The following is a 72,089-nucleotide window of genomic DNA, read 5'->3' as shown; positions in this document are numbered from 1 at the left end:
CCGTTCTGGTAAGTGACATGACTGCCAGCTGCATTCCTGGGACCTCTCAGGAGTCACAGTAGGAAGGAATGAGCTAGGCAGACTTTAGTGAGGACAACACTGGGTCTCTTGTCTGGTTCCTGGCAATCCCTCAAGTTCTACCTGACTTCCTGCTTGACCTTCTCACTCTTGCTCTGGAATTAATGTTCTCACTTTACAGCTTGAAGTATTTTAATTCAAGTCTGTTCTTGGACTCACTCCCGCTTGCTTTTGCACACCATTCTGTGACTGGGACCCTGCTTAGACCAAGCTCTAACCCTCCTAACTGGGTCCACCCAGGCCCCTGATCTGAGAGGTTTCAAACTGTGTTTTAGTTACCCTAAACTGGACTCAGAGCTAGACTTGTTCATAATAAAGGAATAAAATGAACTAACTGCCTGAACGTTAGTGAATCCACAATCCCTTCGCTGTAAGATGAACCACAATTTTATGTCACACCCATACCATGTATTCCTATCAATTAGAATTTTTATTTTATTGAAATAACTCTTTTAAACTTATATATGTATAGACTTTTAAAATCCTACATCACTCGTGTACATAAACAGCAACCAAGTTCCATCCTATTCTCAAAAGTTTATTCTTTGTTCACATTTATGTATTCATGAAGTGCTTCAAAAGTCAAAATATGTCATTGGTTTGATATAGCTCATGAAATTCTAACCTATCTGGATCGTCAGCGCAGTGATCATCTTTCAGTGTTCTTTGTCATCATAGTAACATTTTTGAGAAACATTTTTTTGCAGGCAGAGACAGATTTACTTGTAACAGAGAAGCTTCAGTTTTGGGGTCAGTCAGTAGCACAAGCCCCTCCTAGACTGTAATATTGCAGAGTTTTTTATGTGGAAAGATGATCAAAGAACATGTGGCCACAAAATCTACAAAAAATTGTGCTGAGGATCTGAATAATACAATATTATATTATTTTTCTGAGTTATTTTGTTTGTCAGCTTTTCAAAAGTTTTACTTTTTCATTTCTTTCTTAATAAATATCACCATTATTATTAGATAATTTTGCATTGTTTTTGCTAGAGAAGGATCTGAAGATTGCACAAACTTGGGACCCAATAATATCTAGATTTGTCCCATTCTTGGGTAAAATTTTTTTGGCTAAAATCGAAGTATGTTGGTAGCTCTAGGCCACTGGTGGTACAGGTGCCACACAGTGATATACTGCTTTGTCACTGGTGCTGGCAATAGTGACCTATTTAGCTCTTTTAACGTTGATGCTATTATTCTGAGGTACATGATAGTACACCATGGTTTCATTTGTATTTTCTATTTGACTAAAGTCTGTTTTGTTTTTTACTTAATTGTTTTGTATGCTAATTAAAAAGTTTCTGTTCAAAGTGAGTTGGGAACTGTTGATAAATTGATATTCTGCTCAATGTATAAATTGGTTATTTCAGCCTCTTGATTGCCTTAAAATTTCTGTCACATAGCTCTAGAGATTTGATTTATTTTCCTGCTTTTAACCTACATATGCTATGGTTTAGATACAGTACGTTTTGTTGTAGTGTTGGAGTAGTAAGCAGGGCCTAATGCAAAGTAATCAGGTCACTGGGACTACTGACCTGGGAAAGGATTGGGGCTGGTTATGGAGTGGCTTTTCCCAGACTGAGTTGTTATAAAGCCAGGAAACTACTGCATGGTTGACTGCATCTACATGAATTCATTTTCTCTGCTTCTCTGCCATGTTGTGACATAGTTGGGGCCCTCACCACAGACTCATTTGGAAATTATGTAAATATCTTGCTCTCGCCAAGGTTTTAGTCACTGGTATTAGCTTCCTTTGAATATTTCTGTACTGTGTTTGTAGACAGAGTTTTATGTGAACACAATGATGCCTAATTTTTGTGCATTTTCTGTGGCTGCTTCTTTGCTATAACAGAAATACAGAGCTTGAAGTGTTGACTGTCTGACTTTATAGTACAGCCTGTGGGCCTTTGGTAACCTGTATTTTAACAATTTCCTATGTAATTAAAACCTTGCTGTGGTATGGTTTTTTTTCCCCTCTGTACTGCTATATTTTATTATATACATGTCTTTTCATAGCATTATATCTTATTTTAAAAAATAACTATGAGACTTATACAAGCGGTTGATGAAACGTTTTCTTGAAATGTCAGTTCTACAGGCTACACAGAAAAGTACTCTCACATGGATTTTCAGAAGACACTCTTTGATGCTATGATTAGTTGAAAAATTCCCCAGTTAGAGTCATAATATGCTTCATAATCACAATTTTGAACTTGATTATTTGATTCCATCTTGGGATTTCTTCAAATATTGTGATCTGATTAGCTTTCTTGAATGAAAACCAGGGGTTCTCATCCATGGTTAAAAACTAAACACGAATGGAGCATTTTACAGTCTGTCTATGTTGTAATGAACAAGGTCTGCATTTCTTTCTCTGGCACCCAAGAGCCATTAAACACTGGGTTGAACTGAGTGAGGAAGGAAAGAGTGATTTTAAACAGGGAGAGCATTTGGAGGAGTTGTCTGACATCCACTTTTACCCACTCCTTTTAAGATACAGCAGCCTATGAACACTTTAGTGTAAGTGTACTATATATAGTTTTCTATTCAGAATACACACACACACACACACACACACACACACACACACACACTACTGTCCCTTTCTGAGCTGGTGGACCCTGTTGGTACAGTTGCATGAACTGTCCTTTAAAATGGTCTATGAGTCCAAGTCCTTGTTCCAGTTGCCCCTCATTTCCATCTCTTTAAGAAATGGAAGGAAAGTTTTTCTGGTCATGGGTTTGAAGTAATCTTTTTATCTTTTGAACTCAGTTTGTGTTTCATCTATATTATTTTATATATCTGAGTTATTTTTAAAAAAGGGACCATGTTGCTTGTAAATGCTTTAATGGAAGACACTTCACATGTGATTTAACTAAATTATTCTCTTTTAAGAATTAGTGTATTAATTTTTAGTTATGAAAAAATTCATTTAAGTACAAGCTGGGAAATTCATGACCCAGAGCACAGGTGAGAAAGTACATAGATAGCTACATACATACAACTTCTGTATTGAAAAGGTAGTAAGGTAATAAAATTACATATTAATTGTAGGTGAGATACCAAAAGTCTACTCCATGATTTTTACTTTCTCTTTTGGATAAAAAATGAGTTAATTTGTTAAGAATGAGGAGGGACTGTGGTGATAAGAGGACACGCTATGGTTACAAAGGATAAATAAAAATTGCTGTGCATTAACTCAATATCAGGTTATTTCTAGGAGTTAAATATAGGAGGCCATTTTTTTGGACTAAGATCCTACACTGGGCCCCAGCGAAACAGGCTAAAGATCAAGATGGAGTCATTCATGTTAAATTTCTATATTAACTTGAAGAGAATAAAACCAAATGAGACAAAACAAAATAGTCAGTCAAAACAAAAGGATCAACATGATACATGACTTAAAAACAAAATACAAGGAGATCAATAATGGCTACCATAATGCCTCTTGTTATCTTCAAAAGAGTTGCCCATATCATCAGGCATAAAAATTTCTCCGTTATCAATGATCAAAAAAGCAGATTAACCTTTCGAGAAGTGATAGAGACAGATAACCAAATTTCTCAAATAGTTCAGTTTCATTTGGCATTATATAGAAGTTCTTTTCTGCTTTAATCCTTACAAGAATAACTTGATTTAGCTAGTGTCCTATTGTTGTCTCCTCATCCCTGTTTTATATGAAAAGTAACTTTAAACTACCAATCTGCTTTTCTGTTCTTTGTATTTTTTTTCAGTTCTTTATCTTCTGCAAAACCTACATCTTTACTTGGCCCATCGGAGTAATTATTATTTTCCAGGGAATAAAATGTTGCTCAATTCTAGAATCACATATAAAACTAATTAAGCTAAATTTGCTTTGCTTTTGTCTTTCAACATGTGTGAAAACATTGGAAAAACAGTGAAGGAAGATAGCAAAATAGTCATTCAAGTGTTGACGTGTGAGTCTTGGTGGAAGAAGGGAAGCTGTGAAGACAGGCACTGCCTTTGGTGGGGAGAATGAATTGGGAGGCTTGTCAACACCAAGAGCAGGGGAGGTGGGAGCTGCAGAATGACAGAGCTGTAGATTATGTTTGGACAACAGTGCGCCTGAACTGAAGATTTCTAGAGCAGAATAGTTACCTGTGTCTAGGAGGCTGGGCATGGGGCTGTGGAATGAGTAGCTACATGCTGAAGGGCGTTGGAGAGGATGAGATGAACTGATTTGGGAGAGCATCAAGTTGATGAAGTACAGCGCCAAATCTAAAGGGACCACAGGAGATAGTAGCAGATGAAATGATGAGCGTTGTTTTTTTAAAGTGATGAGTATTTCTTATCAGGTCAAGAGTCAACCGGATTGGAGGAGACAAAACTTGGGTATTTTCAATGACACTTTCCATACCTTTCTCTTCTATCTCCACTATCTACTAACAACAGAGTATGAGTATGTGGTTACATTTCTCAATTTTAGACTCTTGGCCAGTTCTCACCACCATTCTAACTCTAGTTACTGCTTTAAAATCAGATGTTTTCCTTTGCTTCAGATTCTAGTTAATAAATCATTAAACTTTCATTCCTGGCTTTTGTGCCTAAAACAATGGTTTACAGGTCTCTGATTTCTTCTTGCCCTTTATAGCCAATAATATACTCAATTCTAGTGGCCACTTGCAGTTCTAGTTTGAGTGACTTGCGTTTGTTTGATTTGGTAAACAAGATCAAACTTTCATGAAGTTTAAATGAAACTTTCATAAGACTATGGCAGAATGCAGAATCCAGTAAATATGCCTGTAGTAACGAGGAAGAAGGCTATGTCAGTGTTTACTGTTGCCAGAAAACTCTCTCAGCAGGTGCATAATTACTTTGTAAATGATGCTTGTGACTAATTTCTGGCTGGCCAACTCAGGTTACTGTTCTTTATTAGCTTGCAATAGTTGCTATGTTTTTCATGAAAGTCATTTTCAATTTAATAGCCAAGAACATTAAATGGAAAAATTACCAGGAGAAACCCACTTGTGTAACTATTAACATATAACAAAGTTGCAAGTTAGCTAGGGGAACAATGGCCACTCCTTTGCAAATTGTTCTTTCAAAGTTATTTTGCTCAGCATTTTAAATTGTAAAGAAAATTTACACCTAAACCATAAAAATGTTACTTCCTCAATAATAATTCTTTAAGGTTTACAAACCAGACAATCTGGTGACCTGTAGATGACATCAGAATATACAGTGTCCCTCCTATTCTTTAGCCCGAGTATTGACTAACACAAAGTGTGAAGACTGCGTGAGGTTTAAGCTGGCAAAAAGTTGTATGTTTGCAACTGTTCTGGGCAGAGAGGCTTACCAGGAGAAGGAGTCCAGGCCCTGGATGACAAAGATCCCTTCTAGCACACTAGATTCCCTCTAACTGCAACTTGATCCCCTTCATAAGTCCTCTAAAACGGTTTCTTTTGAGGGATGATAGCTCCTCCTCATCTTCTGAGCTGCTTCTCATCAATAAACTTCATTTCCTTCCCACAAACTCTTCCCCAGAACATTGGCTCTTGAATCATGAGTCAATAGATCTGAGCACTTCAGTGTCATATTTCTTAAAATGATATTAATGTGCCTTATGACAATTTGAGTCAAGACAGTAGGATGCGGTGAGCTGGTTAGGCAAGTTGGTGTAATCTATTAATCATAGAGATCCAGGACATGCACCCAAGCCCTGCACCTGGGACCAATCAGAGACTGCTATCTTTAATTCTACAAAGGACACCAGCAGGATTTTGATAGGTGGCCTAGATGTGATGTCAGCCTGAGGAGTGGAGGATACAAAAGATGGCTGCCATTGAGCTCTGGGCTACTGGTTCTCTCACAGTCGGTCCTCTCCCACCCTGTAGAGAATACTTTTCCTGCTTTTAATTGTCCTGTTCTTGCTTTACAGAACATGTTTCTTTCCCTACCTTTAGTAAACATAAAACCTCACTACCATTTGCATTTGGTTTATCAAATTCTTTGTTCAGGACAAGAAAAACCTAGAAAAGATCTCTCAAAGGAGTTCAGTACACCAGACCCTACTAACTAATATACATGTGTATTTTCTTGAGGTAACTTGGTTTCTTCTTAATTATCTCTTTTCAATATTTATTGCCCTTAGAGAAAGAACTAAGTGCTAGGGTTTAGATGGCCTACCTCCATGATAACTCAAAGTGTGTGTTCATGTTTTTGGGGAACACTCAGGAGCCTGATATCCATTGATCAAGACCCAGTGGACTGATTTAAGTGTGTTTTGTCCCTCTGAAGTGCTCTACTGATGGTACACAGAGAATAACTTAATCCATGCATTGGTCTGAAGAACTAATTCTCACCCTCTGCCTTCAGGGATATGGGGAGGAATGTAAGTTTCTTTACAGCAGCACACATAGTTTGAAAAATCACAATCACAATTTAAATGCAATTTTAACTTAAAGGAATCATTATTTTTATAATGGAAACTTCTGAAAGAAAATCCTGCTTAAATTGTTTTGGCTGGCAAAATGAAAACAGAATTGCATTACTTATGTGTTAGTGCTTTTCTTGAACAACAGAAAGTAAGTGGTAATTTAGTTTTGATCTTTTTCTTTCTTCTTTCATTTTTTCTTTCTTTCATCTGTTCGGCGAGGGTCTTACAAAGTTACCCAGGCTGATCTCAAACTTGTACTCCTCCCACCTCTGCCTTCCAAGCAGCTTGGATTGCAAGCCTGAGCCATCATGCCTGGTTTTAGTTATGATTTCTACTCTTGAGGTCTCCTTTGGAAGTTCTAGCCGGAGATCACAGCTATTCTATAACTTTGACTGAAGAACAGTCTTCCTGTGACCAGGAAGGTCATCCACTTTGACCTAGTGTGCAGCTTTCAGAGGACACACATGGGGTGGTGTTATGGCTTGTATCTGGATGCTGCCCCAGAACCTCATGTGGTCATAGTTGTGGTGTTTCAGAGGTGCCTGGATCTAAGGTATGCGATGCTGGGATTGAGTTTCAGTGTGATACTAAGATTAAGGTTACCTCAGCCTGGATGTGAGTGCTACCCATCCTAAGAGGTGTAGCCTGGGTAGGACATAAGGGACAGGAACAGAGTTGATGCTGTTTGCTTACTGCTGGCTTCTTTTCTACCTTTTATCTTTCATAAACTCTTTCTCCTCTCTGATGCTCCTCTGCCATGCCACCCTGCCATGTCACTCTGCCTTGAATTCAGGCAAATATGGACTGAAACCTCTCCAAACTGTGAAGAGAAATAAATCTTTCCTCCTTTAACTCTGGATGTAGAACATTTTGTTTCAGCAATGAGAAAAGTAACTAAGACAAATGGTGAGGGAGAAAAGGGACAACCTGTTCACCAACCATATCAGGGAAAAGAACTCTGGTGATCATTAAGGGGACAGATATCACAGCCAAGTTACCTTCACATTCTGATTTGTATTCTTGATCATCTACTCTAGTTTCTTTGCCTCTAGGCTGACCTACAGCTGTGTAGTACTTTTAACTGGTAGGGCACACCTGAACATTTTTTCCTTTGATACTGTTAATATATGCTCATGGTAGCTTTTTATTAACATTGAGTAGGTCCATGTTGGAGTGAGCAAAAGATTGGTAGGCTAAGAAAATGTAACCAAAGTAATACTTATCCTAGTGCACAGTGATGTTCAATACAATAAGCTTGATATCATTTAACTGTCCACATCTATAGGACAAAATATTGAGTACTTAGACTTGAATGTAGTAGCTGGCAAACTGAATGTCGTAGCTGGTTCAGATTACTTAAGAAGTGCCTATTATTGAGATTTTTTTTCTCACTTCTACTTGCAATGGCTAGCTTATCAGATCATTGAACGAACTATAAAAGTACAGGAGAAAGAGACTGATTGGTGTTCATGGTATGGACTATCATACTTGGTTGTTTATGGGGGAGTATTTTGGGTATGCATTGATCCTATGTAAAAAATAAGCTTATAGTCTTGTGTTCTGGGATCATTCTAAGCGGTCTCTATGTACAGCTCTTTAAATCTCTAGAAGGAGTTCAGGCAATACCCCTGTTTTTGCTTTTATGAAGAACCTAGCCAGTCAATGTAGATCCATATCTAAGAGGATTTATGTTTTCATGTAAATCATAAGTTAAACCACTTCAAGTTTATTCATTGGAAGAATTTCTATATTTCAACCTCCTTTAGAGCCACACTTATGTGATATTATAATATTAAAGAATGCATTCATAGCTACATTATGATAAGTTTTTTTTATAAATAAGACTCAAAATACAGTCTTGAAGAGCTTTTCATAAATTGACGAGAGTGAGGCTTAATGTACAGTGGCACTGTGTGACTGGTACAGGTGTTTTGGGCCAGTGAGACCTTACTTATGCATTTGGAGCCTGATACAGGCAGATCCTGAATACCCTATTTTTACTTAATGATAGAGATTGTGGGAATGCTTGACTTTATGATTACATGAAACAGTGATGTTAAGCTTATTATGAATATATTGATTTCTATGATCCTTTGTTCAGTCATGATGGTATATTAAGAGTTTTGGTGACTTTTCTCTCGTTATTGAGACAAAAACTTGATTCCAAAAATGAAGGAAGGAAAGATTTATTTATCTTAAAACTTTTGGAGCTTTCAATCCATACTCATCTGGCTCCCAGACAGGATGACATGGCTGATGGGCAGCCATTATTGGTGGCTGCAAGCAAAAGGGCAAAAAAGGTAAAATGTTCACCATCACTCATCATTCAAGAAATGCAAATAAAAACAACACTGAGATTCCATCTCACTCCAGAAAATGGCTGCTATCAAGAAATCAACTTGAAAAATGCTAATGGGGCTGTGGGGGAAAAGGAACACTTCTCCACTGTATGAATATTCCTTGAAAAACTAGGATTGGAAGTTACATCCAATCCAGCTATTCCCCTTCTGGGTATTTTCCCAGAAAAATTGAAAATGTCATGTCACGTATTTTTCAATTCTTTGTATGTTCCAGATATAAAGCCTTTGTCTGAGGGACTGCTGGCTAAAATTCTTTCCCATTCTGTGAGTTTTCTTTTCACTCTGCTGGTGATTTCTTTTGAAGTGCAAAATCTTTTTAATAAAATGAGATCTCAGTTGTTCATTCTTTGAAGTACTTCCTTGTGGTTTGCATTTTGTTCATGAACTATTTGCCTAATCTTATGTATTCAAGATTTCCACCTACCTTTTCTTCTGGTAGATTTAGTATTTCTACTTTAATATTTAGATCTTTGATCCATTTTGACTTTAGTTTAATGCATGGTGATAAAAATGGGTCTAGTTTCAGTCTTTAGTGTGTGGAAAGACAAATTTCCAGCACCATTTATTAAATAGGCTATCTTTCTTCCAGTGAATCTGTTTAGTCCCTTTGGCAAAGAGAAGTGGGCTAAGTGTCTTTGTAGTTGTGTCTACACTTTCTAATCTGCTCAGTTGATTCTCAGTTTTTTTCCCAATACCATGCTGATTTTATCACTGTGGCTTTGTAGTATAATTTCAAGTCAGGAATTGAGATGCCTCCCGCCTTACCTTTGTTGCCTAGAATTGCCTTGCTATTTTAGGTTTCTTCTGTTTCCAAATGAATTTTAGGAATGTTTTCCCTAGATCTGTAAGGTATGTTACTGGTATTTTGCATTAAATCTATATAACAGTTTTGGAAGTATGGCCATATTCACAATGTTGGTTCTTCCTAACCAATAGCAAGGGATATCTTTCAATTTTCTGACATCCTCTTCAACCTCCTTTAAAAAGAGCACTGTAGCTTTCAGAATATAGGTGTTTTACATCCTTTGCTGGATTGACTCATAAATATTTCATTGTTTTGTGAAAAGTGTTATTTCCATAATTTCTCTCTCAGAGACTTTGTTGTTTGTGTACAGGAATGCTATTGATTTTTGAGTGTTGACTTTGTATCCAGCTGCACTGCTAATTATTAACTTATTAATTTGCTTATTAACTCTAGTAGTTTTTGATGGAGTTTTTAGGGTCTTTTGTGTAGAGTACTATGTCATCTGCAGATAGAGATAATTTAACCTCTTCCTTTCCTATCCTTATTCCTTTCACCATCTTATCTAATTGCTCTGGCCAATGATTCCTGAACTATATTGAATAGGAATAGTGGTAGTGAGCCTCCTTGTCTTGTTCCTGATTTTAGAGTGAAAGGTTCCAATTTTTGTCCATTTAGTGTAATGCTGGTTGTTGGTTTGTCAAAGATGGCTTTTAACAGATTGAGGTACATTGAGGGTTTTTATCATAAACAAATGTTGGACTTTGTCAAAATCTTTTTCTTCGATCATGTGAGTTTTGTCCTTGGTTCTGTTAATGTGGTGTATTACATTTATTGACTTGTGTATGTTAAACTACCCCTGAATTCCTTGGATAAATCCCACTTAGTAATGATGTATAATCTTCTCAATGATTTGCTGCATTCTATCTGCCACTATTTTATTGAGAATCTTTACATCAATGTTCATTAGGGAGATTTTCCTATAAATTTTCTTTTTGGTTGAGTCTTTTCTGGTTTTGTTATCAGAGTAATACTTGCTTCCAGGAATGAGTTAGGGAGGATTGCTTCCCTTTTAATTTCATTGAAGAATTTGAGGAGTATTGACATTAAATCTTCTTTAAACTTCATGTAGAGTTCAGCTGTAATTCCAACAGGAGCTGGACTTTGTTGTTGGTAAGTTTTAATCACATTTTCAATTTCAATTTTATATCTTCTTGATTCAGCTTTCATAATTCATACATTTCCAGGAATCTGTCCTTTTCTCTGTGTTTTCCATGCTCTGTGAGTAAAGATTTTCAAAGCAGGTATTCATGATCTTTTGAATATCCATGGGATCTGTAATAATTTCCCCCTTTTTTTTCCATATTGCATGAATTTGAGTTTTTTCTTTCTTTTTCTTGATCAGGTTACTAGGGGCTTACCAATTTTATTTATTCTTTCAGAGAACCAACTCTTCAATTCATTAATTCTTTGTATTGTTTTCTTAATTTCAATTATGTTTATTTCTGCTATGATCTTTATAATTTCCTCTCTTCTATGAGCTTTGAGTTTTACTTGCTCTTTCTTTCTAGAAGCTTGGAGTTAGCATTACCCTGTTTATTTGTGCTCATTCTGTTTTTCTGATGTGGCAATTCATTGCTATATATTTTCCTCTTACCACCTCTTTCATTGCATCCCACAAGTTTCAGTATGTTGTATCTGAATTTTCATTGAATTTTAGGTATTGTTCAATTTCTTCTTTAGGTACTTCTGGGAAGATGGCAGAATAGTAAGCAGCAGAGAAAACAGCATCTCTTGAGACAGTCCAGATGCTGGAATATAGTATCATGGGGAAGACAAGAAGGAAGGAAGTGGGGCCAGGAAGAATCTAAAGTGAGAATTGAAGCCCACAGAGTAAAAAAGAAAAATTTAAATGAAGAAGGTGGTAGTTTCACCCAGAGCTGGAACCGCTGTATGAGGGAGCTGTTGGACGCATGGTAATGGTGACAGTGGTGGCTGGCTGGTGAACCTGGAAGCCTTTACAACGAGATGCAGTGGTAGAGGGGAGCAATGTACATAGAGAACTGCACTGGCTGGTGTAGAGTGCAGAGGACTCAGTCCTCCCACAGGAGAGAACAATTGACTGGAAACCCTTTGGAGTTGGAAAGGATAAGTCCAGAACCAGAACTGCAGCTGGCTCCCTCCAGCCACTCATAGCTGAGAGCACACTGGTGGAAATTCCTTGCAGTGAGCCCTGTGCACATTCCAACAGCCACTGTTGAGGTTCCCTACTGGTAACCAGTGCGGCCTGGAGCCATCAGCCAGCCCCACCCCAACATGTTCTCTAACAGCCATGGTAGGTTCCTTCTGTTAGGCAGCTTGGTCTGGAGATAGCAGCTGGCCCTGACCCATACATGCACTCAGTCAGCCATCATCATAGAACCCCACTGGTAATCAGCTAGGAGGCCACAGCCAGCGCCACTCTCAAGTGCTCTCCACCTACCACCAGTGAGCTGAAAAGCAGCAGATAGCCCTGCACCTGCATATCCAATTGTCACCACCAGATACCCATAGCCAACACTAGCTAGAAGAATCAAACATTTTCACTTCAGAGAATTTGTACTCAATGTGGGAAGTTCTTGGGACCTCACCACCCACTTATCTGGAAAAACCCAGGAATATGTCAAGATGAAGAAGCAAAAGGCAGACTATGACCAGCAAAGCTGGTCCATGAGATGAAAATATGGAAGAGAGCAGGAATCACACACCTGAGGTTTCTAAAGTGATGGCAACTGAAGTGAATAAATAACTTCATGAGGCTATAAAGGCAATTAGAACAGAAATACTATCTCAGATACAAGAAATGAAAAATAATAAAAGAATTGCTAAGCACCTCTAAGGAAGACATCAATAGAAGAATAGAGGTGCATAAGAAAATGAGGGAAACTTTGAATGAACAATATAAAAAGACTTAGAATACATGAAACAGATAAGATATCCAGGAAATTAAAAACTCCATAGAAAACTGGCAAAACTGGTCAAAAGAAACTAAAGATAGACTTTCAAACCTTGAAAACAGATTTGCTGCTTGTGATCAGGAAAGAAAGATCTTTTAAATATAAAGAGAAACCAGGAAGTAACAATTCAACAGCTGCAAAACAACCAAAAGAAACATAATTTAAGACTAATAAATGTGAGTGAAAAATCAGGGGTCAACACAAATGACATTAACAGTCTATTTACAGAAATAAAATTATAAAACTTCGCAAGCATAGGAAAAGAACATGACATTCAGATAAGTGAGGCATATAGAACTTCCAACTAGCCATAACCAAAAAATCTACACCCAGACATATAATAAAGATCCCTGAAATTTAACACAAGAACAGAATGCTAAAAGCTGTTAGACAAAAGAAACAGATCACCATCAGAATCATGACAGACTTCTCAACCCAAGCCATCAAATCAAGAAGAGCTTAGAATGAAGTATTTCAAGCCCTGAAAGAAAATAACCTCCAACCCAGATTGATGTATCCTGAAAAACTCTCTCTCACAATTAATGGAGCAACAAGATACTTCCATGACAAACAACAACTGAAGGAATTCAGGACCACCAAATCAACCCTACAAAAAGTACTGAAGAACATTCTAGAGAGAGATAAAAAAAGACCATGATTCTAGGAACAGTGGCAAAGGGAGCTCACTGAGTGGGGCAGACAATGGCATGGAGGGGAAAGTAGGCAACCAATGGCAGGAAAACAGCATGGCAGAGATGAGGCAGAGCATGTTGGCCATAATCACTAATATAGATGGTCTCGATTCACCAATCAAAAGAAACACAGGCAGAGTGGATCAGGAGACAGGATCCATCAATATGCTTTATACAAGAAATACATTTAACCCAAAAGAAGGTTCATGGACTGAAAGTCAAAGGAGAGAGAACAATGTTCTGTGTGACACGGAACCAGAAAGAAGTGGGGGTGGTTTGCCCACCAGCTGCAGACTGATTAGGAAAGTCACAATACTTTTATACAATGGAAAGCTACTCAGCGATTAAAAAAAGGTAACCTTGCGGCTCTTGTAGGTAAATGGATCCAACTTGAGACCATGGTCATGGGTAAAATGGTTCAGTCACCTGGGTGAACATCGTGTTGTCTCCGTAGTATAAAAAACTAAAGGAGTTAGTGAGATCCAAAATGGACAATACATCCTGTGAAAGTGAAAGAGGAGGAAGTGTCTAGAAAGGGAAGGTAGAGGACATTGTTAATCTATTATCATGATTTGAAATCCATATTGTTTTCATTGTTCTGTTTAGTTTGGTATTATTTTGTTTCAGTTTGTCTAATTTTATATTTGATGGCATGGACAGCTGCTTCAAAGAACAATATAAATTATGGTAGCCATTATTAATTTCCTGTTATCATGGTTTGAAGCCCGTATTGCATTCATTGTTTCGTTTTGACTGATTTCATTCTATTTCGTTTTGTTTGATTGTATCAAGTCTGATGGTATAGGCAACTACTTTGAAAATAACAAGATGCAATATAGTATCCAATTGGTTTTACCATTATTTTGTTTTGAAGTCCTGTACTGCTTCTTGTTTTGCTTTTGTTGGTTTTATTCTGTACTATTTTGTTTGATTTTATTATGCCTGATGGTATGGGCAATTCTTTTGAAGATAACAAGCAGATAACAAGCAGCATTGTGGTAGCCATTATTGATTTACTTGTATTTTGTTTTAAAGTCATGTATCATGTTCATCATTTTATTTTTATTGACTCTATTCTGTTTTATGTCATTTGGTTTTATTCTCTTCAAAATAAAAAACATTAAAAATTTCTTCCTTAATTTCATTTGTAGACCATTGGTTGTTCAAGAGGTTGTTATTTAATTTCTATGTGTTTATGTAGGTTTTACAGTTTCTTTTGCTATTAATTTCCAATTTCAGTGCACTATGATCAGATAATATGCATGGGACAATTTCAATCGCTTTGTATTTACTTAAGCATGTTATATGGGCTAATATATGGTCTATTTTGGATAATGTCCCATGTGCAGCTGAAAAGAATGTGTATTTTGGGGCTGGGGATTTAGCTGAGCAGCATAAGCGCCTGCCTTGCAAGTCTGTGGTCATGAGTTCGATTCCTGGTACCAATAAAAAAGAAAAAGACAAAAAAAGAATGTCTATTCTGATGTTGTTGGGTAGAACACTCTGTGAATGTCTGCTAAGTCCATTTGTTCACAGGTTTGATTCAGTTCTGTTATTTCTTTGCTGAATTTTTGTCTAGTTGACCTATATTAAGATCCCATATTATAATTGTGTTTTTGCTTATTTGGTTTTTCATGCCTATTCGTATTTGTCTTAGTTGGGTGCTTCTGCGTTTGATGTATATATATTTATGATTGTCAGCTCTTCCTCTTCAGTTTTTCCCCTAGCAAGTATGTAGTGACCATCTTGGTCTCTTTTGTTCATTTTTGAAGTTCACATTGGCTGCAAACAGAAGAGCTACCCCTACTTTTTTCCTGTCACACGGAATGTTGTTTTCCATCCTTTGAGTTTTTGTCTATGAGTTTCCTTTTGAGTCAGATGTGTTTCCTGTAAACAGCATATTGTTGGATCCTGTTTCTTAATCTATTCTGTCAATCTTTTTCTTTTAGTTGGTGAAGCAAGGCCAATTACATTGGTAGATATAACTGCTATGTACTGGCCTAACTTTGTCATTTTATTTTTCTGTTGTTGGTTTCCTGCTTTCTCCCTTGTTTAATTGCTTGCCCTGTTTTGTGGTTTCTTTCTATTGTTGTTCTGGCAACTGTAGTCATTTTTGTCTCTCTCTAGTATGTCTTTCAGTACTCTTTTTAGGGTTGGCTTGTTAGGTAGAATTTTTTCAGTTGTTCTTAGTCATGGAAGTATCTTATTTATCCATCAATTTTGAAAGAAAGTTTTGCAGGGTATATCAATCTAGGTTACAAGTTGTTTTCTTTCAGGGCTTGAAATACTTCACTTTAAATTTGTCATAAGTTGAGGGTTTTTGCGGAAATGTCTGCCTTGATTCTAATGGGATTTCCTCAATAGGTGAGTTGTATCTTTCCACTAACAGCTTTTAGTATTCTGTTTTTATGCTGAATTTCTGGGATCTTAATTATTATACGTCTGGGTGCAGATTTACTTGAGTTGTGACTATTTGGCATTTTATATGTCTCACTTGTGTGTACAATCTATTTTTACCCATGTTTGGGAAATTTTCTGCTACTACTTCTGCAAATAGTTTTTTTATGTCTTTTTTGTTGACTCCTGCATTTTCATTGATGCCTATCAGTGTTATTTTCCTTCTCTTTGCATTGTCTTGTAGCTGTTGAATTGTTATTTCACATTCCCTTGTTATTTTTAAAAGGTTTTTTTTTTTTTTTGTTCATAATCATTAGCTGCAGTCATGTCTTTGAGGTTCAAAAGTCTGTCCTCAGCTTCATTCAAATGATCTTGCCAGCTTTCAGTGGAGTTATTTCCTGGAAATCTCTTTGAATTTTTTTCATGTGTTCTATTTCTTTCCTCAATTGTTCATTCAAGATTTCCATCATTTTTCCATGCGCCTGTAATTTTTTTATATGTCTTCTCTAGTTATGCTGAGCAGTTCCTTTATTAAGGTTGTCATTTCTTTCTTTACCTGAAATTATTTTTAATCTGATTTCCTCTATAGTCTCATGGATTTGTTTCTTTATTTATTTGTTATCTTTTCAGAAATTTCAGCTGTATGACTTTTAATGCCCTCTATTTCAAAGTCTCCTGTATTTGTTCCTGATGGGCTGGATGTTTGAGATTTCACTTTACATTTTAGTTTTGTCATTTTCATCTCTTGATTAATATTTTGGTCTTTTCAAGTTCATCTATTCTCAACTGATCATCATTTGTCTTAGGATCCTACTGTATAGGTGATGTTTATTTGATTGCTGGGCCTCACAATGAAGGAGAGGGGCCAGTCACTTGAAATCCTCCTGCAGAGCCTGTTGGGTGAGTGTTATATTCTCTTTATGTTGACTAACCTAGGAATATTTATGTAAGACAATCCTTATCTCCTATTGTTACTGTTGTTCTAGCGTGTTCCAGGCTGCCAGATTTACCTGGGTATATTGAGACTCTACTGTCTTTGTGGGTCTCCTAGGCCCCTTAAAGTTCCTTTGTGTTTGGGGGCCTTGTGGCACTCTCCTCAACTCACCCCGTGTTCTCTGTATGGAAAAGGACTCACTCATACTCTTGCTGGGCTTACCAAGAGTCCTACAGCTGATGGGAGGGTTCACTGCTGCTCCTGCTGACCCACTGAGGTCCTCTGTTTGAGGGGGAAACTTACCTAACTATTGTAGGCCTGGTGAGGCCAGCTGGTGCTGAAGCTTCCACCAGCCCACCAAGGCTCTCCAAGTGGTGCATGGGGGTGCTGATGAGGTCTCTGGGGTGGAAGGAAGTGGTGACCAATACTCCCTCCTTCCAGAGGTCTCCAGAATGAAGGAGAAGTGGCAACCAATGATCTCGCCATCCCCAAGGTCTCTGGAGTGGATGAGGAAGAGCTGAAAACAATCCCACTGGCTCCTGAGATCTCTACAATGAAGGGAGAGGTGGTGTCGCTGATCCCACAGGCTGCAGAGGTCTCCAGAGTGGAATGGGAGGTGCTGCCCATGATCCTGTAGGCTGCAGAGGTCTCTGTGGTAGAGAGGGAGGGATTACTGACAATGTTGGCCCCAGACATCTCCAGGATGGAGGTGGTGGTGCTACCAATGATCCTGCTGGCTATAGAGGTCTCTGGTGAAGGGGGAGGTGCTCCTAAACAATCCGGCCAGCCCCTAAAGGCTCCCAGGTAGACGACTGTGAGCTTACTTTTATTTTATCTCAGGCTTTATTAGGTTCTCAAATTCCAGGATCTTACTTTTACTCAAAATTAAACTTTTCAGATATCTGGTTTGATACCTCATCTCTTTCAGAAAACCTTTTAGATCTAGACCTTATTAAGCCTTCTCATTTTTCTTCTGTACCGTTCTTTACTTCCTAGTCACATTTTCCACTTGTTTACCTGACTACAATACATAGAATCTTGATAATTTTCAGAAATACCTTCCAGTTAATTAACTTTTTATATCTGTACCTACATTTCAATTTAATTCCTAAATTGATGCAATTTCAGTGGGTACATTTTTCATGTTAAGCATTTTCACCTAAAATCTCTTGCTATTTTTCATGTTTTTATTACTCCTTCTGTAATCCTTTTAAATATTTTAATTTTGTGGTATGTATCTTATCACTGAATTATGAACTTCTGGTGGGGAATCTAGTCCTAACATTTGTGTGTCTCTGGCACATGATGGAGCTTTTTCCATGTATTTTGTAGCTGAGGATTTTGAGTTCATATTTTATAGGGCTTTAGTTGTAAGAATCTTGACTATTCTGATTTGAGGGCATTTCCTATTAGAAAACACTGGAATTTGTTTTTATCAGATACTTCTGGCATATTAACAGACTTGGCTAAAGCTTAAATAAAATATGCTCAAGGAATTCTTGAATAATTTGCTACCTGGTAGAAAGTCAATTTTGATAATTTTTCAAAGTAAAATTATCCAAGAAAAGAGAGTTTCTCTTTTTGTTTAAAACTCTGGATATCTTTAGTGTGACTCCTCCAGTAGGATATCTTTCAGTACACAGTCAATATTCCAGTCTTCTGAGGTATTTTAAGTCTCATAAGAGTCTCATCATGTGGGAACAGTATAGATGTGTCTGCACAATGTGCTTAACCAGCCAGAGAGCTTTCTCTTGACCTTGGCTTTCTTCAGAATTGTGTTAGAGACATAAGTGTGAATGTGGCATACATTGCCCCCAAAGTATGTTCTATGGCTTCAAAGTTTGAAGTCCCTACTAGTTTTGTATATTTAAATATTTTGCTGGTCTGAGACAAAAAGTTGGATCATAATTTTTAAATTCCCTTTTGACAGAGTATGTCTCCATGTTCTCTGTAACAACAGATACTTTACTACTTTGGTAGGCTGATGCATTTTTATAAGATTTCCCCCTTATTCTCTGGTGTATATTTTCTTATCAGTACATTAGGCACATCATTTATGCTTTGTTTTCCAGGTCCTTTCAACATTCATTTATAAATATAATGGAGTTACATTGTGTCTCCCAGAATGCTTTATAGATAGAGTCATTGTCAATATAACTGTGGCAAAAAAACTTAAGTTGACATAATCATGGACAAAATGTTCAACATTTTATTTATCATACTATTGCTTTTAAATGTTTCATTTTTCCTTATTTCAGGAACTCTGAATTTGTGAAATAAATCCAAGTTGGGAAGCTGAGATATATTGACTATATTTTGTAACTGTTCAATCCTAACCTCTGTTTTCCAGATGTAGAAATTTTAATGTTATCAAATCAAGTTGTTTATTTGTAACAGTGATGATCTCATCACTTTCAAGTTTCACAAATCTTGGAGGTTTCCAAGATTTTTCAGTTCTTGGTGTCTGTTGTGTCTATGTAGCGTTTTATGGTGCTTCTACGTAGAAGTAAATATCTATAAGTTGCATTTATTTATTAATATTTAGGCCTAACACATTAACATGTATTTATGTCCTAATAACTTAATAGTTATATGAAAAGAAATATGCATAAAATGAAAGAGAAAATAGTTTTGTCTTATTCTCCAATTACTAAATTAGTCCTCTGATCGGTTTGACATAGTTCTGGACGTGGGTAATGGGAAGGCCCACCGTGAGTGTGAGTAGTGCTTCCTGTTGCAAGGCCATGGAGCCTGGGTGGAATATAAGAGACAGAAAGAAGGGCACTGTCATCAATTTCTGTTTCACTACCTCACTGCTTTCCTGCCTTCTGCCTCCCATAAATCTTTTCTCTTCTGCGATGCCCTTCTGTCATGGCACCTTGCCTTGGAGCCAGTCATTTAGAAGTAAAACCTCTACAAACTGTCAGCTATGACAAATATTCCCTCCTTTAACTTTATATATCAGGTAGTTTTTCTTAGCAATGGTACAAGTAACTAAGACAGGTGATGATGCACACTTTATGTCTGATGGTGGGATGCAACCTTCTACCTTGGATCTTTAATCAACCCCTGCTGAAATCACTGAGCTCATTGGATCCTAAATATTGCTAAATGATTTAACTTATAATTTTTATGTACTTTAGAAAAAATTCTAGGGCTTCTTTCCACAATATATTTCTTAAGCCTCTAGTGATGGGAATGTATTGAAAGCTTTCTCTGTAGTCAAATTTGGTGTGAGAGTAGGGGGATGACAGAAATCACATTGACAGTCTTCTTGCAGAGTCTCTGGATAACTTTCTTAATAATATTCTAAGAAACATATGCTATATCAACTTTGTTTCATTTGTGTCAATGTTGAATACAAAATTCAATCAGAAAGAAAATAGTAATATCTACCAACTTGAACTGCAAGCTAACTTTTAAAAATATGATAGTTGCATCTATATCAACGAATTCAGATTTACTTAAAATTATGTAATTTCTTTCTTTGTCTAACATTCAGAATCCAGAAGACAGAACATATGTTTGTCAAATTTTTCCTTATGTAGTTTATGAAATTATTGCAATTCCTGAGGGATATAAATCTTATTTTCTTTGGTTTGGGTTCTACAGGCTATCTTATTCTACTTACATTTCTGGAGACTACAGAGAGTCATGGAATGGGGCAAAAAGATAAATTCTTTCCACTTATATGTTTGTCTGCTTTCCCATTTCTGGAACAACATCCAAAACTACAATTCAAAGAGAAGAGGTTTAATTTGGCTCACAGTTTGAGAGCATTCAATCCTTGGTAGGCTGGCTCCAAGACAGAAACATTACGGCAGAATGGCCTGATGTAGCAAAGGCATTCTGTTCATGGTACTGGGAGACTAAGTAGGGAACCACACCAGAGGAGGTGAGGTGAGGGACGAGATGTAGTGCCTAGATCACACCTTTATGACACACCTAGAACACCTACAAGTGTGTTTCACTAGCCAGCAAGGTGTCCCTTAATCCAGTCAAATTGCCAGCCAACTTATAAATTAATTTTCTCAAATAAAGGGCTTGCAGGGTCTTTAAAACAGGCCGTTGTATCCAGTTTAGAAAAGGCAGAAGTTACCTTCATGGAGGCTATACATTTTCGATTTTCTAAACCCTCCAAAACTTCCCCCAGTGACCAATTACAGTTTTGAGGATTCTGTGTATTTTCTGCCAATGTCCAGATTTTCAGATAGAAATTTGGGAAATCCCTGACCTCAATAGATATAAGAGAAAGATGAAACTTAGTATTTGTTTTTCATCTCTTTTAGCTAAATGCCTATTAAAAATAATCATATTGATTTTATAGAACTATGAGTGATCCCAATGCTCAGGTTGAGGACCTGAACCAATTATTAGAATTGTAAGATTGTTATTCCAGCCATCACCTGCCCCTCAATTCTTTAAACTCTTTTTACTGTTTTTAGGAATTCTTGTTTCCTCTTCTGTTTTATGATTTCCTTAGATGACAAGTGAAATTTTTGATATCTTTTTTAAATTCTATAAAATTAGAGAAAGTAGTGTAAATAAAACACATATGCACCACAGATTTAATAGCTGTGAAATCCATATATTGTGAAATTTTCTTTGTTCTTATTTTCTAGCTAAAATATGACAGAAAAATGACTTCTTATTCCATATATGCAAGTATACATATTTAAGAAAATGATTATATCTTTCTACGAAAACATAATGATATTACTACACCTAATGAATTTACCACCTAGTCCATAATATCCTCAAAGCATAGGTCACAATTTAACTAGCAAGGCTGTCAAAGTGTGCCAAGAGCATCAGTATTATTTAGCTATTGCATTTTTGCTGCCTTTCTTAACATGTCATCCATACTGCTTCAATTCCATAAATATCTACGAACCACAAAAACTGCCAGTAATATTTTTGTACCACTGAGGATTTCAGGTTTGATAAAACAGAAGTTAATCTGATCAACTTAAGCAGAAAGAAATTTGACTGAAATAATATACCACCTCTCAGTCGCTGGATGGTACTGTTACTACTTGTCCTTCATGGTCACGCTTCTGTATTCTCAGCTCTATCACTTTATCCCTAACCCTCATGTATTTTCTCACATGTTGGAGTCTTGGGCTTTCACTCCAGCTGAAGGAAGTAAAGGGTAATAATGTTTAGACTTGGACTTGAAGCTCTACCTCTCATTGATACTGGAGTATTTTTTAATCAGAAAAATTTTGTTTGGATGTTTGTTTCAGGTCATATCTTCTCACAAAGCAGATGTTGAGAAGAATACTAGTTTTTAAAAATTGTATTATGACATATGATCAGGGTCAAGGTGTGTAGAAGAAGATAAGGAAGGACTGGGGTTGAGGGAGAAGCTGGGGTAGCAAGCAGTTACAGTAGGTGCTCCGAAAATGGAAAGAGGCCTTCCCCAGGGAAGCTGTTGAACTTCCAGGGCCCCTTAGAGTTGACTCCAGCCTGAAGAAGTGGGGGAAGCAGTATATACCTCATCAAAATGCAACTTTCTCTCTTCAGCCAAGGTCAGTAACCAGAGAGGGCTGACACCTTGGAGGTGCTGGTAACTCTCCCAGCTGTTGGTAGTGTAAGTCCTTTGATCTCAGAGGGTGTTGCCAGGAGTGCAATATTATATTTTTCATAGTATTTACCAGCCAAACAGAAAAGTGTTTACTATGATCATCACCTATGTATGCAAATACCATTAATTCAATCTGTATTCTTGGTAAATGACACACTAAGTACAATGAAATGTATTATTGAGTTCCCTGTAGTCTGCAAATCAAAGAAACACATATTGGTGGCATGCCCCTATCTGAGTGACCTCATGGTATGTCCCATTGCTCTGCTACACTTTGAACTTCCTGTGCTCGAACCCTGACTTATTAAATTACATAAACTTTAGCTCTATTTTCTTCCACAAACAATGGAAGATGGAGCAAAAATAGAAATTGAATTTGACAAAAAATGAAGTTTCTTTGTAAGTCCTTAGGAGCCCCAGAGTCTTTGGGAGCCCCAGAGTAGCAAGCATTGTCTTAGTGTACATTCTTGAGAAGAATGGTAGGTGAAGTCTCTGTGTGCAGGAAACATTGGACTTGATACATGCTTGGTAATGGCCAAGTGCACTAAATAGTGACTTGTAATTTTAACTATAAAATCATTTTAAATGAAAACTTCATCTGAAATGTCATAAACTTAAATGAAAGGAAAGGAATATTCCCAGGTTCCGGCCAGCAAACCCTGATAAAGAGAAGTGAAAAATGCAAAGATAGAGAATATGTATCATTGACGAGTGTCAACGACCCCCCAAAATGGAGCCTCAAACTATACTGAGGCACAACAAAGGCATAGTGTTCTGCTGAGCACAGACATTTATTTTAGGTAGCAAGGCAAGAAAAAAAAGGATTGGCAACAATTTGGTTGAATTATTGGCTTGTATTGATTTTCCCCTCTGAAGCTTCCTTGTTCCTCCCGTAAGGTCCATTTCTGCTCAAGTTAACAAACTATCTCCTCTTCAAGATGTTCGGTTCCTCAGCGTTAGAGTTAGCAGTCTCCCACTCTACCTACAGGGTTATCCCAACTAGACACTGACACACTGGTGTTGCAAAGAACTCCACAGACTATAGTAACCTAAGTGAAGAAAAGTGGGGAAACCTGATGGGGGACGGGAGACCTGATGCTCTATTTAAAAGAAGCTCTTCAACCCCAAGCTGATGCTACCACTGAAAAACATGGCTCTCGCTTTACATTTCCACCATTTTTCTTCCCTCATGAAAAGATAGAAAAATGTGAGACATCTATATTTTAATTTAAAAGCCTAACTTTGAAAGTCAGATATTGTTGAAGTCTAACTTAATCTGACATCATACATTTATAACTCATGATTTAAGTGTTACAAAAATGGCTGAACAAGAAAGGGTAGAGTAAAAGATGGTTACACGCTTGTAATTGCAGCATTCTGGGAGGCTGAGGCAGGAGGACTACAAGTTTGGCCCCATGCTGACCAACTAAATGAGACCTTGTCCCATAAGTAAAATAAAATAAATTTTCTTGGATGTCACTGAGTTTAAGGTTCTGGGTCCAATCTCCAGTACCACTCACACAAAAATTAGAAAAAGATAGCCCAAAATAAAGAGGGTGTTGAAAGAGGAAATATTTATTCTTTTCAACTGGGATATTTTATAATGGATGGAGAACTATATTAAGGATTGTGACTAAACTGTCCAAAGTTATAGGTACACATTGAATTATCAATCCATATAGACATTTTTATACATTGCTATTAGTGCCCTTTCTACTTTTTAGGAAAAGGAAATTTTCATTTTAGGAGTTTAGATATTTTTTAAAGATCACTTTCAAAAATATCTGAAATCTTTCTTTATAATTCTTTACTGTATTGTTTTTCATATTTTGAAGTTTTGCCATTTATACTTGATAGAAAAATTGTCATTTTCAAAATAGCTTTTTGTCAGTCTTGAAAATATCCCATTGCAGTTACTTACTATCCTTTTAAATTACCAAGGTATTTTTGGGTACTAATTCACACAATCTCTTTGTTTTAGACTTGATTTGTATGTAGTTTTAGTGGGAGGCAATGTATTAGGTGTTGAGAAAACCACACAGAAGAAAGCACAGTCTCTGGTCCTCAGATGGTCATGCTGTGGAAGAGGTGATCTTACTTAAGTTTGACAGTGGTCTTACTCAAGAGGCGATGTTACCCAAGTTTGATATACAGGTGGGAACATGTAATTACTGAAGAGAAGCAAGATAGATGGCAGTGGTGTATATTTTTCTGCTGGTGCTGTCTCTCCATGGTTCTTTATGAGATACGCATCCACCTGGAAAAATATCAAGCACTACATTTTTAAAAATGAATATTTTGACCCCTCCAAATATAAAGTTCTATGGATATGTGCATAAATGGTTAATGAATTTTCTTTTTTTTAAAATGAATTTTCTTTTTAATAATTTCAGCAATTCCTTATGCTAAGTGTGGTCCTCACTTTTCCACCCCATCCTCTGGATTTCTCTCTTCTTTGCTCCCCTGACTGTGCTGGTTTTCAGCTCTTCCACTGCTTTTACTACTGCGTATAGACGGATGGCTGCCATATTTCTTTTGCAACCTTGTCTGGCCTGAACAAGGAGTTCATAAGTTCTACTGTTTGCTTGGCATTTCTTTTTGATTATCTAAAGGCCATCTCAAAGTTACCATGTCCAACACTGACATGTTTATGGCAAAACTATCCTTTTTAAAGTTTTCCTTTAATTATTGAATGGTAAATCCAATCTTCCAGTTGTTTGGACCAGAACCCAAATCAAACATCCTCTACTATTCAATTTTATTTTTATTTCCTTGCTGATAGTCTTGGGGCTACGTTCTATGTATATTTAAAGACTTACCATTTCTTATGATTTCCTAATCCATTCTTCTTGATCTGAATACTTATTTTAATCTCTTAACTGGTGTTGACACTTCCTATGTGGCTTTCAACAGCACTAGTAGGATAATATTAAGGCCTAATTCGTATCACATCATTGCTCTGCTCAAAACTCTTGACTGGATGCATAAATTTAGATTACCTAAGACTTTATATGGTGTGACCCCAAAACCTGCTTCATCCAATGACCAATCAGCTAACCACACAGCTTTTCCTCACCCCAATGAATCAAGCTGTCCACATTGCCATTCCTCTGATGTGCCAGGAATGGTCCTTTGTCAGGCACCAGAGATCAGTTGTCCCTTCTGCAGAAACACTGTTGCCCACATGTGCATGCCACTTCCATGAGTTCTCCAATAGACGATGCAGAATGGAGAAGAGAATAAGAAGGAGAACGTGAAGGAAAACGTATTCAATGTATTATCACATTTATTTATTTCTCTGATCCATATCTTATCAAACTCTTGTAAATGCCAAAGTCAATAGGCACTGTGCCTTAGATATGTTTTTCAGGGTAAACAACAACAACAACCTGGATGTATTTCGAATGAGTGTGATAATTTGGACTTTTAGTTACTCATAAAAGCACAGTGCTAATGAGGCATAGGCAGAGGAAGTCTGAGCCTCTACTGACTAGTTTGAGTCACTGGAACATTAAAAAAAATGTTTGATCCATTTCTGGAATGTTTCTTCTGAAATCAGCAAGTCATTTGTAAAGGAACATCACTGGTCTCAGAACTGAAGGATAGATGATCATTAATACAGTATCTTCCACTAACCCAAAGGAAAAACAACTGAAACACATATGGTCTTGGTATTGCCACTGATTCCTTGCAAAACTGAGAAAAAGGGAGAAACTGTGTTGGTGGCTTCCAAGACCACAGACTGCCTCCTTTGAGCATCATCTGCTATTTCCTGTGCCTATCTGGCATTTTATTTTCCTCTGGTCTGTGATAACATGGGTGTTATGAATATTGATCCCATCTGAGACATACACAACAGCTCAATGGTGATTGAATAGTTTGTTTTCTATTTCAAGAACAGGAATTTAAAGATGAAAATCCTGAGTCCTGAGGTAAGTCTGAATCTCTGGGGAATTTCAGATGTGACATTGATAGTATTTAGTTGTCACTCATACCCATGGACTCATTGGTTGTCTCTAGGTTAGCAGTGTTGCAATTCCCATTCATCACCCCAGTTGCTGAGTGCAGCTCCTTGTTGGGCAAATTTGGACAATTATTTATTGAATGATTACTTCTCATTGTCTTATAAATTTGAGTAAATGACTAAGTTTGTTATTTCCTAGGAAAACAAATTATTTTGTCTTCCAAATAAATCTAGATTGCCTTCAGAAAGCCCGAGGGCACCAACTCTGATCATTTATGGCTCTTTGCTCACCAGAATGGCACATATGCTGTATTTTACTTGTAAGGTTTGCCCATACGGTCATGTCTAGGATATGTGGGTGATCCTCCTGTCGTGTGATTTGTAATGCACATTTCACATGATCATCACTTTTATCCTTGAAATATAACTTAGGCAGGACATGAACTTAACTTATTGCTAACAAATATTATCAAAACATTCTAGTAAGATTTCGTAGAAGGATTAATGTCAAATAGGAAAGTTAATAAATGTGCCACACGTTTTCTAACTTCTGTGTTGGAAGGAAATGCATTTTAAGAAGTCTAAATAATTTATTCATTTACTTTGGGAAATGATTGCTAGATATGGCAGTGCATACTTATAATCCCAACACTCAGTTGTCACAAATTTAAGGCCAGCGTGGGCTGCAAAGTGCATGTGAGTCCAGCCTGAAGTATATGACTAGATCCTGTATCAAAAAAAAAAAAAAAAAGAATGTTATTTGCTTTAGAAAATGAAAAGTAGTGGATGAATTTTCCTTCTTACTGGGGGAAGCGAGAGCTGTGTTACTGGTGCTAGTCTATAAGTGGTCCGTTCCAAAGAATTTGTTTTACTGGTAGCACTCTTTGGAAGAAAGTCTATATGTATGTGTAATAAAATAGAAAGTAAATAGTTATTATTTTTATCTAAGACACTAGTTACTGAGTGCTTGTGACACATTTGGCTCTGTAGATGGTTAAACCTGGTGTTCAGTAACTTTTAGGAGCAGAGATGAATTTGAGGGAATCAAAACATAATATGGAAGAGGCCAACTCTTAGAAAAATGGTATAAAATATGGAGGAAATTTTAAAGGATTGTATTTCCATGTGAGCTCATTACCAGGGCCCTTCTCAAGGATTTGGAAGGGCTGATGTGAACATGGGTCTTGACCCCTAAGCTTCCTACTGCAGCTGGTGACCCTTTAAGAAAAGCAGTGATGATGATAAGGTGGAAAAGAGAGGCTTTTGAGTATCCTGAACTCCGAAGGCCTCCAGCAGGGACCTGCAGCTTTCCTATGTTCATGTGTAAGATGCATAGTCATTCAAGAGAAAAGTGCAAAGCTGGAACTGTAGCTCTAGAAGACGTGCTGGCACCCCATTGATCCTGCTCTACAAGGACGCAATAAAGGCAGCCCTAGTGGCCTCCCTGAAGCCCTGACCCTGAACTTGATTGCTAATCTCAGCCTGGGTATTATACCACTTGGTAGGGAAAATTATAATAGAAAACATCCCCTAAAATCAAGGGGGCACTGCTTCTTCATCTTCCTTCATGACCCTCCTAGGCAAAAAGATTCTTTTCTGAAGGAAAAATAATCCCAGACCCATCTTATACCAAGTATGGAAAGAGAAATGTGATTTAAAGAGTGCTTTCCTCTCTGTGAATTAAGTCAGACACAGAAGGTAAATTCTGCATGGTTTCTCTGATACAAGAGAGTGAAAACAGAGACAACAGAGAGAGCAAAATGAAAGACATGCTACGAAACAGGGGGGCAGTCTCTGAGGTGTGGGGGAGGAGTCTGGGGAGTAGGGTAGGAAAAGGGACGGGGAGTAGGGACGGTGAGGAGTAAAAATGAGCAAGATGCTACATGCACTTATATCTACCCCTCAAGCTGAATGTAATTGCTATGTGTCACCAAAGTATACAAATAAAATATTTTCAAAGGAAAATGCTGCTCCCTGAGCAGGCACACAGAGGACAAGCAGGGCGTGAAGGAGCAGTCATTTCTATCAATGTAGTCTTTGCTCAGTTTAATTTCTTTCAAAGCATACATCATCTCTGAAGCTGTTTTTGTTTAGTTGACAATTCTGTTTCCTCCAATAGAATAGACGATGCTCAAGTCTGGACTTCATCTTTCATCTCCTGATGTGTGGTCCAACATCTAAAAGAGTGCTCGGCCAGCCCTTGGCCCTCCTTGCCCATGTGTCATGAGAAACATCCCTAATGCTTTTCTAGGCCGGTACTGATGGGTCTGCTGAGAGAAAGCTTCTCATTACATCTGGGGATGGGTCTCCTTATGCTCTGCCTTGCTGGGACTGCTCCAGGTAAATTGGAGTCACTCATATAAGACTTTCCTTCGACCAGAGAATCGGAAAAAGAGTTTATCAGTATCATGTTTAGCACCTCCATTATATAAAGCTCATCTCTAGAATAAATTTCTCCAAAGCTTATGCACTTATGTATTTTATCTCCTTGAGTTTTCTCCCAGTTGTGTTCCACAGTAAACCCTGGTTTTCCCATTGTGCTCCCTGGAGGCCCAGGATTGCCCTTGAGTTGTTCTTGGGGCTGCTGAAAAGGGTAAATTAGAGAGATGAGAGGAGGCTTGGGCTGCCTGTTGTCACTGTTGATCAGAGTAGCTCTGGTTTCAATCGTTTTATATATTGACATTCTCTATATGATTTGATTTGATGTTGGAAAAATGCAAGAACCATCAATTTTTGACATCATTTTTGTCTGGGAAAAAATCCCAAGCACTTCTATGTAGTTCTAAACACCTAAGTGCCTACAAATATACTTAAATGTGGATGTTTCTTCCCACAGTTTTTGGTCTTGGTGCACTAAACTCAATTAATTATGCAATCCTATGCCATGAGTAAAGCAACCCATAATAATTTATCTTTGTTTATCTGTATTGTAACCACAAATAAGCCATGATTAGTACCTGGAAAAAAACCCAACTGCCTCTAAACTCTTTCCTAGACATTAACAAACACATGCAGAATGGAGGATACTACAGTGTCTAGCAGGAAAGCTTTAAACTGAGGAAATAAAATTAAGTAACAGAGTGAGAGGCTTTATTGATCATGATTTGTAGTTGGGACACAATCCTGGGCCTTAGCCTTTCAAGTTTTAGGACTTTGTCAGAGGTTCTGACCCTGACAGGAAGTATGTTTCATCTTTTCTCACTGCTGTAACAAAATGCTTGAAGCTGAATAGTGTATAAAGAAAAGAGGTTTATTTAACTCACAGTTTGAAGGATGAAAGTCTAATGTTGGGCAGCCCACCTGTCTGTCTTTTGTGGTGGATAGCATCATGGCAGGAGCATGCTTGAGAGGAAGCAATCACGTGGTGAGATAAGAGGCCAAACCGAGAGGAAAGGCCAGTCTCGCTCTTTTAGCATAAGCTTCTGATGAGAATCCCCAGAGTCCCATAAGAACCGTATTATTCTAAGAGGAGCAGTCTTGAATATCTCCTACTGTCACTCGAAGGGTCCACCACTGCTTACATCACAATGGGCATCGAGCTCTCAACACGTGTACCTTTGCAGGGCAAGCTCTGGCCATTATCCAAACCCAACAAGGTCCTTGCTTTTCCCTTTGAAACAAATACCTGGTACTCTAGGCACATTATCTTCCTATAAATCCTCAATAGGTGACAAGCTTTCTTAATTTACCAACTTAGTTCTTTATGTAATATGGTTTAGTTTTGTTCATCAGTAGCCCTAGCTTGACTTCATCAGAGAAAATACTGTTATCCAGACCACGAAAATTGTGGACTGATTATTGTACTTCTAATATTTTAAATATTTACCTTGAAATTGCAATGACTGAAGAAATACCCTTTAGCATATTGTGTGTATGTGTGTGTGCTGGACATGGAATGCTTTAAAACGGTTGCTATTCTCAAAATATATAAACAATAAAGAGCCACCAATTTACCAGTTGTGAGGAGGTTGTTATTGTACCTTCTTAGTTGAACTTTATATTCTGTCCCACCCCCTCTCTGTCATGGATCGAGTCACTGAATGATCATTTTTAACTCAGAATATTCTTTTTTTCCTACGTACTGCACTTTGGCAAATCATATTTTAATCATTATGTTGGCATAAATTGGAAAGTTTAGAATCATAAAAATGTTGATTTTCCTATTGTCTGGTTTTGAAAGCCTGTAATTCTTTTATTATTCTCTTTTGATCAGTTTTGTACTATTTTGTTTTGTATGAATTCATTGTGTGTGAAGATATAGACAACTATTTAGAAGAAAACAAGAGACATTACAGTAGTCACTGTTGATCTTCTGTTGTCTTGCTTTTAAATCCTGTGTCACATCATTTTCTTCTGATCTGCTTTGTTTGTTTTGTTATGTTTAGTTTTACCCTCTTTAAAATAAAAAAATCATAAAATAATTCCTTTATAATCATGTTGTCAAACATTTTGGTGATTTCGTTCCTAGATAAATATTCCATAACAGTATTCAAATAAAACTTTTTATTTATTTGCATACTTAATATGTCTGTGTTCTTTTCCACTCATACATACGTTCCCAATAGCAGAAGCCCGTGCAGTATCTGGTTAGAGATATACATTTGGTTGGGCTTATGTGGCAGGCAGTGATCAGCCCTGCGGGACTCAGGCATCACAAACAGGAGATTTTCCTTGTCCTCCTACTGTAAAGGAGAGGGAAGGAAGCATAAGTTAGTCACAAGGCAGAAGTGGGCTGGAAAGAACAGAACTCATGAACTATAGTGGGCATAGGGGCCTTCTGAGGAGAGGATAGGAGAAACTGGAAGCCAAATTGAGTCTATTTAGGAGAATGCTGGAGCTGGACAGAACCAGAAAGGGCATGAGCATCCCTCTGGAAGAATCTGCTGACAACAGGCAGCGAGGCTGGGGACCCAATTCATGAAGCTGGTCACAGAGGTAAGGCAGAGATGACAATGAAGGCTGGGGGCTGAATCTGGGGAGATGGAGTGGGGAGCAGACAGGTGCACTGTACAGAAAAATAGGTATCTGGATATCCAGGAGTTGTGTTTATCACTGGTCACCTCTCATGTCTGTTCCCGAGAGAGGCAGGATCTGTACCAAGTACCTATAATCAAATATGGTTTATATGCCTGCTCTCTAGACTTTGTCTAGCCTCACTTGCTCTCTTTTCCTGTAGCTCTCTTACTTCTGTTTTTATTCTCTCATAATCTATGAGACCACACAAATTACTGTGATTCGGTCATTGCTGTCATAGATATATTAAAGCTAAAAGAATGACAATAGGAGGTACAGCAAAATACATGAAAAACAGTAGTACGAATAAAGGGCATGTGGTGGATTGACTACTGGTGGGCAATTTTTAACATCCAGTGGAACTGAATCAGCATGGTGCTAGGTGTGCAATTCCAATTGAGGATTATTGCCAACAGCATAAAAGGGAACACTGGAGAGAAAGAGGTGGCATTGTTGCTTCTCTTAGTGGATTGTATTGGTCTTCCTGATATGAATTTGGCTGTTCTCATCATTGGAGGAGATCAGAACCTTGCTGTTGCTTGAGATGGCCGATGGGGAGCTCTGGTCCTTATCTTGAGTTGACGCTCAAGCTTCCTTGCTCCAGTGCAGATCCTTAAGCCTGCTGGCACGGATCCTTCATCCTGCCAGGGCAGACTTTCTAGCATCTATCGCTCACCTTTGGAACTTTGCAGCACAGATCTATGAAGCAGATTTGCATAAGACATTATGTAGCATCCAGCTGGATTCATGGTGGACATTGTCATGGGCTCTAGGTCTTTAGCTGGACTCATGTAGGACATTTCTGTAGGATCCAGGCCCTCAACTGAATTCCTTGGGTCTTTAGAGTGTGGACAGATTTCCTGCACTCTTTTGGATTTGATTCTTTGGATGACTATTATAAAGTAATCCTATAAATTATGTGTCCTGTATTAAATTTATTCCCCTGCAAAGCCTGACTGCAACAGGGTGATAATAACATAGACAATGAAAAATGGAAACATGAGAGCAATTAAGAGAATACATCCAATGAATGAATGATTAAATTTTCCATGGACCAGATACCAGTTGGAGCCTCTCTTTGTAGTTCTGACCTTGAAATGGTGCTGGAAGATAGGTATTATGATTTCCACTTCAAAGTAAATAGACTCAGAAAGGTGAAATAGCTTGCCCAAGGTCACACAGCTCAGTGACCAAACCAATGTTCAAAGCTGAGCCTCTCTGGCTCACAGAATTCTTTCTTTTATGAAGAAATTATCTACTTTAAAAATTGTCTTTTTTAGTTCATTTTTGCACTGTTGAGACAAAATACCCCAAAGTCACAAGTTCAGGGAAGAAATATTTATTTTGCTTACAGTTTGTAGAGGTTTCAATCCTTAATCGGCTAGCTCCAAGGCAAGGTGTCATGGCAGGGGAGAAACAATTCATGGTGGCAGAAGGTAGTTAAGTAACAAGGCATGAACTCAAATATTTTTATCCTTTATATTTTATTCAGGCTTCTTTGGGTGGATAGCACTTAATACTAGTGTCCTTGAGCTTAGCATAGCAGCATGAATCAATCCCAGCATCACATACCATAGATCCAGCCAGCTCAGAAAAACCCCACCTATGATCACATGAGGATTTGGGGGAAAATCTAAACACAAGCATAACAGAGGCAATGGCTTTTAGATCTTTCACAGCCAGTTCTTTCATAATGTCATTTTCACTGATATTGATTGAAAGTATAGTCATCAGTGTAGGCTCGTAGACTTACCCTTGGGACTTCTATATGCTCTTCAGAATTCTTCTTTTTGATACTTCTCTCTCCATTTTAATATTACAAATGAAATAACATATATGAATGAGGTTTTTGATGAACAGTGATGTAAGTCAGATTGCTTATGTGACTGCTCTTGAGTGTATAACTAGCTTCTTCCTCACTTGAGCTGAATTTAATTTTTAATTCTTCTACTGTTGTAGAAAGAGAACTGAAGTATGCACTGTTCTTTGTGCCTCTGGGTTTCAGCAGGAGGGCATTTATAGAAACTGTGAAGAGATGAGGAAGCTGCATCCCAAGTCCCCAAGTCTGGCAGGGTTAGCAGTTGTGAGCTGCTAGGAAACTGCCAAGAACTGTTGAGATTTCTGTGTCTCATCCAACAAGCTGTTTACTCATGAGGTCCAAGTCTTTCCATCTTTGGAAATACAAGTGATGCTTGGCTGAAGTCAATATACCGAAAACCATAAGAAGTTACTCAGAGTCTTATTTGGAAAGGCACTGTTATATGAGGAAAGCCAAACACTGACATTCTATGTGGAATTTAACCCATCACTGATTAAGATTTATCTGGTCCACCTGTGAGCAATATCATCTAGAAATGTGTTCATACCTAGGTAGGAGTTCAACCAGAAATAGACTTGTGATTCAGGGCCTCCCAATGACCTTGCAAGTTTGCTCCCTTTATTCCTCAGAGGCTATTTGAAATTACCTTTTATTCATATATGTTTAGGGTACATTGATTTATTTTTGAACATATAATAGCTGAACACGTAGCATGCGCCACAATCTATGTCAGAACAGAAAAGACAAAGTTAAAAATAAAAACCCTTTTTACACTCAAGAATCTTGTAGTTTACTAAAAGACAGTAAGAAATGAATAAGAGAAACACATAGCCCTTCATGGTGAGTGATTTAAAGAAAAGTATGATTATGCCTGGGCTTTGAGGATGTAGGAGGTATGATGTGTTTTGATCACAAAATACATGAAGCATGAAGTTTTTAAAAATTATTACACAAAAAGATACATTGCACTAATCCCTTCAAAATATTCCCCTTACTTCAAGCATACTCATCCTGTTGTTTTTGACACTTTCTGAAGTAGTTCTGGAAGCCCTTTTGCATGAATACCTAGTTGCATTTTCATAGCTGCCTTGATGTCCTGAATTTATTAAAGATCTACATTTCATGAGCATTTTGCCTTTGGGAAACAGCCGGACAGAAGTTATGAGGTGCCAGGTCTGGTGAGTATGGTGCACAAGGATATTTCCTAATGGTTTTGCAAGCTAGCCTTCTTTTCTTTTTAAAGAGCAAAAAGGAATGAAAAGATAATACAGAATTTCAAAACAAAATGGTAGATTAACACTCATTAATAAATTGCATATTGTTATCTTCAAAGTAGTTGTTAAGATTATAAGATATAGGCATGAAGAAATGAGCAAACAATAGAACAATGAAAGCACAAACTTTCTTTTTTGATGAACAGAGATGAACAATATAGTTATCTATCTTGTGTCTGTGTACACGCGCGCACACAGTCATTTCTCTTCTTTCTTTTTTCTTCTCCTATCTCAGTTGTTTGTTACTTTCACTTTCACATTCACAATATCTATTGTACATTTTAAACCTTATTTATGCTTTCAGTTTCTCATATCAGGCAAACAATTCAATGATTACATGGGAGTCTGATTCATCTCACTTATGAGTGTGGCTTCAAGTTGCATTCATTTACTTATAAAAGTTTCAAGTTTTTTTTTCTTTATGGCCAAGTAGACCCTATTGTATAAAAGTACCATATCTTTTTTTCCTCAGTTGAAGGGAATTTAGTTGTTTCTAAGACTTAGCTATTACAAATTGTTCTGCCTCAAACATGAGTGCATATATATCTTGGTGGTATGGTGTTTCTAGTTTTTCTGGAAAGATACCTAGAAGGAAAATAGCTGGTTTGAATGGAACCTCCAATTCTAGGTTTTTGAGGATTCTCCACACAGTGGTTGCGCCAGCTTACACTCCAACCAACAGTGGGGAAGTGTTCCTTTTTCCCCACAGTCCCACCAGCATTTGTTATAAGTTGATTTCTTGATGATAGCCATTCTTTATGGAGTGAGATGAAATCTCATGGTTGTTTTAATTTGCATTTGTTGAATGACTAGTGATGTTCAACGTTTCTTCATATATTTATTTATCAATTGTATTTCTTCATCTGAGAAGTACATGTTCTTTTCAGTTGCCTGTTTTTGGATGGGGCCTGACAGGAGGCCTGGTAGTTTTCAATTCTTTCTATGTTCTAGATGTAAGCCCTTAGTCTGAGGAACAGTTACCTGAATTTTTTCCTACTCAGCGAGTTTTCTTGGAACTCTTTTGGTGATTTCTTTTGAAGTATAAAGTCTTTTTTAATAAGATGAGATCTCAGTTGTTAATACTTTGAATTGCTTCTTGTGCAGTTTGTTTTTTCATGAACTCTATGCTTTGAATGTCTTCAAGATTTCTACCTACCTTGTCTTCCAGTATATTCAGTGTTTCTGTTTTAATATTTAGATCTTTGATGCATTTTGACTTTAGTTTAGTGCATGATGATAGATACATGTCTAGTTTTAGTCTTTGGCATGTGGAAAGCCAATTTTTCCAGCACCATTTATTAAAGAGGCTGTCTTTCAGTGCACATGTTTGAGCCTGCATCTATTTCAATAGCACCATTCATCATATTTTTAAAAAGATTCTCATGAGAACTGAAAGTGGCAAGAATGATGAGACAAATATTTTTTTCAATTAAGGATTCACTGCAGTTTCACCTTTCATATAATAGACTCATACAAAGAATTTGCTTGGGTTTAGTTCCAAAGGCAGCAGCCTGCACTGGGAGGAGAAATCCACACTTTCAATTAGATAGATGTAGCCTTAGCCAGGTGAGATCCATATCCTTTCTCTGCGTCATCCTCATTCACCTGACTTGGTTTCTTCTATCTATTTTACAATAACGAAGCCAATCGATCAGCTCCCTCCTGAAAGTCACACTCTCCCTCCTAACCTCTGGGCGTCTTCCACTGTTAACTTTCTTCCTTTCTTACTTCTCTACTCTCTATTCATCATTCTGACTCCTTCTATTAGAGCGTTTGGTCCCGTCTTCCCTCTCTTCTGTTCTTGGCTCATACCTATAATTTACACACCCGTTCTAACACTTCTGGTTCAGCTGTGACCACAGGAAGTAGAGACGAGCAATCCCAAGTCTGTGATCCTGCAGTTTCAGTGAGAAATGCACACATTGATTATTCTGTGTCCCTCTCCCCCAGGATGCACTTAAATCCAGGTGGAGCTGAATCACATTACTGATGAGATTGGTCCAAATCCAATCTTCTGTGGATTATCCTTACTTAGGAAATATGTGCTCTAACAGCTTTTAATAAAAGAGCGGTAGCTCTCTTCCTTTATTATATTTCAGCCAGGCTGTGAGAGGTGTGACACATAAGCCAAAAGTAAACTTAATAGGAAACTTAAGTTTTGTTTCCCTAGCAACGTTAAATCACTTTTCTTACAAGTGGAAATGACACTGGAAGCCTTTGTTTCTGCACTCCCAGCTTTATGGGCATTATGACATGCTGAAGACTGCAGAGGCAGTATGTGTGATAGAATTCTGGGGCATTTACTGTCAACTCGCCTGGTACTAAATTTCTTCCAGCCCATGGGAATTATGCCGTAGCTGATATTCTTCCGGTTTATAGGAAGAAATGGGAGCAGAGGAATATTTAATGTCGTGACATCGCCCATGAGGGCATGCTTCTGAGCCAGGCAGATGCATTATGCAAAGGTGTGATGAGAAGTGTGGTGACTCATGAACAATCGGGGATCTTCCTGTTGTTCAAATCAAACTAGACAAAAGTTCCGGGGTACAGGTGCTCATGGCTGGAGCACCTGTGTGTAGGAACACTAATCAGATGCTTGTGGACACTTGTTCTTACTTCTCCCATTTTCATGGACATTTCCCACATACTATGGAATGTTTTAGGAAGAGCACTTGAAGACACAACAACCCATGTTTATCCTTTTAAGTAATTTGCTTTCATAATACTTTGATGACATTTGGGTCACTTTTAATGTATAGAGGATTTCACGGGTGCATTTGTTAGATCTTATAATACAGGGGTGGATATACAGGATTCTGGTAACAAAGTGCCAAAATTTAAATATTGGCTGTACCAGATACTAGCTCTGAACTCTGTAGAAGCCTCTTACATTTTTCTACCTCAGTTTTCTTGTCACACAAAGTTCACAATGTATGGTTAAATGCCAACCAATGAGTAAAGACAGAACAATGCTGAGAGCCTTGTAGTAATGCTTGCACGTGTTAGATTCTGAACTGCCACAGCCCTATCTATTTGCCACAGAGAGAGAAAGCACTTGTTTGATCATTTTTAGGCCCTTGGTGAAGATTATACAAGAACTCACCAATGTAAAAATTTCTCCTAATTGTGCAATGCTTGAGGTCTCATTTTGTAACTGCTCCTTGACCCATGCAACGAGACAGGGCTTTGAGATCATAGAGGAGAAGCTGGGTCGGAAGAAGAGGGAAGAAGAGGTCTGAGAAATCCAGAGATCTCAGAGCTGAAACAGGCTGATGCCCACACACCACCTTCCTATTTCTCCACAAGGTATGCTCATTCCCAGTAACTGGAGACACTGTTTGGGACTATGAGCTGCTTTTATTGTGGATCAGTGAGTTAACTCTGAAATCTAACTCCTCAGTGTGGATTACTCACAGTTATCGAGTAGCACAGTGCTCTCAACAATAAAACATGGTTAGGCCAACACACCCATAATAGTATGAATCCAGGGATGTGTGGGCGTGGAGACGGGAAGGAAGATTTTTCTTTTGCAGCTTTAGCATTAAGCTCAGAAAACCCCCTAAAGCCTTATTTTTTCTTAAAATCTGACTTCCTTAGAGAAAAAGAGAAAAATTACCTTATAATTTAGAAAATTAGAGGGCTTAGTTTTTCTTTAAGACAGTAAAATTGAAGATCAAAAACAACTAAAATAACAAACGCTATGCAGTGCCTTTTTGTTTATAGCTGAGGGTAGTAGGTGTTGCTTAATTGCAGTAGTAATTGTTTCAGTCTTTTGCCTTCCACCTGTCCGCATTCTCATGTTCTTGAGAGACATCAGTGCACAAGACCTATTACAGCCAACTGCTAATGTGGTCCATTCTTGGAGAGAAATTCTTCCTAAATACAGACACTTGGAAGACCTTGCTGGGCTCCCAGATGTGTCCGGGCACTCCTCCTGTTCATACACTGCCCTCTTCGTTTTTCAGCAGTGCTAAATGTTTAAAGGGTTCTCTGTTGTCTTGGGCCCTTGGCATATGCTGATGCTTCACACACAGCACTAACCTTCTTTCTTTACCCACATTCCAACTAGCCTCACTGCAAATTCTTGCTCCCTCCTTTCTTTAGATCAAAATATCACCATACCTGCCCTGACCTGACAGCCCGTATTCCTCTTTAGGCACCCTATTGTAGTTATCTACTTGGACATTATTAATACCTTGCATTTAGCACCTGTCATGTGGCATCCCACTGTGTAAAAGGATGTGCCTGTTTGTGACATGGGTGTGTATGTGTGTTATTAGTTTTCCCATATCTGATAATTACCCTCAGAAGATCACCATGTTGTGTTCATCTTTGTTTCCTTGGTCCCTAGAAGTGCTTACCAGAGGTAACTAAAGGAAGCTCTTTGTATTCATGGAAGAACCAGCAGTATGCTGATGTCTTAGCTGTTTCTCTGCCAAGTCTTCAGCACCCAGGCAGGGATGCTGCCTCTCCCAAAGGTGTCCTCCCTGCTCCTTATCTGGAGTTTCTGAGGCTCAAAGTTGATTTCCAAGTGTAGAAAATAGGAACAAGTATTCGGGAAGCACACAGACTAAGATATACTCTACCTGCCATCAACAAAATTAGCCAACTGTAAGACTTGAGGGTCCTTCAGCTATTTTCCCTTCCATGTCCCACCTTCCACAGGATCTGGTAGGCAATAAGGGTGTAGGCAAGAACTGGTGACAACAGCGAAGCTCTTGCGCCAACTTGGTCTGAAATTAGGTATTCTCTTATCTCTTTTAAATCTTTTCTGTGTTGACTTCACGTTTTATGGGTTGTTCCTGCCAAAATTTTTTCATATCTTCTTCTACATGTCATTAGTATCTTAGAGTCTTGATCAAGTCTGACTTCTTCTTATAAAAGTTTAGACTAGTGAAATTCAAATATTGTTAGGCACATTAGTGGCCTAAAATAGCTTGCCATTAAGTCTTAGCTTATTAAGATTATTTTATTGAGGCCTAATGGAAGCTAATTAATCAGTTCTTTCTGCTCTTCCTTTGTAGCTATGATATCTCTATGGAATGACTATTCTATAGGAAATCTATACTTTCTAAATTTTTAATTTAGCAAAGCAATAAGAGAAAATACCAATCAATATGCATAGTTTTTCCTCCTATTTTCTTGATATTTATGAACCATTTTATATTTCATGAGGAAACAAAGAGAAAGGAACATGGGTTTTTTGGTGATTTCTCTCTAAGCTAATAGAGAAACTTTGCTGGGCCTGGAAGCTGAAGTCCTTGGTGGGCTTGATGCGGATGTAAGAGTGGCTGCTGTATGGAGGGCATAGAACAGGAATTACTAGACCCATGTCCCTGTGAGGAGCTGTGAGCAGCTGCCTCTGGGTGTCTGTACAGGGCAATAGCCAACATTTATTGGCACACACTGTTCCTGGTGCTTTACAGGTGGTGTCTCATAAGTGGCGAACTGTTAGGTTTAAACCATGATTATTCCCATTTGACAAGTAAAGAGGCAGAAACTTACATTGTTTCACTCATCAGTCAAAGTTTTATAGCTGAAGCATGTCACAACAAGCTCAAAACCTGATTGTCCAAGTCTGGAGTCTCATTCTTCACAAGGACACACATAATGGCTGTCCACTGACAACAAAAGGAATAAACCCCTTCATGGCGTGACTCTATGAAAGGCATTCTTGGTTTGGTAAGTGGTCATAAAATAACAACAAACCTTTTGATATAAGGTCCATTCATTTTGTCTAATGAATGCCAACTTATAGTCTCTAAAAGCATGTACAGATCTTCTTATCACCTTATCTAAAGCTAAAGCCTTCTGTAAGCCAGAAGAAAATGTTCTCACAAATGCACTGCAAACATATAACTTTTAACACAATGCAGGTGTTCCTGGAAGATTAACAATGTACTGAGTGATCCAGGAAAAGATATTCTTTAGGTAATTATGTTTGCTTCCTAGTCCTTTTTTCTATATCCTCCAATCCTTATAAAAGCCCAATCCCTCCCTCCGATTGTGTGATTCCTGTCCTGGAAACTTGCCTACTGTCCTTCTTGTAAGTGGTCACAAGAGATTCAAGAAAATTCACATTTATACCAAAGATAAAATTAGAGATGATCATTTCCCCCACACCCATAACAGAGCATTACTTCAAGGACTAAACTTCCCAGTAACACCCAGTATTAAGTGTTCTACAGAAATTCACCTCACATATTTCCTCACATAGCAAAACATGGCTGGACTTCAGTATTGGCCTAAGACAGTTTTTTCCTGTTTTAAAAGTATTGCTACATGTATTAGACGCTTTAATTTTTTGTTGCAATTCAGAGAAATCATTCTTCCATTCTCATAGATGTACCTTGTATACATCTATTGTATACAATAATTTGGACTGTCTAAAATATTTGTATGAATTTTATGACAATTACAATATATTTTTCCTTTCTTTTTTTAATGCCAACAAGTACCCTGTGATCCTTTTAATACTGAGTTGACTTCTTTCCTGCATATTGTGACTGTATAACTAGTTTGCCTGCATTTATTTCATTTCTGTAACTGCACCACCTAAATTGTTCGGGTTCAGGGTCAAAAGATTATTGTGGATCCAAGTTATATGGCAGGTGCATCTCCTACTGCTCTTCTTGTTTCTTCCACACACAACCTCATTTCACAGACAGCATTTGACACGTAGGTGTGGCCCACAGTGTGCACTTAGTGCATGTGAGGCTCTGGGTTCCATCCTCGGCACTGCACATAACCAGAAAAAGAGAAAGAAACTCTGAGACTCAGACAGTTGCAGTGACTGGCACAAGGTGACATCTGCAGCTGGGGTTCTGACTCAGGTTTCAAATCTTGCATCATACATTGAGCCTTTATTTCATGAGAGCTTTGTTCCCAGGTTCCTAGTGAATGCATCTTTTTATTTTTCTAAACAAGTCAGTGTATGGCTTATGGTAGCTTTCAAAAAACAATTGTGTGGATACAAACCCAGGCTTTACCTTCAAGTTACTGATGTTTCCAGCATTTTCTGTATCACAGCCTAACCTTGGGCCTCTCCTACCCATGATCTGAGTGTGACAATTAGCAGCAGATTGCTTATTTCCTGGCAGAGAACGGGCTTGGTGGTGGGAGGGTTCCCCGTGGCTCAGGTCCTCAGTCTTTCCAATCCTGATAATTATCTCTCTGAGTAACTGCTTTGTGCCCTTTGGTGGAGCAAAACAATAACCAAATTGTAATAAGCTATTTGTGTAAATGATGGTGGGCCTGTTTTTTACAGGTTTATTTTTAACTTTTTATTTTTTGAAAAGAGCACATCTAAAAGAATTGTCTAAAACGAAGGCCTGTGTTTAACTAAGAAAAAAAAAATCTATCCAGCTGGATAATAGTTTCCTTAAAGTCCTGACAAAACGCTTGCCCTTTCTTGCTCCTTTTCAGAGTCTCACAGAGTGCAAAGCCCTGTCGGCAGTGGCTGGCATCAGTGAGGGATGTGCCAAGGTCAGGAGGTCTGCTCCTTCCTTACGGCCCTGCAGCACACAGTCAGAACTTTCTTTCAACACCGGGCAATTGGATGCATTGACAAAGCCATACACTGAGCAAATGCCCAGCACTTTCTTCTCTGTTACAATAGTTGCTGGTTAACTGTTTTCTCTTTTACACATAAACTCTATTTCAGTGCAGTTCTGAGGGTTAATGATGCATATGAATGAAGCCAGATTTGTGCATTCAGTTTCTATATTGGCCACTCAACTTGTTTTCTGTAATGATGGCTTCCAGTCCTGAATCTCACCAATCTTACTGGCAGCTGGCAAGTTGTGAGCGTCTGAAAGATGCTGGCTATCCGAGGGCTCTTCCTGGCTAAATCACACAGCATATTTCTCTCCCAGTGGTGGGCATTTCTTGGAATATGAAGAGTTAATATTTTCAGTAGCATAACGAGTGTTCCTCTTAATCTCCGTGAGGTACACTGAAATTGTTATCCTAGCTGAAACCGAAAACACATGTCATGTTCTATGGCCACGCCCTCCTCCATGGCTGTACATCTAACATGTAAGCACAGCATTGGCTGCCCTTAGGTTTCATGGAACCCTGCTCCTGGTGGGCACTTGGGGAAGAGCCTCAGACTTGAAGGGCTCTGGCAGTTTGGTACTGAAGTCACTTGGCCTGAGTTCTGGCCCCCTAATCAGTAGCTGTGAAAGTTGATCAGATTAAGGTTTCCAAGTCTCATCTCAAAGATGGAGGTGACAAGGAGTCAGTTTCTGTATCATAAGACTATCTTAAGGACAGAGGAATATAATCCTTGTAAAAGTATCCAGAACACTGTCTTATTAATAATTGATACTCAGATAAATGCTAATGGTGATCAATATGTTAATTTCCACCTAAGGCAAAGAGAATAGGAATTAGTTGATGAAATGATCTATAAAATCATCTTTTAGTGCTAGATCTGAAATGATGAAATATTATTTCTGTAGAAAGATTAGCTTTCTGCTGTTGAGAGTTAATTGTAGTAATTGGTTAAATAATATATTTAATGTATGAGGAACAAATGGAAAAGCAAAGTTAGGTCCGTTAAATTTCTACCTCTATAAAAACATTTTTAACCAGAATTACCTTATCCATAGGTTTTCATAGTTCTCTTTGGCAGCACAACAAATGCAATGAGACCGTGGTTTGCAACAGATAACTGACCACCAGAGGCTTATGGTGGGAGACGAACTTGCTCTGAATCAAAATCTTTTCACTGGAAAAAAACCAGTGACGAACCTCAGCTTACTGAGTTCCCACTAAAATGAGCAGGGTAGTAGGTGGAAAATGGTTCCACCAAGCTTGTGGTGCATGCCTGTCATTCCAGCACACTGGGAGGCTGAGGCAGGAGAATGGCAACTTCAAGTCTAACTCGGGCAACTTAGTGACTCAGCATCCACTGTCTCAAAATAAAAATAAAAAATAAAAAGAAAGGATTAGGACTGTACCTAAGCGAGAAAGGCCTGGGTTCAATCACTGGCACTGAAAAAAAAAAAAAAAAGCAAATTACTACTTAATATTGTTGAAAAGTTAAGGACAAATGAGTTGCTTTTTTCCTTAAAAACAGTCTAAGAAGTTCATGCCTTAGACCAGTGTAGACATTCTCCCCTCTTTCTGGATCACTGCCATTGACCAGCTGCTGGACAGATGGCGTTAATCAAGTGGGCTTACCTGAAATCTTATTGCTGGTATTCTAATCTTCCACTCTCAGCTTTCCGTGATCACGTCACACTGAACTTCTTGAGGTTAAAGAAGGAATAATTCCTCCCTTTCAATATCTAGGTCTTTTTTTTTTTTCTGGAAAAGGCTCTTTTTCTTCAAACAAATAGAATCTATGTCTTGATGTGGAAGTTCTATACTTTGTTGGAAAACAGTATATGTGCAAAGAAAACCTCACAGAGAAAACTTTGAACCAGGTGGTATTGTTCCCGTGGATTCATTACGGAAACCATGCTGTCTCTCTATTAGGCAGTGCAAATAGGTTCCTCAGGGTACTTATTTGTAGTTATAGGGGAAGTTCAATACCATACAACGTGATTTCCTTTTAAGCTTTGTAACTCCCTTCTGCTGGGCCTTCGTCCATGTTATTGCTGTGTAGTAAGCAGTCTTTCTGTACCTTCTCTACCATCAATGTGGTCACAGCCCACTTTGTGCTGATGGATTTTGTGAATGGTCCACCTGATAAGTCTTTTTCACCAGGCCTCAAGTCTAAGGAAAGGGCCACATCACCATCCAGCATGTGTCCCCACTGGATTCCTGCCAAAGGCCCAGTTCAGACAGATGTTTAGTAAGTTTTTGCCAAATAAAAAACTATGCCCCAGTCATTATTTGCAATATTTTAAACTAGCGTGGACATTTTTGTAGTCTACAAGAACCAAGAGTCTTTAAGTGCATGGTATAAAAACTAGAATTTCCTACTTAAATATCAGTCCAAAAAAAAAAATTTAGGCAAAGACCTGGTGGTAAGTACAATGTTTTTCTTGTTCAGCAAAGTAACACCTCAATGACTGAATGAAAAAATTGAAGAAATTATGGGAACTGTTGCTGTCTCATGGGGAGAAGGTTGTTGATGGCGGACTTGTCTTTGGGAGAAGCTCTAGTAGGTGAAGGGCATTGAGATCACTGGGACAGCTGGTTGGTGAGAGTGACTCTGTGTGTAATAATTGCCCGCTTAGGAAGATTAGCTGAATTCATAAAAACTACAGTGAGAGCTTTGGGACCAGAGTTGTGGGTTGCTTCAGTTTACCAAGGAAGTCTTCTGGAAAGACCTTTGAAATATTCCAAGCCACTTAGGATGTTTTTAAAGACTAACATTTTATTCATGAAAAATGTTGAGCACTGTACTGATACATAGAAGTCACTAGTTATTATAACAATGTGCAACATTTCTTTAGCACTCCTATATATGTGTATGTGTATATGTATGCATGTTTGTATGTATGATATGCATATTCTTGTAAGCTCAGGGAAGTCCTGAGAGAAAGTGACAGCTAATATTCATGGGGGATAACACAGAGTATTAAATAATCCATCATAATTCCTATAGATATAAAGTGAGAGAATAAGGATTGGAACCTAAATTTGTAGCCACCTTGCCTTCTATTCCTTTTTTTTCTATCAGGATCACTGATTTAAAAGTGTGTGAGCTTGGTCAGAGGCAGCTACGTTACTAAGCTCATGTCACCAAATATTATGTCCCCACTCAAGTGTGAGCTTTACATCTGTATTCTTTACTCTAGAGGACTTAGGAATTCTGCTTCATTACTTCAGTATTTTGAGGAAGCTACTGAAATGAAAGCAAGTGAAGGCATAAGAGGGTAGAGTTCTAAAGCTGTGTTGGGCTCAGGTTTACCTCAGTTGCTATAATCTCAGGTCATGAGGTAATACCATGCTGTGGTATTTATGCTGCTCACTTCAGGCAAATTTTGTCAAAGTCTGCATTCCTTACTGAAAACCAAGCTATAGGTAAAAACACCTTTTGAATTAGGAAAAGTTGGCATTACAGAATTGGAAATAGGAAGAGGAAAGTTTAGGCAAGGTGGAGGGGTGGTACGTGTTAACACACCAAATATTAGCACATGGATTGGTACTGTGGGATCCTCCTACTTCTGTTTTCTTTGGAAGAGACTTCCTGTTGGACAGGTGTAGGGACAGCCTCCCTACATCTGTAACTTCAGGTCCTGGCAACTCTAATGGAAGCAAAGTTGTCCTTAGAGGCATTTATCATGCATGTAGTGCATGAGCAGACTGTCTCTTTTTTAGTTTTTAGTTACCCATTGAGAACAAAACCACTGGATAAAGACAATATGGACTACTTTCTATCTAAGGAATCTAAGGAAACTGTATTTAGCTAGACTCCAACATATCTCTCCTTTCTTCCTCAATCTGTGATTCCTGGGGGGAAGTTTCTGCGATTTCTGTGCATGTGAAGGGAGAAATTGAGTGGAGAACAGAGGACAGGAAGTCTAACATCTGGCTATGAGAGTCCCTTATAGAGCAGGTACTCTTATGTCTCACTTCTTTGTCAGCCAGGACAGATGCAAGGACCTTCATTGGGCAGAAAGTATGGGGCTGACAGAGGAGCTCAGGAGGCACTCCAGGCTAATACTGGCTGCAGAGTTTGTTAGATTGAGTATAAGGAAACTATATTTAGCTAGACTCCAACATATCTACAAGATGCAGCCTAGTGGCTTCTCCAATTCTAGACCTTATATACTTCAGCCTTCATCAGAGGTGCAGATGGACACCTGCTGAAGGCAGCTTGGAGGAGAGGCAATCGCAGAAAAGATATAGTTCCAACCATCTCTCTGCAGGCAGCAGGAAGGAAGCTCTGCACCTTGAGTTGCCCACATTTTGCTTGTTAAAGGTGAGTAATTACCCAAGCCTGTAGCCATGAGATGAGACATAATTAGTAGACTGTTAACTCATTATTCCTGACACCAAGTCCCCAGGTGCTGAGCATGCAATGGAAGGAAAAAGCCACTCAAGCGAGAGGCTGTAGCTTATTAACACAAGGAGAAAACCACCATCATTTATGCAATTTGCCGTATGTTTATGTAGCAATGAATGGCCTATAATTTACTTTTTATTAACACTGACAGTAAGAAGATGGGTACTAATGTTCCATTGGTAGATGAATTCCATTGGTAGGACTCAGGCTCAAAGGTTGAGAGTGAGCATTGCTCCTCCTCATTCCCCCCACATCTGGGCTCATCCCTTCCTAGCCTGATTCCTTCAAATTCTGCACAGTGGGAATAAGCAGACTGACCACTAGCAGGATCCACCTAAGTTGCGTCTAGCAGTCTCCTTGCTGCTCAGAGTTATCCCAAGGAAGGAAGAGGTACAGGGAGTCAGAATATTCAGTGTAGAGTCAGAATAGTCGTGTAGCAAATTATGATTATAATGAGAAATGTTAAGCAAATTGATGATTATATTGAGAAATGTTAAGCAATCACTGGAAATCTTCTAAGAATTTTTATGTAGTATTTTCCCAATTATCAGAGCAATTTGAACTGTTATATTCAACTTGTAGGTGAGGAGAGTGAGGCACAGACAGGAAGTAACTTTCCTAAGGTCACATTCAAACTCTTCTGGGTCTGTATTGATGGGCTTAAATATCTGACACCATGTGATTAACTTTGTTGTCAGTGCCATTCTTGTGTGTCTGAATGGATTTAGAGGAGCATTTTCTGCAGTGTAGAAGGACTACAAAGCTCAAGGTCTTGCCTGAACTCTGATACTGATTAGCTGGTTTCCCAGATCTTACTTTCTTCATCTGTAAAACCACATAATTTCTTTGATCTTCAGAAATCTCATAAAATATATTCCCACTAAAAGCTTTGTTAGAGTAGGTCTATAAGGGGTCTTCATTTCTAAAATCAAGGTCTGGGGATATTCTCTGGGCTCCTGAAACTGTGCAAGTCTATTCTGGTTGTTTTAGAAAAACTAAATTGCTAAGAATGATTTTGTCTAGTGCCTGAGCTTTGCAGAGCTCCTAAAAAGGTAAATAAGTCATCTTCTCTTGCTACTATTTGTGTTGGCATTGGCATCTACTGGCCTTAGCTCCTCGTGGCAATCCTGAGAGGTGGGAGGCTGTTTCTCACCAACATCGGCATAAAGAGTGTCACTGCTGCTTGGTCACTTTTGCTTCCATTGCTGCTGGCAGATTAAAACTTCCTTCTGCAGGTTACAGGAGTCTATTAATTTTCACAACACATTTTGAGTTTTACCATAAGTTTTACCATTCTCATTTGTAGAGGAAGAAATAAAGCATAAAGAATAGTATGCCCAGTCTAAAGTTTAAAATTTACAAGTGGAAAAAAAGAATGCTCACCATCAAAATTTAAAAAAAAATAACAAGCATTTCACTTTTTTGATACTATTGTGAAGGGTATAGTTTCTCTAATTTCCCTCTCAGTGTGTTTGTCATTTGTTGTACAGAAATGTTGTTGATGTTGACTTTGTATCTAGCTATCAAACTGAATTTAGCTATTAAATCTAGAAGAATTTTGGTGGAGCTTTTGGGGATTTTTTATGTAGAGTATCATAGCATCTGGGAATAATGATAATTTATTTTCTTTCCTATCCTTATTCCTTTTATTACTCTCTCTTGTCTAATTATTCTGACTAATGTTTCCAGAATGATACTGAATAGAAGTGGTAATAGTGGACATTCTTGTCTTGTTCCTGATTTTAGTGGGAAAGTTTTCACTGTGCATTCATTTAGTATGATGTTGGCTGTTGGTTTGACATATATGGCTTTTATCATATTGCGATCAAGACCATTAATTCTGATTTTATGCAGGGTTTTTACCATTAATGAGTGTTGGATATTGTCAAAAGCTTTTTATGCATCTGTTGAGATGATCATGTGATTTTTGTCTTTGGCTCTGTGTACTATTTAACAAAGGAAGAAAAAGATCTATACATTGAGAATTACAGTACTCTGAGAAAGGAGATTGAAGAGAATCTCAGGTAATGGAAAGGTATTCCCTGCTCATGGATAGGAAGAACCAACATAGTGAAAATGGCCATACTCTCAAAATTGTTATATAGGTTTAAGAAAATCCTGATCGAAATACCATCAGTATACCTCACAGAACTAGATAATACATTCCTAAAATTCATTTGGAAGCAGAAGAGACCTAGAATAGCAAAAGCAACTCTGGAAAACAAAGGCAAAGCAAGAGGCATCATAATCCCTGGTTTGAAATTATAGTACCAAGGTACTGTGATAAAATCAGCATGGTAGTGGGGAAAAAATCAGATCTGAGGGTCAATTGAACAGATTAGAAGATGCAAACAAAACTACAAACTCAGCCAACCTATCTTTGACAAAGGGACAAAACATGTTGACTGGAAGAAAGTTAGACTCTTCAATAAATGCTACTGGAAAAACAGGCTTTCCACATGCCAAAGACTAAATCTAGACCTATGTCAATCACCATTCACTAAACTAAAGTTAAAATGGGTCAAAGATCTGAATATTAAGACGGAAACACTAAATCTACTGGAAGAGAAAGTAGGTAGAAATCTTGAAGACATAGGTGTAGGTAGAGAGTTCACGAACAAAACCCAGACTACACAGGAAATACTTCAAAGAATGAACAACTGGGATCTCATCTTATAAAAAAGCATTTTCACATGAAAAAATCACCAATAGACAACCCCCAGTGTGGGAAAAAAATTTTAGACAATTGTCCTTCAGACAGTGGATTTATATCTAGAACATATAAAGAATGGAAAAAAATCAGGCTCCTCAAATTCAAAGACCTAGTCCAAAAATGGGCATCTAAGATGAATAGAAACTTCTCAGATGAAGAAATACAAATGACAAATATGTATATGAAAAAAAGTTCAACATCATTTGTCATTTGATAAAGGCAGTTTGAAACAACATTGAGATTCCATTTCCCATAAAGAATGGCTATCATCAAGAAATCAACTAATAACAAATGCTGGTGGAGCTTTGGGGAAAAAGGAACCCTTCTTCATTGTTGGTGGGAGTTTAGACTGGTGCAGTCCCTGAGGAAATCAGTATGGAGAATCCTCAAAAACCTAGAATTAGAAGTCCCATTCAAACCAGCTACTTTCCTTCTAGGTATCTTCTCAGAAAAACTAGAAACATTATACCACAGCAATATATATGTACCCATGTTTGTAGCAGAACAATTTGTAATAGCTAAGTCTTGAAAACAACCAAGTGCCTATCAACTAGGAAAAAAGATGTGGTATTTTCACACAGTAGAGTCCTAGTTGGCCATAAAGAAGGAAAAAGTTGAAACTTTTATAAGTAAATGAATGCAACTTGAGACCATATTCATAAATGAAATAAATCAGACTTACATGTAAACATTTTATTGTCAGCCTGATGTGAGAAAGTGAAAGAAATAAATAAGGTCTAAAATGTACAAAACAAATTATGCTGCTATAAACATGGGTGCACATGTATCACTGTGATATGATGCTTTCAATTCTTCTGGGAAAATGCCCAGAAACAGAATAGCTAGGTCATATGGAACCTCTAATCCTAATTTTTTGAGGAATCTCCAGACTGATTTGTACAGTGGTTGCACCAGCCTACATTCCCACCAACAGTGGAAAAGAGTTTCTTTTCCACCACAACCTCTCCAGCATTTGTTATTGGTTGATCGCTTGATCTTGGCTATTCTTTCTTGAGTGAGATGGAATCTCAGCATTGTTTTAATTTGCATTTCTCTAATGGCTAATGATGCTGAGCATTTTTTCATACATTTATTTGCCATTTGTATTTCTTCATCTGAGAAATGTATATACATCTCAGATGCCCATTTTTGGATTGGGTCTTTGAGTTTTGGGTTCTGATTTTTTAAAAAATTCTTTACATGTTCTAGATAAAAGTCCTTTGTCTGAGGGAGATTTGGCCAATCCATGTGCTTTCTTTTTACTTTGTTGGAGATTTCTTTTGATATACAAAAACTTTTTAATAAGACAAGATCCCAGTTGTTGATTCTGGGACGTATTTCCCGTGCAGTTTGATTTTTTGTTCATGAACTCTCTGCCTATCCTATGTCTTCAAGATTTCTACCTACTTTGTCTTCCAGTAGATTTAGAGTTTCTGTTTTCATATTTAAATCTGGTCCATTTTGATTTTAGTTTAGTGCATGATGATAGATATTATTCTGCTTTTAGTTTTCAGCATATGGAAAGCCAGTTTTTCCAGCACCACTTATTAAAGTGGCTTTCTTCCATTGAACATATTTGGTCCCTTTGTTGAAGGTAAGGTAGTTGAGTGTGTCTGTAGTTGTGGCTTTATCTTCTAATCTATTCCATTAGTCTTTAGGTCTATTTTTATTCTATTACCATGCTGATTTTATCATAATAGCTTTGTAGCTATTATGGGGGTTGTGATGCCTCCTGCCTTGCCTTTGTTACCCAGACCTTTGCTATTCTAGTCTCTTCTGGGTCCAGATGAATTTTAGGAATGATTTCTCTAGATCTGTGAGGTATGCTAAGGGTTTTTTGACTGGAACTGTGTTAAATCTGTAATCTTGGAAGTGATCTAAATGCCCTGAAAATGAAGAATGGATAAAAAAATGTGGCATTTTTATACAATGGCATACTACTCAGCCAAAAAAAGATTGCATAGAGGATTTTATAGGCAAATGGATGTGGAATGAATCCATAGTCATAAGTGAAATAAATCAAACGCACATGTATAAATACCATATTGTTTCCCTAGTGTAAGAAAGTGAAAGAACAAATAAGTTCCAAAATCTACAATAAATATTGCATAAGGGTAAGAAAGTGCTCGGAAAAAGTAGCTAGGATAGGGGAAAGAAAGAAGCAAGGGAAAAAGAAAAAGCCATAAGTTTGTATATACATAAAATAGCTAAGATGGCTATACTACTAATTCTATTGGTTCTTGGAAAAGAATAGTCAATACTTATATGATTAGATCAATTTTACATGTCTATATCTGGTAATCTAAGCAACTGTTTGAAGATAACAATATGCCATGTAACAACCATTATTAAATTCCTATCATCTTGTTTTGAAAGCCTATATTGTTATTATTGTTTTGGGTTTGTGTTGTTGTTGTCTGTCTTTTGCTTTTTGTTTTATTCTGTGTCTTTTTTCTCTTTAAATAAAAAAAGAAAAGATAGCAAAAAATAAAATTTACAATAGATATTGTGAAATGGGAAGAAGCTATTCAAAAGTATGAATGAACTAGAATGAGAGAAGGGGAATGGAAGGGAAAAGGAAAAAATGTAAGTTAGTTCTACTAATAGTGTCTCTTAGTTCACTGAAAAGGAACATTTGTGCTAACATTGATTGGAGAAATTTTTATGCCCATATCTTGTACTCTAACTACTTCAAAGATAACCATACACGATTTGTTAACTATAGCTATTCTCCTATATATTATGAAAATTTATTTTACTTTTTTTCCATAAAAATGTTGGAGAGGTTGTTTAAATGAAATCTTGATGGAAATGTAAACTAGTACAAACAATATTAAAATTAGTATGGAGACTCTTTTAAAAATTAAAAATAGAGCATGGTGCTGCATACCTACAATTCCTGCACTTGGGGGCTGAGGCAAGAGGATCACCATGAGTTCGAGGCCAGCCTGGGTTACATAATTGCGATTAAACCCAGCCTGCATTACATAGTGAGATCCTATCTCAAAAACCAAACAAAAAAGAAAACAGAAACAAAACAAAGAAATTAACAAAATAACACACACAGAGAGAAAAAAAACCTCACAAGAAACTAAAAATAGGAATTTAATTTGACCTAGCTATACCTCTGCTGGGCATCTTTTCAAAATTGCTAAAGACATCATATTACAGAGATACATACATATCCGTATTGCAGTGGCACAATTTGCAATAGTTAAATCTTGGAAAAGTGGCCTATATGCTGTGAATGAGTGGATAAAGAAAATATGATATACAGACAATAGACTACTGCTACAAAGAATATTCTATCACAAAGAACAAATTTGAGTCATTTGTGGGAACAATGGATTCACCTTGATAAGATAATATTAAATGAAACCAGGTACACATGCTTAAATCTCACATGGTATACCCAAAGTATAAATAATTAAAGAGCAAAATAAAAGACAGATAATAGAAATCAGGGAGATAGAACTTTTCTAAATGGGGAGGGAAATAAATGAGAGAGAAGGAGAAGGGCGTAGAGAAGAGGAAGGGAAGACGTGTTATGGACACTTACCAACTCCCAGTGATGGATGTAGTCATTATATACTGCAAACACATACCCATAGAAACTTTTTAAAAGATAAAATGACAATGTGGATGTTACACAAAAGAAAAAAGAATGCAGTATACACATGCAATGGAGTAACACCCAGCCATAAAGAAGGATAAACTCTGAGTCATTTTAGGAAAATGTATGCATCTTGTGGTCATAATGTTAAGTGAAATAAATTAAATAGAATATTAAATATGACATGACTTCTCTATATGAAAAAATCAAAGTACGCATAATTTAAAGATCAAAAGAAGAAACGATAGAAAATGGAAATGGAGATGGGGAAGACACAGGATGGGGGAAAGGGAAGCAAAAAGACCAAGATGCAATTTTGTACATATAAATCCCCCACGGTGAATGCATTTATTGTGTATCACAAACATATGAATAGCAGCTGTTAAAAAAAGTTTACAAGACGGAGTCCTGATGTGAATCTTTTGGCTCTAAATCTAAGCACCTTTCCATTGCCTCTTGTAAGGAAGGCTATCCAGGCTTCATAATCGCAGGTTTTATGCATTTCTCCACTCCACCAGCTGTATGAGCTGCTGTGCCTTTTCCAATTCTATGTACCTCAGATGGGGAATCGATTAATAATACCTAGCTTGCAATCTTACTGTAATGCTCACAAGTGATTCATCCTGGGCCAAAACTGACACTCAAAGCCATCAATGGTCTCCCACTGTAAAAACAATGTCTCAAAATCCTGCGGATCAGTGGTTGTACTCTGTAATGTAAATGAATACTGCTGTTTTACAGGTCTCCTATGAAAATAATTTCCTTGTCTGTAAAGAGTGAGAAAGAGGATAAGAGAACAGTGAAAAATTGTCAGTTTAATAAATCAGAATAATCGGGGGCCACAGAGTTAAGCTTTTCTTGCTCTGTAAGCCTTTTTATTTTCTTAGCCTCTAAATCTTATTTCTCATCTTTTAAACCCAGCTTTATAAAGTGAATTCACCAATGATATAATGTGCTAGCCAGGCTGCTCCCTCAGGCATTACGTTCAGAAATATAAACTCTAATGGAAACTCAAGCCCTGGGAAATCTATATTCTGTATACAGAGTGGTATTAGTGGCAGAACATGGATACAGTTTCAATTTACAGTGTAATGAGAAAAAGACTGGTGGGCTCATAGAATAGACAAATCTTTGAGCTAACATATCCAAATTTTTCTATTGCTATTTACCCAGACTTATTTAAAAACAGAAAATTTCGTTTGACTGCTACCATTATTCTTAAATAAAAGAAGTTGGGTGCTTTGTTGGTTTTTCCAACTGATTATTAAAATTGGTTTCTGTTGCTGAGGAAAGGATGGCAAAAGATCATTTGTTGATTTACTGCTTGCACCAGACTCTGCATGATCACATATAATCCATTTGTCACTATAATGCACTTGCAGAGCTGAGTGTCACTGTCAGACTCAGATCTATTCTTTGAATCAACTCACCACTGCCAGGAGTCCTGTAGGATCTTAGTCAAGACTCTAGTGGAGCAAAGAAAATGAGGTTCTCTCATCAGAAATATCAAAATCTTGTTCATTGAGATGATCCTTTCTTAGAGAACAAGAGTTGGGATACTTTGGGTTGAGAAGAGACTGAGAGACAGATTACAGTGAACTGGAGTCCAGGACATCTGAATCCAAGTCCTGGGTCTGTCAGCACAATCGTTTTGGACTTTGGATACATTCTAAGCTGTTGCTTATCTCAATTTCCTCTTTTATTAATGCAAAGATTTGGGTCAATACATTTTTAAGTTCTTTCCCAGCCTTAGAATCTTATGGTCTAAAGCAAGTTTCCTTACATGGCTCCTGAGTTTATGAAACAAGTCAGGCCTAAGAACAGTTATGTTAAGTACACTGGGTTATTAAGAGTTCAGTTTTGATTATGTGTAATAATAGGTTTTATAAAAAATAGAAATGATGAAAGATGGGTGACTGAACCCTTCATTTATCTTCTCCCTAGACAAGAGGATTGGCAGTTTGTCACACAGTTATTTTCTAACATTATGCCAGAAAAAACAAGATAGGTCTGGTAGCATGGAAAACACAGCCCCTTTAGGATTCCTGTTTCCATAACAATCAGATTCTCGCAGCCTCAGAACACAGCCTTAGGGGAGCAGGGAGTCTTAAAGTGATGACCCTCACCCAGTTTTAAGCTGACATGCTCACTCTAAAAGAGCTTCTGCTCTGTAACTCATGGGTAGTACAGTTATGGCTACGGGAGGTAGAGAAGAGAATACCCACTCAGTGGTGGCAATGTTGGAGAAGGTCCTAAGGATGTAACTGTAGGATAACTTCATTTAAAGATTCGGTTAGACCCAGATACATCCATAGAGAAGAATTTGGGGTTAGGAGGGTAGAATGAGACCAAGTATATAATTCAGTTGAGGAAAAATGAATGGTCCATCTTTGCATGGATAACTCTAATAGAGATGTCTTCTGAATCAAAGCCAGAATTTTTTGGCTTTTAAGAAATGTGGACTTGCATAGATGAGTCACATTTGGTTACCTGAACTTAAAATTTCAAGTAACTGATTATAAACTTCTATTTCTCCCCCCCAAGTGATTTTACTAAGAAATACTCTCAGGTAAGGACAATTTTTATATCTTCCAAAGAGTATGCTTGCCTTTGCTGTAGCATTACCATCTCCACTGAAAGCAGAGGAATAGTATTAAATGTTTTCTGCAGAGTTTGTCTGGAATTTTTTTCAGCATCAGCTGTCTCTATTGATTCAACAGAAGGAAGCTGTGTGTTTTTTCTTGAACTCTATGATGTTGAACACTTGAACTTTTCTGATGGTTTTCTTCCCTAACATATTTCCTTTTTTAAAAATCAGAATTTTCATCATTAATATATGAAGTATTTTTCTCCCACTTATTTTTAATCTTTATAAAACAGTATCTTAGAGTTAGAAAGTTGCTATGTGGCATCAAAACTCTTTAGTTGTTCAAAGAATCATGAAGTTTTTCCTTCCTTCCTTTCCTCCTTTCTTCTTCTCTCCTTTTTTTTCTTTCCAGCAGCAATATTCAGTATGTGTACACAGTTTAGCAAATAAAACATGAGAAATGAAACAAATTATCCCCAAATTCCTGCTTTTAAGGAATGCAAAGATGATTATATGTAATAATGTAGACCACACACTGGTGATCGACACATGGCTATATGGGAACATTTTTGTGGGACCAAGTTTTCCTTCTCATCTTCCCATCACCTCAATGTTTGCAGGGCCACAGCTACCTGCCTCACCCTTTCACGGCACTGAAGAACTGCAGAGGTGAAAGTTTTCTATTTTTTTTATACTTCATTAGGGTAAATAAAAGAGAGAGGTAGAAAGAATTACTGATACTAAAAGAGAAAAACTATAAAAGAAATTATTCTTTTAAAAACTTTATTCTTTTGAAACTGACTAGCTCTGTAACTGCTTTATGATTTTTTAATTACTTGCTTGACTCCTGTAATCAAGATAGCATAACTGAATACATAGGATGCCCGACTATATCATTGTACCAAGCTTTATGAACTGATGATCATTAATCTACCCTGCTAACCAATGATATCACCCTGCTGGCTAATCAGAAAAAATGCCAGGCTGTTCTGTCTCTTCTTTGTATCTCCCACTTATACATCATATAAAGGCTTAATACCACCAGAGATTGGGGCCTGATATTCTGGGAATGATCCTGATCAGTGCTCATTAGCATAAGCCAATCTGCCTCCAAATTCTGAGTGATGTTTTAGTGTTTCTGCCTGCTGTTGTATTTGGTACATCAGCCCAGAAGTCTGACCATTTTGCCCTCTTTTGTCACTGGTTGTAGTCTTTCCTGATGAAAAGCCTCTCCAGGTCACAACAGGAAGGTGCACTCTTGAGATTTCTCAAGTCCCCTTGGAGGTCCTGGCTCTCTGCTTGAGCGGCTCATATTGGAGAAAAAAGGGAGAAAGTCACAATCCATCTATCTTTCTGTCTGTCTGCCTGCCTGATTCTGGTAAGATCCCTGGGGGCACCTGAGTTAGTCAGTCTGTCAGTCCTGCTCAGTTTGAGCAGAAGAACTTTATCAACTCTTCTTAGTTGAGGCTTCCATCACAGAAAGGGGAGTTGGAATGTTTAAGCTCTGAGTGCCTGCTTAATGAGTGTGTGAATGAATGGAATGGACAGGATGAGCCATAGTTTGCTCCATTTGTTCATTGGGAAGCATTGGTCTTGTTGGCTGATTGGACCCACTACTGTGATTCTAGTGATTGACACATTGCATAACAGAGGCCTTGCACCCTGCTTAACTTAAGTCTCTGCAAGGGGCATGGACAGGTGGGCATCTAAATGGTCTCTCTCTAAAGGCACCCACCCTTTGTTTGTTGTTCCTTCAAGGGTACACAACAGGCACTGTAGGGAAATAGAATGGGAACTAACTAACTAAAATCCACAGTCCCTGATTGCAGGAAAAGGGACTTTTATGGAATTAAAAATAAAACTAAATTGCTCATTGCATTTCAAAGGAAAAAGAGTCCCATTCTTCCTGAAAATTTCACATTGGCATCCTTGTCAGCCACCAAGTTGCACACCTGGCTCCTGACTCATCTACTTCTAACCAATTGAACTAGTTCCAATTCATTTCTTACACTTGGCCCCAGAGGACCCCCTAGGGACACACCTATCCTGGTCAGATCATGTCATGGAATGCCCATCCAAGATGACTTTCAACAATTCTTTCTGAGTTCCACATTTTGAATGAGGAAAATTGAACTGTCAACCTTACAAATGAGTTGTCCCCACTGGGCCTAAATAGATAGGACAAACAAAACTATCAAATTGGGCCCTTAAAAGCCCGTGGTCATTAAAAAGTTGAGGGCAAAGCTGTGACTTTCCTGGTAAACATGGAATGTAACTCTTGGCCTTCAAATTTTCCCTTTGACAAAAAGTTACCATCGCTGGGGCAACTGGGATTCTTGCCTCTTGCTCCGTCTTCTAGACATAAACTTATGTCTTGATGGGATACATAACCCTGAACATTCAATTTTGACTGTTCTCCAGGAGGAAAATGACACCTCTATCAGCCTGACATAGATAATGTGTGTTATAAAAAAAAAAAAAAAAAAAAACCCGCAAGACTGGTCTGAGAGGCCTTGAGGATTCAGCCAAAGACAGAAAACCTTTATCCTGTTCGGCCTGAGGACTCAAAGTCGAACCTGACCCCTCCTTATATTTATCAACCCCAAGCTGCTGAGCCAGCTTTAATGCCACCACTACCAGTTTGTCTCATGCACCACATCTCCTACTCTATTGTTAGCAACTCTTTTTGACTCAATTAAATACTGAAAAATATAGCTGTATTTTATATGCTGCCCAAGCCTGGTTAAAGTCAAAAGTCTCCACCACTGTAGTTGATCCTGATGCTGGGTGAAAACAGGTCCCTCCCTGAGCATGTCCAAACTATAACTGTAATATAAAAGAGGGCCATGAGGCCTTAGATCAGTACCACACTGCTCTCCTAGAAGACTCCAAAGAGGGAAGCAAACAACAAACACACATGTATAAAGTTACTGAAATTACCCACAGGATCCCCCATTGAAAAGAAATTCTTCCAAAGCAGATTCTGTGAGAATGATGGTCACTTTACCAATGAATTTTTATACATATTTGAGTGCCCTATATCTCACCTGGGTCATGACCAACTTCCTTCACACTCAGATCCACTGACCTTGATTTGATAATGACTCTGATTTTACCCTGGGAGGATTAATAGTGCTTGTATCATCCTTAAATGCCTGATAATCATAATCCTGAAATTTTGAGACTCATTTCCAGAAGTATGGGCAAGGTACTCACTCCTAAGGCTTGCTATCAATCATGCCCCATTTGTGATTGAGTTCTGCCCCCATCTGCCTCAAACAGTGCACCTCTCCTGCCTGTAAGGCCAGTTCAAGATCTCTAAGCTGCAAATACCACCACAGTTGTTGTCTATAAACATTGCTTCAGTCTTTTGTCACCTATAGCTTACTGATACACCTTGCTGGACCTGAGAATGCCCTCTTCTGCCTTTAATTGGCTCCTATCAGCCAGCTCTTCTCTGTAACTGACCTGGACTCAACTTCCCAGAGGTTCGAAACCTTGTTCCTGTTTTAAAAACATTTCTTACTCAAGTTGCCTGCTGAAATGGCACTATAATGTCTGGTAGAAATTGGTTACAAGAAAGATACTCCACAAATTTCTTGGAGCTGCTGGCTTCTATAAAATCTGGATCCTTCAGCAGCAGCCATGTAGGATCCAGGAGAAGAAACAAGAAGCCAATTCACTCCTCCTATGAGCCAGTGGCAGCCATGCAAGGTTTGGGAGAAGAGACAAGAAGGCAGACACCCTTCCTGTGAGCCAGCAGCAGCCATGTAGGGACTGGGAGGAGAAACAAGAAGCCAATTTGCCTGTCCCATGAGCCAGTGGAAGACATGTGGGGACAGGAGGAGAAACAAGAAACCAATTCACTTTTCTTATGAGCCAGCCAGCATGCAGGCTGGGCAATAAGAACTCTCCCCACCATCCTGGTAAGCAACCAACTGATTCGGAGGAACACAGGCTGACTTGATAACTACTGAGGTACAAAAACAACTTAATGCTTGTATCATTGATTGACTTTGCAGGCCTAAAACCCGTAGTCTGAGCATCTATTTACAGGATAACATTATGCAATATAGCAACTATAGAGTTTTTTTTTCTTGTTTTGTTTTTGAAATCCAATATCGTTTTCATTGTTTTGTTTTATTCCATTTTATTGTTTTGTTTTATTCAATGTTCTGTTTGGATCAATTTAATTCTATTCTTTTTTGTTTGATTTTATTATGTCTGGTGAAATGAGCAGCAATTTTGAAGATAACAAGAGTCATTATGATAACCATAGTTGATTTCCTACTATTCTGTTTTGAAGTTCTGTATCACTTTTATTGCTTTGTTTTGATTGGATTTATTCTGTTTTATATTGTTTGGTTTTATTCTCTTTAAAATTATAAAAATCTGGATCTTTCAATTCACAAAACCAGTGCTGGCAAGCTCACCTCAGACTGTGTTTTTACTCTCCAGGTGCTACATGTTCTACTGGGGTGAGCTGTTCTAAAAATGACATATGCTGAGTAAACCCTATTTACAGATGGAAGTAGCTCTGTTATGGAGTCCAACAGGCTACATATGCAGTGGTTACCTTGGACGAAGTTATTTTGGCCAAAGGTTTCTTGCTCCTGCTTCCTGCTGCTGTTTGGAAGCCTGTCACCAAAGACACAGAACCAGACCTGCCCCCGCCATATGTTCTGCAAGCTCAAGTCACTGCACTGGCATCCATATGCTTGTAGTCATCTTAGGATTCAGTGTCTGTGTTCCTGCCCTGACCTCCCATTCCCCACCCATACTGAAAAGACAGTAAGTGTTTCTAGGGTCCTGCTGTAAAAAATTCACTCCTAGATATGACCTACCCTTGATTATTGGCAGCAATAACAGGTCTGCATTTGTAGTAGAGGAAACTGAAAAACTAGATTAAATAAAAACTATATACAGCTTATAACCAGTTAAAAGAGCATCTATAGAGTTACCATCAGAACTTTACCACAGTTAACTAGCATTGACAGGGATAAGTAGCCACCCAGACCCCTTGTGCATAGCCACTGCCAATGGACCTCTCCAACAAGTAGCCAGTGTGAGCCAGGAGAACCAGCCAGCCACATCTTGGAGAAGCTGGCAGTGATTAGAGAAGCCTGCCTTATACTCCACTGTTCCCTGGGGAACCTGGGTTAGGAGAAATCAAAGTACATAGTCCATCCCCCTATACTGTATGGATATCAAAGTGGGAAGTGCCTGGTACCCACATCCCACTCATTCAGAGGAACCCAGGAAAATGTCAGAATGAAAGAGCAAAAGGTGATCTCTGGCTTCCAGCCCAAACAGAACAAGTCCAGGAGACATAGACATGGAGGAAAGCAGAAGTTGCATATCTGAAATTTCTGGGATGATGAGAACTGAAGAAAACAAACTACCTCATGAGGCTGTAAAAGATATCAGATCAGAAATAATATTTCAAGTAAAAGAAGAATTGACAAATATAATACAAGGGTTGCTGAACATATTTAAAGAAAACATAGATAGAAAGAAAGAGGAGCCTAGGATAACGAGGGAATGAACAACATGGAAAAGAATTGGAATGCATGAAACAGACTCAGAGAGATATCTAGGAAATTAAAAACTGCACTGAAAGCTGGCATAACTACTTGAAAGAAACTCAAGATAGACTTTCAGATCTTGAGGACAGGATGGAAGCTAGCAATAATGAAAGGAAAGATTTCTTAAAATAACAAGAAGCCAAGAAATAACAATTCAACAGCTGCAAGATGATGCAAAGAAAAATAATTTAAGAATAATAGGTGTCAGCAAAAAAAAAGCAGAACTCAACACAAATGACATAAAGAGATTATTTACAGAAGTAATAGCTGAGAACTTCCTAAGCATGGGAAAAGGATCTGACATACAGATAAGTGAGGCATATAGATCTCCAGTAGGTTTTCCAGTAGTCATAACCAAAATAAATCTATACCCATACTTATAATAATCAAGATCCTAGAAATTCAGAACAAGTATATGCTATTAAAATCTGTTAGAGAAAAGAAAACAGATTATCTATAAAGGAAAACCCATCATAATCATGACAGACTTCTCAACACAAAGCATCAAGAGCTTGAAGTAAAGTATTTTATGTCCTGAAAGAAAACAACATCTAACCCAGATTGATGAACCCTGCAAAACTATCTTTCAAAATTGATGAAGAAATAAGATATTTCCATGGCAAACAACAACTGAAGGAATTCATGACCAGAGTCCCAAGAATAGTAGCAAAGTGGGATCTAACAATCAGTGCTGACAATTAAATGGAGGGAAAAAATAGGGAGCCAGTGGCAGGGAAAAAAGCATGACAGAGATGAACCAATGCATGTTGACTGAAACCATTAATGTAGATGGCCTTGATTCACCAATAAAAAGAGAAACAGCCAGAGTGGATCAAAGAAACAACATCCATCAATAAGCTGTATACAAGAAACTCATTGACTGGAAAGGAAATCCATAGCTGAAAATCAAAGGAGTAAGAACAATGCTCCATGCAACAAGGAATCAGAAAAAAGCAGGAATAAACTTGCCTATCAACCACAGGATGGATAAGAAAGATATGACATTTTTATGCAATGGAAAGCTACTAAGCTATAAAGAAGGATAATCAAAGGCACTTGTAGGTAAGTGAATGCAACTTGTGATCATACTCTTGAGTGAAATGCTTTGGATTCATATAGGTGAACACTGTGTTGTCTCCCTAGTATAACATACTGAAGGAGTTAGTGGGATCCAAAATGTACAATAGATATTACAAAAGTGAAAGGGGAGAAAACATCTAAAAAGGGAAGATGGTAGCCATTGTTAATTCCCTATTATTTTGTTATAAAGTGTTGTGTCATTTTATTGTTTTGTTTTGATTGGCTTTATTCTGTTTTGTTTAGCTTGATTTTATTATATCTGATGGCATGGACAGCTATTTTAAAGATAACAAAATATATATTCATTTCCCATTATCTTGTTTTGAAATCCTACATCATTTTCATAGTTTCGCTTTGATTAGCTTTCTTCTGTTTTATTTTAGTATGTCTCATGGTATGGACAATTACGGCAGCCATTGTTGATTTCCTATTATCTTCTTTTGAAGTCCTGTATCACTTTCATTGATTTGCTTTGATTGGCTTCATTATATTTTTTTGTTTTATTCTCTTAAAAATAATCAAAAAAATTGTGAAAGACCAGCTGTATCTGGTGACATTTCTGCACACATATATAATCTAGATACATATCAACTACCTCCCCTAGTTTCAGAAATCCAGCCTTATACCTGCTGGAAAATTTACCTGGACAGCTCTTCCAAGGCTCCCTTTGAAGAAACAATGCATGCTGACCAGATGACACATGGCTGAAGCCTGAAGACACTACTCACAGTGTTGTTCCATACCTATTCTCCTTGACTTTTGTGTCTTTTTAGGCTGCTCACTCCAGTCCTTGCTTCCCCTTCCCCGGATAGCTGGGGTTTAATTTGTTGGCTTGTTTTGTTTTGTTTTTTGCTTTAAACTCTCGACAATTGCCCTAGAGTGATAAAATACAACCCATTAGGTTCCTTTCCTTACTCTTTATATAGTTTTGTTAGTCAGACTTGTTATTTTAAATTGACTTCCTTCACCTAAAAAGCCTAGGGCTATCAGTTAAAATCAGAAAATGTATGTTGTTATTACTATGATGACATTTAATATTGGGGTCTCTATTCTAGCTCTGCTTAATTTAACCATAGGAATTTGCCTGGTAGAAACTGACACCCGGAAGGTAGATCAATCCAAAGTCTGGAATGGACAAAGCTCAGTAATTGTTGGATTTGATCAGCTATAGATAAAAAGAACAGTCCCAGCATTGAAAAAGCTTTTTTTCTGAGTAACAATAAGAGGAGAAAATGAAAAGCACAAACTGTACAAGAGAAATTATTCTTTAATACTTTACTCTTTTGAAACTGATTAGCTCTGTAACTGCTTCATAGCTTTGTAATTATTTTCCTGACCCCTGTTACCATGAGAGCATAACCAAACTTACAGTCCTGATTGTGCCAATATGCCAAGCTTCGTGAACTGATGATCATTAATTTACCCTTGTAGCCAGTGATCTCACATGCTAACTAATCAGAACTGCCAGGCTGTTCTGTCTTACCTTTGTACCTCCTGTGTCTCTCCTGCTGGTGCATCATACAAAAGCCCTAGAGATTGGCACCTGATATTCTGGGAATGATCCCAATCAGTGCCTATCAACATCAATAGATCTGCCTTCAGATCTTGGGTGTTGTTTTTGGTGTTTTGGCTTGCCATTGCAATACTAGCATTATGCTACTTCTTTGGAATACAATAATGACTGTTTTTAATGTTGTATTGGCCTCCTGACAATTGTAACCCAATCTAACTTGGCTAAGGTGTGAGCATGCTCTCAACCAATGGCCTCACTCAACTATGACTCTAAAAATTAAATAACATCCACTTTCCATACCATCAGAAGTTTAGTGGTAACTGAAGAACTCACTCCCAAATTGAAAATGAATAGTATTGAATGTGTAATTCTTGAATCAGTCAGTAGACATGCATTCAACTTTTATTAGTCCAAGATTAATTCTATGTTTTAGAAAACAACTTGAGTTCCCTACTATTTTTTTACATGAGTTAAAATTATAAAGGAAACTTGTCTTCTGAAGTATTCTTATTACAGATCAAAATGGTAGGAACACAAAGTCAAAGAAAAAGAAAAACTGAAAACTGATTAGTTTGAGTTACTAACAATCCTCAAATATTTATAGTATGAGGAGCATCTCAGAACAAAAACATAATGGAAACACATGAGACATGTCTTAATCATATTTTAACTTTCAGGTCCATAGTTTAACTCTCAGGTCTATAGAATAGATGAAGTACTAATCACTCCATTGTGAGTTATCTTTCCACAGAATATTGCTTATACAGTAAGTATAAATTCTTCTTAGTAGTTAAATGGCCAAATTGAAGAACAACAGGGGTCTTAAGAATGTATTTTAATACAGTCTCTAGAGCTGTTCATAATTTCAAATTATAGTTATTTTCTTCTAAAAATGGTCATCATTAATTCCTTTCTTCCCTGAACCAAATGATATCAATACTAAATTGATTAACTCTGAGGCCTGAAGCAAGTGATGTCTAAAATGGAGCTTTCAAGGATCAATAGGAGTTCTCCAATCAGATAATCAGAAGCTGATGGAAGATATTTCAACTAAAATCAGTAATAGCTGCCAAGATTTAGAGATATTTCAATTCCTTTCCAGTACAATAGCCCTGAGGAGACAACCTATGTATGACACCTTGCTCCCTATGATTCTCTAGGTCACAATCATTCTGGAAATAAAACTTTTGATAAAATTAGAATAAAATTGAGCTTCATGAATAACTGAGAAATCTGATTCAAATTTTGCCCGAGTTCCCGGTTGTCCCATTTAGACAACCCTGTTCTCTGTGATTTTCTTTGGCAGGGGCGGGGGGGGGGGGACCAGGGATCAAACTCATGGTCTCACACTTGCCAGGTAGGCACTATGCCACTGAGCTAAATCCCTAGCCCTCTGTTCTCTGTTATTTCCAAAGGAACATTGTCAGAGTCCAACATGCACAGAGCTCTATAGAGAGCTCCATATCTTTGAAAAAGTAGTATTTTTATGACTTCACAAAAACTGATATTCTCTTCTTTTTCTGTTCTTCTTTGGAGCCAGTGTGATTTTAGGAAGATCATGATCTTTATGGCTAGACCAAGCTGGCACTGAATCATGCCAATAACATACACCTGCAGGGTGACATTTAGCAATTTACTTAACCTTTCTGAGTTTCTAATTCTCTTTCTGTGCAATATGGATAATATGCCCATTGCTTAGAATTATGAGGATGAATTGAAAAGGCATCAATAGGGGATGACACAGACTAGATGCTTAGTAAATTTCCCCTTCCTGCCTCTCTCTGAATTCCCCTGGTTTTTCCAACTTGGTTTTCGTACACCAATTTCTTTCAAACACTGGAATTCTGGCCTTCTATATCTCTTAATTCCTTGATATCCTCAATCTCATGTAGTTCCCACCTGCTTCAGTCTTTTATTTTAAAAAACACATAATTTTCTGAAAGTACTCTTTCACAAAATCCTGAACTCTAGCAGTCTCACTCAGATAGATCCAAGAAAAATTGGAAGGACAAGCTCTTTTCTAATGGATGGTTTTTAAGAATTGTATCCCAGGAACTTGGGCAAAGAATGATCAAGGGAACAGAAAACAAAGAGAAGAAATACAAGAACAAAAAGGAGACACCTTAACCGTAAAACTAAGAGCAGTGAAGTGTCCTCCTATGCTTTGCTAAAGCCAAGAGCTATCTTGTTACGATTACTTTGGGTTCTTACTAACTTTCTGAAGCTAACTTTTTAAAACACAAGGAGGATCAAAATCTTTTAATAAATAAATTCAATATTTTGTTACACATTCTTTGTATTTTTCCATGGACAAGTAGCGTATATTTTAAAGTTTCCCACTTGCAAGACCTGTTTTATATTTTATCGCCTGCAAAGGTCTGTGCCAGGAAAAACTCGGACTCTCTAATTAGCTCCTCATTTATACTTTCAGACTGGAGTAGCACACTGTGTTGGGCAAATGGAGTGCCCTGCACTGAGCACCAAGCCGGCTGGGTCTTCCAAGATGCAGAGCAGAAATGAGAATGAATAAGTTCCAGTAGTAGTAAATTTTCATGCACGGGTACAGCAACCATAGAAATGTGAGTTTGTAATGTAGATAATGAGACCCTCAAATGAAGCAATGCATAAATAAGAGGAATATGATTGTGAAGTAATGTATCAGAGGGTGCTAAGCTTCTCTAGAATGACAGCAGTGCCACCTAACACAGCCTAGATGGACCACGTGGACTGCACACTGATCTCATGAAGCAATAGCACTGTTGGTGTGACTGAGGGAAACCTGGAAGAGAATGGATCTAGATGTCAGTGGTGATTATCATTCATCGGTGTGAGCACAATTGATTTTCTCTGTTTTTTGTATTTCTCTGAACATTCTCCTGTGCTCTCCCTACAGTCACATCCAGGCAATAATCACGGGTCCAGAGAAAGAAAAGGGAATGCCCCATTTCATTGTGGGATTATAAAGCCTTTGAAAATAACAAGCTCAATGTACACAGGTACAGAAAATGATAAGGATGATCCTTTCTGATAGCTTGTCCCTGGATTTAATACTTAACTAGCAGCAGAGGCAGGATGATAGCAAGGTCAAGCCTAGCCAGGGCAATTTAGTGAGGTAATGAGACTCTGTCTTAAAATGAAAGCAAACAATCAAATGAACAACAGAAAGTCTGGGAATGTGGCTCAGTGCAAAAGTTTCAAATTCAGTCCCCAGTCTGTCTCTGTCTCTGTCTCTGTCTCTGTCTCTGTCTGTCTCTGTCTCTGTCTCTGTCGTCTCCCCTCTTTCTCTCTCTCAGTATTTTGCCTCCCTACCTTCTTCCTTTCCTCTTCCTCTCCCTCCCCTCCACTTTCCTTGTCCTTTCATTTCCCGCTTTTCTTTTCCTTTATTCTTTTCTTTCTTGTTTTTCTTTTTCTTCTTGCTTTTCATTGTTTACTTTAAAGCAAATCTCTATTTTCGTGTCTCCTTGATCCTAAATATTTAAATGCGTATTTCTTTTAGATGGTTCATAACAGCAACTCTATTACCACGTTTGCATTACCACAAGTGTATTAGTAACGTTTAATTCCAAGTTCTATTTAAATGTTTATCTAAATAAAAAAAGGAATTTACAATCGATTTACTTAAATTAAGATTCAAGTAAGATCCAATTATGGCTTTTGATAGTGATGCGTTTTAAGTTTCTTTAATTTAGAACAGACCTCCCTTCCCTTTTTTCTGGCCCCTGACTTAGTGGATAAACTAAGTCCTGTAAAGAATTCCAAGTGCTCCTTTATTTTTTCCTCCTACTGCTTTGCAAATGAGAAGTTAGACCTCAATATTGATTAAATTCAAGTCTAATGTTTTCGTGCTGAGAATTTCATATGGGTATTGCATGTGACTCTGGACATTGCATCGTGCAGCACCTAAGGTCCACAGTCTCATTCTGAGACAAGCTGACATTGATGGGCAAGATCAGAGCAGACAGCCTGAGCCTCTCACCATAAAATGAATTTCCCAGGCATTCTTCTTTCCTAATAGTTGTAGCATCTGTCGATGCTCCTGTCTGGACGTATTATTTCATTAGTGGCTGCACATGGGGATTTTCTAATTTTATCAGTTCTGCGTGTAATAACTATAATTCTTTTCTACAGAAAAAATAATCATCAACTTGGGATTTTTTGTTGTTATTCTGAAACATAGTCATACTGGAAGCCAAAATAAATGCATATTCCATATTTTTCTCCTTTCTAAAGTCATAGTAGGAACCCCAGTGGCAAGAAATGTTGATAACAGGCACAGATGGTGGTCTCTAAGTCACATTTACACAGAAAGAGAGCTGGGATATTTGGAGAAGCAGTTGCTTAAGGGTGGGGATAGAAATAAGCAAGTACCCTCTGATCAATCCCTGCCGTCAGCAAAGACTGTGACAAAAGCAACAGCGCTGGGTCAAAGGCATCCCCAGGAACTTCCGGTGGGATAAGATGGGGATATCTGAGCATCAAAGACAACAGGGACTGCAACTGTTTGACTCATTTTTAATATATTTTAAAGTTCCATGAGTCTATAATGACACAAGCAAAAATAAAAATGGGGAAAGAAAACCATAAAACCATCTGCCAAAACAAACACAAAAATATTGGTCATCATCGTAAGAAAGTCAGACACCAACCTCTCAACCATAAACTAAAGGAAAAATGGGATTTGTGTTTTTAAATATCAAAGGGAGAAAGGGAAGAAGAAGAGGGAGTAAAACAGTAAAAGAGAGTGGGAACAGTCAGTGGCCCCCGAGACCGGGCCATGGCCATGGTGGAACCCAAGGCGGCTGCACAAAGAAGCAATTTGCCCACCTGCCCCCTTGGTGAGCGCCTCTCTCCAGTGTGAGCCAGGAGGAGACCAGTCAGAGCATCTCCTGTGAGCCTACCGGTGCGTGGGCTGGGAATCAAGCATATCCCCCCTGCACCGTTAGCAACTGGGTCAGAGGTCTAAGCATCTCTTGGGAGGATGACTGCATGCAATATATCAAATATGGGGGATTTCCTTCTATGTCCTATTGAAAGCAAATGTTGTTTTCACAGTTTTATTTCATTATGATTCATTGTTTTACTCTACTCAGTATTCTCTTTCGATTGGTTTTATAATGTTCTGTCTTTGGTTTGATTTTGCTATACCTCATTGGTTAGACAACTATTGTGAAGATAACAAGATACACTATGGTACCTATTACTGTTATCCTGGTAACCTGCTGTGACGTTTTGTACCAATTTCACTGCAATGTTTCTATTGGCTTTGTTCTGTCTTGTTCTGTTGTGTTTCTACTACCTTCAAAATAAAAAAATTTTAAAAAGTAAAAGACAGCGAACATGGTCATAGTTTTATATATATATATATATATATATATATATATATATACATATATATATATACATATATATATGTCACAGTGAAACTCATTATTTTGTAGCTGTTAAAATATGTTAATAATTATGATTATGTCTGTATATAATTACAACCATAATTAATAATTATAAAAGGTGGTTGAAATATACAGTAAATTTTAAAAATTCATTATAGTAGAAGACACGTTGCTATTAACCTTCTTAAAATCCTCTTAGTTACTTCCAATACACTTATCCTATCTTTCTTTTTGGTACTAGGAATCAAACTCAGGACCTTGCACCTGCCAGTCAAGCGCTGTGCCACAGAGCTATATCCCCAGTCCTATCCCATCATCCTTGCCACTTTGAAACTTCTGTTTTTGTGCTGGTTTTGCTTTGCTTTTTGAGACATAATTTTTCTAGGTAATTCAGGCTAACCTAGATCACTTAGCAATTCTCCAGCTTAAGCCTCCCAAGTGCTGGGATTATAGGCATGCACCACAACACCTGGCAATCTGAAACAGTTCTGAGAGTCCTTTTTTGTGAGTGTCCTTATGAGGTGTGACTTAAAAAATACAATAAATTCTGCTGCTGAATGTCACCCAACAGAAAGGAAGGCTCTTAAAAACATTACAGTATGTTCTTACCTACCTTGTTCCCTGGATCTGGCACCATAAGGCTTCTGACGTTTTACTAAAGTCAAAGTGACCATGAAAGGTAAACATTTTGAATGGATTCAGGACGGCAGGCCACCACTACAGCACAGCAAGATACTCACACAGAATTTCCAGAATTATTTCAGAAAGTAGCAAAAGAATAGGGGTACTGTGAGTAAAGGAGAATGTTTTCAGGTTGATTAATGTGTCTTTTACTATAATAAAATTTTAAAAATTAAAACATCCATCATATTTTCCAATCACACTTTGTTTTAAAAAAATAAAATAATACCAAGAAAGAAATATCACTGTGGCCTGCAGTGGATCTTGGGCAGAGAGGTTTATGCCAAGGACCAGATCTATACAAATAGCCAGTTGTATGAGGGTGGAAGGGGTAGTCTCTGAGCTCCTGGAGTACATGTCTCAAGTGGGGAGGGTGGTCTTGTCACCAAGCAATCCAGTTGGTTGTGCTTGTCCCTACCTGCACAAACAGCAGCAGGTAGACAGTGCCACCAGAATGTAGGCCAGGGGCATCCTACTGCTCTGAAGCTCAAAGAGAGGGCAGATGCCCACCTGACTCCCACAAGTTGAGTCAGAGCAAATGCTTATTACAGCTTGATGCAACTTCAGAGCCTGATGGAGGCTGACTGAAGTGAGGCTGGCAGAGACTTAACCTGGACAGGACCAAGCTGGCACGAGGAAGGGGACAGAGTCCAGCAGGGAAAGGGCTCAGGCTGACCAGCCTCGGCCCAGAGAGGTTGAACTTAGTTGTCTTTTGTGTTACCTGTATCTCACTGTTTGTATGATCATTGTAACTAGAAAAGGTGCAGCTTGGGAGAGAGCTAGGAGAAAGGGGAAAAAGTTGGGATAAAGAGGTGGACACCAATGACGAGCAAATACAGGGCAGCTGGGTTACATGGATGGTGAATTATGCTTTGTTTCTGAGCAACGGCAAGAAAAAGTATTGTCTGTAACAGCTGAGTCATTGTATCTTATACTATTTTAAAGCTTTAAACACTAGAGATGATATAAACACTAGGGAATTCAAAAACACCTTAAGAGATAATCACCCAGACAGAAGTAAGCCGTGGAGACAGTCATGCAGACAGCCAGACTCAGGCTCTGGACCACTGGGAAGATGACGTCAGGGTAACCATCCATGCCCCAGGGTATCTGTAAAATCCAGGTCCTGGCTGCTCATACGTGAGTGGGTAACATGGACTGGATACTTACCCAAAGAAGCAGAGTAGAGTGATACCCAGTGCTGAGCTGAAGTGTGACATTCTAGTAGAGGCTGTAAATATGGATTTAAAGTTACAGTTAAGGGCAGCGTTCTTTTAAAATGATGTCTGTGAGAGTTAAATCAGTATAATCTTCCTGTAAAACAGTTTGAAAATACATTTAAAGATCTTTATGTATGGTTTGACCTAATAATTATATCTTTCAAAAATCCAAAGGAAAAAGTTTAAAAATCTACATGAATGCATACACAAGGTATATTAGACGACTAGTTAATGTAATAAAAAGTTGAAAATAATATAAACTATACCAATAAAAGAATGATTAATTAGGGTGGTACACTTATACATGGTATATCATATAGGAATCAAATGTTGACAACATTTTAGTCACATAGGAAAAGTTCATTTCTAATTAAGTTAGAAAACAATGTGCACATATTTTTTAGTTTTTGCCTCCATATAGAAAACATATGTAAAGCAGAGAAAAACAACAAAATTATCTGTAATCTGTATGCATTATTTTTGGAAGTTTTACCAAAGGAAAATTTATATGCAACAAAATTTTCTAGCTTAAATGAACAATTTGATGAATTTGGAAAACAGTTTATACCTTTGTAGCCACTACCACAATAAAGATATAGCATGTTTCAGTCACTCCGAAATATCCTTAGGTTTTAATATTGCTCTCCCTCCAATTTCTGACCCTCAAAAAATCTATTTTCTGTTATTCTAGTTTTGGCTTTTCTACCAGTTTACGGAGAATCTTATAGTACATGTCTTTTGTGCTAGCATAATGCTTTGGAGAACCTTTCCTCCTGTTGAATGTGTGAATGGTCCTGTGCTGTTAGTGATATTCCATTGCATAGACCAATCACAGTTAATCTTTCCATGCACTGGTACTGGAGATTGTAGCTGCTTCGGGTTTCTTGCTAATCATGGGTAAAGCTGATTTGACCATTGTAGATGGTCACTGCTTTCATACCTCTTGGGCAAATATTAGAAATGGAGTATTAGATAACTTTCCCTTCACTTTATAAGAAATTTCCCAGGTCTTTTCGTTGAGTGTTCCAGTTCCAGTCGTATGGTGTTCCAGTTGTGTTATGAATAGAAGGCAGTGAAATTCAATGTGCCTTTAATATATGTTTTCAGTGATAAATAATATTGAATATCTTTTCATGTAATTTGTAATACATATGTCATCTGTGGTGAAAATTTTATTTAAATCCTCCTTTCACCCTTCTTCCCATTATTTGCAGGGTTGCCTTATTATTCCTGATTTATTCTTTATGTGAGATGTGATTGACATACGTTGTGAATGTTTAAATTAAAATATTTTTTACACTGAAAAGCACACTATCGTTAGTCTCCCTCAAAATATTTTCCCTGGCTTTGAACATACTTGTTTATTGTTCTTTCCACTTTCTGAAGCAGTTCTAGAAGTCCATTTTTGTGAGTGTTGTTAGAGGTGTGATAAAAAATATTATTGCCTAGTGCTACCCAACGGAAAGGTAGGCTTGTAAAATATTATCGT

The sequence above is a fragment of the Cavia porcellus genome, unplaced genomic scaffold (genome assembly GCF_034190915.1).
Source record: "Cavia porcellus strain 051 isolate PalLab524CR breed Dunkin Hartley unplaced genomic scaffold, mCavPor4.1 scaffold_7, whole genome shotgun sequence".
NCBI lineage: Eukaryota > Metazoa > Chordata > Mammalia > Rodentia > Caviidae > Cavia > Cavia porcellus.
The sequence above is the reverse complement of the archived record's forward strand: the minus strand, read 5'-3'. Positions refer to the sequence as shown.